A 72,089-nucleotide genomic window follows, 5' to 3' on the forward strand; every position below is an offset into this window, starting at 1 on the left:
CATTTATAAGTAAGTTTGTTTTCATTATTCCTAACTCCATCATACTTTGTTGCAGGCTATTCAGGAGGTCTTTGTAGCTGAAAAATTTATTGAAGACACTCGGAAAGTAGCCAGAACTGAGCTCGAAATTAGGTTGGAGACTGAGAAGTCCTTGGGCATAGCCCTTGCCGAGAATGAGAAGCTGACCTCGGAGGTAGCGGAGCTGAGGAGAGAGAAAAACGGGGTCGAGTCAAACTTAAAGACTATGAAGACCCAGATAGAAGGACAGCGCAAGCTCCTTCGTGAAAGAGATGAAGAGCTCTCCCAAGCTCAAAGGGAGTGCTCGGATCTGAAGGAGCAGCGGCGCTGATGAAGGAAGAAGCCAGCTCCTTCCAACTCTCTCTTCAAGCTGCCAAGCAGGCAAGTTTCGATGAAGGGGTAGCAACCACCGAGGAGCAGCTGACAGAGGAGTTCGCGGCTTTATGCCGCGAATACTGTCAAAAAGTATGGGGGGAAGCTTTAAACGCAGCAGGAGTTCCCCAATCTTCGGATTTGAGGAAGTCCGAGAACGTTTGGCTTCCCCTAGATATACAGGAGATTGAAGAGGCTCCTGTTGCTGCCCCTACCCCTGAGACGACTCTTCCTGCTTTACCTCCGATGGTCCCACAGCAAATTCCCGATCCTACAGAACCTTCTGGTTCCAACAAAGAGAAGGAAGGAGGAGGGGATGCAGAGAAGGATTTAAGCCAGACAATGGAACCCATCGTCCTTTCAACGAAGACAGCGGATAAAGGAAAACAGGTTATGACTCCTTTTGAGCTGGAGTTGAGAAAGACCGAGGGCACTAGCACCTCTCAGCAAGATCCTCCTCCAACAGCTTAGGACTTAGCTTAGGGCTTCTCTTTTTCCTTTTTTTTTTTTTTTGTTTTGAATTATATGTAATGCATACTCAATTGATTAATGAAGAACGATTTCGTTTACTTTTCACTTGGATTGTCTCTGTTTCTACTTTACTCTTTTTTTTTTGTACTTATCACAAAAGTTTCCCATTAAGTCACATCAAAAGTTTCTCAGAGTATAAAAATCTAACTCCAAGGATGGCACAATCATAACTTCCACATAGTCATGCGTGTATTACTAAAGATTTAATACAAGGTGAGATAGTTAATACGTTTGAACAATGCCTTGATTAAAAAGGAAAGAGGACTTCATATAATGATTAAGCCCTTACTATGCATAACACTGTTTCTAGTAGGATGTAAGATCCGAGGACCATTCCTTATACAAAATTGCTTAACACTTGAAGATATGAAACTTAAGGTCCGAGTTAATAAACAGTAAGGTATCAACATCCAGACACAATCAAAAGTTAAGTTTAGTCAAAGTCATCGTCCGAAGATAAATCTTAAGCAATCTTTCGTTTAATTCTTCAAAATTGTAACTGTAAATGATAAAACATTAATTTCCACAAGATTTATGGTCCGAGGACTGTACTTAACCAAGTTTCTGTTTGATTCTTTAAAACAATAACTTCAAATGTTAATTTTCCCAAAGTAGGAGGTCCGAAGACCCGACATAACTAAGGTTCTGTTTAACAAATGATAAGACATCAATTTCCACAAGGTTTGTGGTCCGAGGACTACACTTAACCAAGTTTCTGTTTGATTCGTTAAAATAATAACTTCAAATGTTAATTTTCCCAAAGTAGGAGGTCCGAAGACTCGGCATAACTAAGGTTCTGTTTAACAAATGATAAGACATCAATTTCCACAAGGTTTGTGGTCCGAGGACTACACTTAACCAAGTTTCTGTTTGATTCTTAAAAATTGTAACTTCAAATGTTAATTTTCCCAAAGTAGGAGGTCCGAAGACCCGGCATAACTAAGGTTCTGTTTAACAAATGATAAGACATCAATTTCCACAAGGTTTGTGGTCCGAGGACTACACTTAACCAAGTTTCTGTTTGATTCTTAAAAATTGTAACTTCAAATATGAGAGCTAGCCATAACTTTGAAACATTAATTGACAAAAGCTTATTTGATTAATAATAATACCTTCTAAGATTATTTACATTCCATGGACGTGGTACAACTCGTTCATCCAGGTCAACTAGCCTATACGACCCTATGCCTACTATTGAAACAATGCGGTAGGGGCCTTCCCAGTTAGGTCCTAGCTTACCCCATGCTGGGTTCTTAGAAGTGCCTACAACTTTCCTTAGTACAAGATCACCAGGCGCAAGTGGCCTTAGCTTCACGTGGGCATCATGTCCTTGTTTTAGCTTCTGCTGATAATAAGCCATTTGGACCATAGCTGCCTCACGCCGTTCTTCAAGTAAATCAAGATCTCTCTCTAGAAGTTCCTTGTTATTCTCTGGACTAAAAGAACTTGTCTTTAGAGTAGGAAATCCAGACTCCAATGGTATCACCGTCTCGGCTCCATAAGTCATAGAGAATGGCGTTTCTCCAGTGGACCTGCGCGGAGTGGTCCGATACGTCCACAGGACATGAGGGAGCTCTTCTACCCATCTGCCTTTCGCATCATCCAACCTCTTCTTGAGCCCGTTGACTATGACCTTGTTAACGGCCTCGGCCTGTCCATTTTCTCGAGGATAAGCTGGGGTAGAGTATCTATTTGTGATGCCCATGTCACCACAGTACTGCCTAAAGGCGTTGCTGTCAAATTGAACGCCATTGTCCGAAATAAGAGTATGTGGTATACCAAATCTAGTAACAATATTCTTCCAGATAAACTTCTTGGAATCAACATCTCGGATATTGGCTAAGGGCTCAGCTTCGACCCATTTAGTGAAGTAGTCTGTCCCTACGAGCAGCCATCTTTTGTTTCCGGCGGCTCTCGGGAATGGCCCTACAATGTCCAAGCCCCATTGCGCGAAAGGCCAAGGGCTGGAGAGAGGGTTAAGAACCCCTCGGGTTGGTGGATATTAGGGGCGAATCTCGACATTGATCACATTTTCGGCATAGTCACGAGCCTCCCTCTGCATGTTAGGCCACCAATAACCACGAGTCGGGGCTCTATGGGCTAAGGACCTTCCCCCGAGTGTGACTCCCACAAATTCCTTCATGCAATTCCTCCGGCAATGATTTGTTGATTCGGGGTGTACACACAACAAATACGGTCTGAAAAGGATCGTTTGTATAACTTCTGGTCCTCGGACAACCGGAAACGCGGCGTCTTTCGACGTACCTTTTGCTTCGACCTTGTCTTCAGGAAGGATGTCATTTTTAAGAAAAGATATGATCGAATCCATCCAGCTAGGACCAGGCCTTATTAGATGGATACGAGGTGCATCAGCAGTTACAAGAGAAGGTTCTACCAGATCCTCAACGAGAATAACCCTTGGTAGACCTTGAGCCGAGGATGTGGCCAATGTAGCCAAGGAATCTGCATGAGTGTTTCCACTCCTAGAGACATGAGCTAAGACAAAGGAGTCGAATTCAGCTTGCTGACGTTTAACCTGGGCCAAATAATCCTGCATTCTGGGGTCCCTAGCCTCCATGGTCCCCATGACTTGGCCGACCACTAACAGAGAGTCCGAGAACACATGGATTTCCTTGCCACCCATCTTATGTACCATTCGCATGCCTACCAAGACTGCTTCATACTCAGCCTCATTATTAGTAGCCGAGAAGGCCAATCTCAAAGATTTTTCAAAGACAATCCCTTCAGGGGACATTAGAACAAGTCCAACCCCAGACCCTTTATGATTAGCAGCCCCATCCACATAAACTTTCCAAGCCGAGGGCGATACGGCTGTGATCACACCAACTGATTTTTCACCCATGTGTGCTTCCTTTGAAGTTTCTTCTAACAATGGTTCAGTAAACTCTGCCACCAAATCAGCGAGGACCTGCCCCTTCACCGAAGTGCGAGGCTTGTATTTAACATCAAAGGCTCCTAAAATGGTTCCCCATTTTGCCACCTTGCCAGAATAATCAGCACTACGCAACACAGCCTTGAGAGGCAACTGGGTCAAAACAACCACAGTATGAGACTGAAAATAGTGAGGAAGTTTGCGCGTGGCGTGGACTACTACCAGAAGCGCTTTTTCCAAGGGCAAATAGCGCACCTCGGCCTCATTCAAGGACTTACTAATGTAGTAAATTGGTCTCTGCACTCCATTTTCATTCCTTATAAGGACTAAACTCACCGCATGAACAGCCACGGCCAAATAAGCGAATAAAACCTCGTCCACCTCAGGACGAGATAAGATGGGCGGGCGAGAAAGATATTGCTTAAGCTGTTGGAAAGCTGACTCACAATCTTCGGTCCATTGAAACCCTTTCCACTTGTTCAACAACTGAAAGAAAGGACGGCACCGGTCAGCTGACCGAGAAATAAATCTATTAAGCGCAGCAACCATTCCGGTCAATTTTTGAATCTCTTTTGGGTTCCGAGGCGGCTGCAAATTCTGAATAGCCTTAACACCTTGCTTGGGTTCACCTCTATGCCCCTATGAGTGATCATATATCCTAGGAACTTTCCAGATCCCACGCCAAAAGAACACTTGGAGGTGTTAAGGCGCAACTTATACTTCCTCAGCATCCGGAAGGTGTCGGCCAAATCTGTCATGTGCGAAGGTACCGTCTTACTCTTTACCACCATATCATCCACGTATACTTCTATGTTTTTCCCCAGTTGCTGTTCAAACATTCGGGTCATCATTCTTTGATAAGTAGCCCCAGCATTTTTTAACCCAAATGGCATGACCTTATAATGATAGTTCCCGGTTGGTGTAATGAAAGCAGTCTTCTCCTGATCTTCTAACGCCAAGGGAATTTGATGGTAACCCTGGAAGGCATCCAAAAAACTCATCCGAGGATGTCCGACAGTAGCATCTACCAGTTGATCAATCCGTGGCATTGGGAACGAATCTTTAGGACAGGCCTTGTTCAAATCAGTAAAGTTCACACATACTCTCCACTTGCCGTTCTTCTTCTTAACGACAACAGTATGAGCCAACCATTCAGGGTAGAAAACTTCTTTGATAGCCCCCGCCATTTTGAGTTTAAGAACCTCTTCCTTCACAGCCTCAGAATGTTCTCGGGAAGATCGCCGAGGTGGCTGCCTCCTCGGAACAATGGCCGGATTGACATTTAAATGATGACAAATAAAGTTCGGATCTACACCTGGAGCCTCATAGGGGTTCCATGCAAAGACATCTAAATTATCCTTCAGAAATTCCAACAACTCCATCTTCTCTTGGTATGGCAGAAGTATGCCAACTTGGAAGAACCTCTCTGGATCATCTGCTATTACAAACTTCTCTAACTCCTCGCAGACAGCCTCATCTTCTGTCATCGCTCCAGGTGCCTCCGGAGCTGTTAATTGCTATGACTCCTGGATGGGCAAGGTTGATGACTCCATTTCTGACTGACGAAGCACTGCAGCCGATATGCATTGCCTAGCAACTACCTGGCTGCCAAGGATTTCCTCAACATGCTCCCCCGAGGGGAATTTCACTTTAACATGTAAGGTGGAAGAAACAGCTCCCAAAGCGTGCAGCCATGGCCTGGCGAGGATGGCTGTATATGGAGAGTACGCGTCAACCACAATGAAATCTACCTCAATCGTTTCTGTGCCGGATTGAACGGGTAGACGGATTTGTCCCTTCGGCACAACGGCCCTTCCTTCAAAGCTTATAAGTGGAGAATCATAAGGAGTTAAATCTTCCAACTCCAACCTCAGTCCTTTAAATAGATCAGGGTACATGATATCTGCACCGCTGCCTTGATCTATCATCACCCTTCTCACATCATAATTCCCTATCCTGAGGGTAACCACAAGAGCATCGTCATGGGGCTGGATAGTCCCTACTTTATCCTCCTCGGAGAAACCCAAGACAGGTAAAGTGCTCTTTAATCTCTTCGGCCTGCTACCTACATCCTCGGCCTGCGGATGAGAAACTGCCATAATCCTAGTGGGACCCGAACCGGTCCTACCAGGTGCAGCGAAGATAACATTAATTGTTCCCAATGCTGGCCGAGATGAACTGTTCCTCTGGTTGTTCGAACCAACTTGACTTACTTGCCCAGTGGGCTGACACAAGTGCTGCTTTAACTTTCCCTCACCGACGAGCTGCTCCAGATGGTTCCACAGGGTCCGACAGTTCTCAGTAGTATGGCCCACATCCTGATGGTACTGACAGAAAAGGTTTTGATTTCTTCTCGCAGGGTCCCCTGCCATCTTGCCGGGCCATCTGAAAAATGGCTCTTTACGAACTTTTTCTAATAACTGATGCACTGGTTCTCGGAACACAGTATTTACAGCCTGGGTGCTGCCGAGCCGGATTGTCCGAAGTAATCCCTCCTCGGCTTGTTGTTGTGATATCGGTCCGACCTGAAATCCCTTCTCTCCTGCGGGATAACCTTCTCCTTTCCTTTTCCTTGCTGCTGGTCTTCCTCTACCCTTTTATATTCATCAATACGATCCATAAGACGGCGTACGTTGCGGACGGGCTTTTTCGTCAAAGACTTTCTTAGGTCGTGATCAGTAGGGAGGCCTACCTTAAAGGTATTAAGCGCCACCTCATCAAAGTCGCCATCTATTTCATTAAACATCTCCCAGTATCTGTCGGAGTATGCTTTCAGTGTCTCCCCTTCCTTCATGACCATGGATAGCAACGAATCCAATGGCCGAGGGACTCTGCTACACGTGATGAAGCGCGAAGCAAATGCCCTAGTTAACTCCCCAAACGAGCCCACAGACCCCGATTTGAGACCGTTAAACCATCTCATAGCCACAAGTCCCAAGCTGGAGGGGAAGACTTTACACATCAAAGTCTCGTTATGAGAGTGCACTGCCATCCTTTGGTTGAAGTGACTCACGTGTTCCACCGGATCAGTCCGGCCATTATAGATGGTAAAGGTGGGCTGGGTGAACCTCCTGGGAAGCCTCCCCCTCTCAATCCTCCGTGAAAACGGAGATTTAGAGAGTTGGTGCAACGCTCTACTCATGGTATCGTTGCCCAAGCCCCTAGAACGAAGCTTCTTACGTCTGCGAGTTGATTGGTCGTCCTCCTCGCCGGAGGATGTTGCGCTAGTGGGGGAATATGACCTTGAACTGTAGCCAACTCCCCTATCCTTCTCTGAGGAAGAACTAGATGAGGACGGGGAAACCTTACGTTTAGCACGGCGTAACTTCCTCTTTAAACGATTAATTTCCTTCTGCATGGATTTAGAGCCCTCATCGTGGGTAGTGCTACCCCCTCCTTGAGTATGGCTAGCCCCTGGGTATTCTGTATGGACGCTTCCCTCACGATCCCTAAGATGTTCAAGACGTTCGAAATGATCTTCCGGTTGTGATCCTTGTGACTCTGCATGGTGAGAGCCTAAGCCTGCCATAATATCCCTACTACTTCTAGACTAGGTTCCCACAGACGGCGCCAATTGTAAGTGCACAATTGCACCTGGAGCCAAGAACAGATATGGGCTCAGGCCCAATGAGCCTTAAACAATAAAAATTTGTAGAGAGTGGGCTTGAAACCCAGGTTAGAAGTGAATGAAGATTAAATGACAAACTAAAGATTGGCGGTATTTGGAAACAGCAAGGAGTAACGTAAATAGGTCTCCTCGGACGTAAGCCGAGAGCTGTTCTTATATTATCTCTCTCTCTTTGTCTTTTTTTTCTTGTTAGGTTACAAAAAGTCCTCTCCTCCTTCTGTTCTAGGTCCTCCCTTAAATACTCTTTTTTTTATAATACTTTCTACACGTGCTGCCCCAACTCCTCCCTTAGCCTAGATATTTCTTTTCTTAGTGCCTTTGAACAGTAACTAGAAGTTTCCCTTTCACTGTTCAAGTGTCACCTCCCCATTAATGCGGCCAGGGTGGTAGGTGCAGGGTCTTTAATGTGGAGGTAGCAGCCTTTATCTTTGACATTTCTTCAACACCGGTGCTTCTGGGGCATTCTAGGGTTTCCCCCTTTTAACCATTGGCCTTAACTGTGCCATCCCCTAACCTTTACTATGAAATCTCGAGTTCTTCGGTGCTCACCCGAGGGTAAGCTCACCCTCGGCTGGGTCCTCGGATCCTCGGCGCATGGGCCGACCCATAGTATTAACAACTTCTAAACCCAGGGTCAGGTCGGCCCTCCTTAACACGGCCCAAAAGGCCCATGTTCCTATCAGGATCTTTTTACCCCCCCACAGTAGCATTACTCTTTTTTAAAATATATAGTAACGTTAATTTTTTAAAAAGAAGTTGTATCCTAAATTTTGTCCATTTAAAATACTGTTACTTTTTTTTTCTTTTTAAAAAAATTACTAACATAATGTCGTAAGATATGACAAGGATTGACCCAATTTTTCGTGTGTTTTTTTGTTGTCTTTAATTGATCTTATTAATATAAATATAATGACATAAAATATGACGACATTTTTTTTCTTTTTGAGAATTAAAATATATGACCGCAATTGACCCAATGTTGAATACCTTGAATTATTTACCTGTAGGGATGGTAATTATTTCTATAGGCAAATGAAGGATACAATCTTTCAAACAATCGGAGAGAGAAAGGAAAAAAATAAATAAATAAATAAAGATGAAGTATATAAATTCAAGATAAAAAAATTTAAAAAAAAAAAAAGTTGGACAATTAGAAAACATAAATGATGATAAATTAATTTAGACATTAGTTGAACATGCAGTCATATGCTAACTTACACTATATTTAGAATAGAAGTCTTCGTTTACAAAATCAAAGAGCAAATTAAGCTAAGATAAGCAAATGACATTCTTCGATTGAAGGTTTTTTTTTTTTTATATACAAGATAGAATTCTATTTTAACCTAATCTAAGTGTATATGTGTGTGAAGCTCCCTCCTGGAGACTTGAACCTCGGCCCTTGCCCCCACACCCCACAAGCATTTATACTTGTGGAGTGACCATCATACCAAAGATGTGCAATGTTCGATTGATTGAAGTTTAAACCAAAAGTGTCTTGACTCTTGACTCTGGACTCTTGACTCTTCACTATACCTAAAATACAAAAGTGTGTAACTATGCAGATTCTGAAGTACTGTAATATTTAAATTTGGGCCTGGTGTAAACTGACAACGAGGCAGGCCTACGCAAAACTTGTTGGACTTCTGGTTGGGTTGAATAAATGAACCTAAACCCATTGGACGGGGGCTGCGCCACAGCCCACTGACAAGATAGGTTTTCCAATGGTTTAACTTCACGTTCACGTTTATGCCGTGTTGAGGTAGGAATTTTTAATTAGTCAACTCAAACATAATCAACTTAATAATTATATCAAAATCTTTGAAACCCCTAATATGATTTGTTTATTAATCAAGTTAACACAACATCACACAAATAACATGCTTAATAAACAAGCTGTACTTTGGTTGATATGGATGCGATTCATTTCAATCCATTTAAAAAAAAATTAGAACACAAAATGATCTAGATATTGTTATATCTTGTATCACATAAATTATAATAATTACATACAAATTTTATTTTGCACTAATATTAATTGAAGTATTAACAGCATATAATCTAAAAGTTTTTATTTCAACCCCCAAAAAAAAAAAAAAATTCTATCCAAATTTAGGAAATACACAATATAAGAAAAATGACTAGAGATGTTAAAGTTTTAATAATAAAAAAAATTATCAGAATAACAATTACAATTATTTTAGTTACTCAATGTTTTTTCAAAGTTCAAATCTATTTTGGATAAAATGACATTTACTTATATGTGTTAAATGTATTAGGTCAACACGAGTCAACTTGACTAGACATGAATAATAATCAAAATATTTCATATTGATGGTAGGTTAAGTAGGTCAATACAAAATTGACCAATTTATTAATCGTATTAAAGCGAGTTGAACCAATTTAAAATGAAATTATTTACACTAAACACAAATCCAAAAAATGTGTCACATTTGTGGTTCATGTCAATGTCAGCATGGAGTGGATTGTTATAGGAGAAAATAAATCAAGAATTATTGGAAAGTGCAGTAGTTTTTGTTATGAACAAGTGAATTTCATTTCAAAGAAAAAGTACAAAATAGGCCGCAAACAAAATTCCAAATTGAATCCTAACCAAGTACTAGAATAAACATCTCAAAAAACAGAGAATGAAACACCCTAGTTACTAAACAACACTAGGGATGGCAAAACGTCTTCCTCATCCCTCAAGGATATTTCCCTACACATACCTAATTTTTATATGAAAATTATAGTGTAATATTTATACTAAAATTAAACTTTTTTTATACATATCCAATTACTACCTCCAAAAACTCTTCTCTCCCTCTCTCTCCTATACCCTACCCCTACAATATGGCCTCTCTCACTTTTATTAGGGCCCATATTACCTTATTAGAAATGACAAAATGTATTTGCATCACCGTTCCTCAATCTATCTCATTCATACTTCATACATCTTTTTACTATATTGAGAGAGAGCAAAACAAGAATAGACACTCATGATCTAACCCTATCTGATCCTATTACCATCCCTACCGAACACTAATATGCATAGATTTTTAAACAAGAATGAACTGCTTAATATTGAGAGAAAAAAATAGAGAAAAGAATTATGTTCAAATTTTATATCTTTAATTTTAAAAATAAAAAGTGTCAACAAGAGTACTCAAGAGTCAAGAGTAAGTCCCCCAAGACCATGAGCCAATCATGGTGATGCTTCTAGGACTTGATTACCATCAGTCCATAACTGCAGGTTCAACAAAATTTACAAGTCTGATGGCCAGAGGCCCTTCTTTCCCTGCAAAATAAATTAAAAATTTATCAAAGCTGGCAAAGAAAAATGCCTTTATATATTTTCACGAACAGATAAGAATCTGTGTTGTTGACAACTTATATAATACTTTATAAATAAATGTTAGAAAGATAAAGTTAAAACCATGTTATAGTGAAGATCATAAAATGGTTTAAAACTCATGCTGTTTATGCCATTAGATCTATTTTTGTCAAACTTCATTTGACACCAAATTGAACCTGCTATCAGTTTGATCAGAACACTCATGCTACATTCACCCAAGTTAGTACAGATTAGCACCAGACCAGTGTTCGAACCATAGCCCATATGTGGACTGGGTTACTATTTAACCAACAACTAAGGCTCTTGTTTGAGTTATATTTAATTGTTACTCTAATTGTATATAGCATCCCTTTCTTTTATATCCTTGTAGTTTTTTAACGAAGCACGGGTTATCTATATCTATATAGGAGTATAAATATCTTAAAGCTGAAGCAGTCTACTTTGGTCCATTCGGTGCATTTGGTTCAATTCAGTCCATTCCATCCTGATTTGTCCTCTTAGATCCATTCGGTCCAGTTTAGTCCACTTATCCCAATTCTATCCAGTTTGATCCATTCGGTCTGATTGGTTTACTTCGCTCCATTTTGTTCTAATTGGGCTTAAATTGATTCTTTTATAGATTGAATTTCAATTTTGGGCCCAAAAATTCTTCTTCTTTTTTAATTAATTTTTGGGCTGAAAAGTATGAAACTTTATTCTATTTAAATAAAAATCTTTAGTTTTGAGTTAAAAAAAAATAAACATTAGAAAATTAGAAATATGGTCCTTAAAGAAACAATAAAAATGATGAATATTCAAAATATTATCTTAAAATTCAAGTTTAAATAATATAGGCATTACACTTATATTTGTAAAGGGAAAAATATGTTACAATTTTAAACATGCATAATAATTTAAACTTAATGTTATAATGAGGATGTTCTTTTTTTTTTCTTCTCCATTTATATCCAACAATATTATAATTATGTAATCTTAATCTTTTTTTTAAATTACATTTTTTTCATATATATATATATATATATATATAGACACGCACACATTATTGTTAAATACATTATATGTTCCATTAAATGAAACTTATAAAAATAAAAAATGTAATTACATTACATTTTTCCATGCATCACTTTGGGTTTTGCTAGTTATAATATAAATAAATAAACTAAAACTAAAAGCTTCCACAATGTGACGCTTATTTTTACTACAATTTTGTGCCAATCTTGAAATTTCAGTCACAGTGATTCAAAATGTCAAGAATATATAAAATTAACATTTACTATTTTTTTCTTTTTTGGGTTTAGTCCAAAATGTGGTTAGGCGGGCCTGATCCTTCGGCCCAAAAAAATGGGCTCATGCCAATCCTTCAGCGTCTACTTATTGTCGACGAAAAAAAAAAAAGAGGATTTTCTTGTTCTGAAATTTCTTTCTCCTCCTTCTTCATCTTCTTCGTTTTCTTCTTCTTCTACCTCTTTTCTCTCTTCCTCATCATCTTCCTCTTGTTCTTCTGCATTGCTGACTTCTCCTTCTGATTGTCATACAGAATCAGCACTCTCTTTAGCTGTTATCTTTTGCTTCACATCTGCTAAATGTAACATGTAAACGATAAATGTCACTATTATATTCAATTTTTAGAGTAACGTGCAAAATATTAAATTTTGTAAGGACGTAGTATAAAACTCATGTTTTAGCCTCAAATCTTAACACGTCACATCATTTTATTATATATATAAAACTAAGCACAACCAACCACACCCAATTAATTCTGATATCTATATATAAATTCAACCAAAATAGGAGTTTATTAAGATGTTATTAGGTATGGTGGGATGTATTGAATTTTAAGTAAAATATTGATAAAATAATCTCTTATTGGATGGTGTAAAATATGGGTTTTACACTCCATCCTTACCAAATTTGAACTCATGATACAATGGTTCAATGAGTATAATATACAATGGTTCAATGAGTAGAATATAGATATGAGTAATTGAAGTTGAAAAAAAAAAGCCACAAAAAAAAAAGCATTTTATCAGTAATCTGAATAATGAACAAAGAAGAATAAAAGATCAAGTAGTTCATGAACAAGATCAAACTCGTTCAACGAGAAAATGAATCATGGTTGGACATGCAATTTAGTTTGGTAATAAACTCTTGTATTTTTATTTTTAAACTTTAAAAACTTAGTTTGTCTTAACTCATTTATAACCCCAAAAATTCATAAAATGTGTAACATAAACAATATCTTTTTTCAAAAGATAAACTCAAGTTTGTTGTATTTGAATTTCGTTGATATTACTCACCAATCACCATAGGATAATCATGCTATTATAATTGTAAATTAATTAAAATATTAAACTATAATTTACACCCTTAAAATTTGAAGTAATTTTGATTTTGCCCCTTAGAGTAAAAATTTTAGGAAGTAAAAATAAAAATTTACTCAAATTTATAGGGCATAATTTGCAATTTAGTAAAAAAAGAAGAATTTTTTTTAATACAATCAATTTTCAAAACAAATGAGTGGGAGAGAATTGAACATAACGCTTTTGTAAAGAAAGTAAAAATATATATATTATTGATATATATGACTCTTGACAAAATAAAGTTAAAAAGTTATAATGAAATGAAATGAGAGTGAATGCGGTGTGTTTGTGAATTTATAAAAGAATTACATAATGGAATAATATACATATATTTTTTACTTTAATTCTATTTTCTAATATATGAATAAACTGATGTTTCACACCTAATTCCATTAAAAGAACCATTACTTCTCTGTTGTCCGAAAAGGGGAAAAAACATGGAATATAGATTTTATTCTCTTTCTTTCTGTTCATTTTACTCTTTCCCATTCTTTCTTCTTTCTTCTTTCTTCTTTTCTCTTTTTTTTTTTTTTTTTTTCTCGCGAAAGGACATTATAAATTTAAACAAGTTTACAAAAGAGTCTAGGTAAGTCAAAATCTATATTTTCATTATAAATATTTTTTTTTTTTAAAGTCATACTATATATATAACCTATATATCAATCTCAATTTTGGCTTACAACAAAATTTAGGAAAAGAAATACATAAACAAAATGTGGGTTGGAGTTAGTTTAATTAATAAAGTTTTTTTTTTTTATATATTTAATACTCTATCAGAAAAAATAATAAACAAATATACATAAACAAAATTATATCAATGTTGCAACAGTGCCCTTTGTTTTTTTATTTTTGTTTTTGTTTTTTTAATCATTGCAGCGGTGCCTAATTACAAAGGTATTTCGCTTTGCAGATATTACATATTACATAACCCTTTTATTATTATTATTTTGATCTCTCAACCCCTTTATTATTTTGAACAGAACTTTATTTGTGATCGAAATTGAACCACTGGTGCAAAGTCTAATAATATCTACAGTCCTTTCCAGATGTGAATGTGGTCCGTTCACAAAGGGTCTTTCTCACTATTTGGAAAACAAGTTTTAAAGGTTTGTGGACTGAACAGTCTGAACCAATACATAGTCTGAGACTATTCGGTTTTTGAATGAATGACCAGGTGTACGGAAAAAAAAGGAATGGAGGAGACAGTGGGGCTTAAAGATGTGTTGTCAGTTTGAGGAGATAGTGGTGGGAAATGGATGGGGCTACAAAGTAGCCTTTTAAGCAGAAGACATGCATCTTTTACGTCAGGAAGTAATGATATTGATTACCAACATTCCTCAATCAGTCTGCCAAACTAAAGGTAGAGTTGTTGAGGGGTCTCCAACTCTCTCACTACTGTTTATGCACTCTACCCCTTGACTAGTTAGTTATATATGAGGTCAGAGGTTGATTTGCACCCCTAGCGTGTGTTTCAACTTTCATCGTCACCGTTACGTTGGGCGAGTTGGTACTTCTCTAAGTCTTAAAAGCTTAAGAGGTTCATGGATTTAAGTTTGAGTATTCTCGGAATGAAAAGGAATGGAATTATACTGTCGATTGTCAAAAATAAAAAACTTCCATCACTTGAATTTTAAAATAAAAGAGTGTATGAGAAATTGTATTCGATTGAAAGTGGTTTATGTACAATTAGATTTCACACTTAGGAGGTTTAGGCTTTTGTGAAAGGGAGGGTGCTTACATATGCATGATGCATCTGACATTCTTTTTCTTATGAGAGACGTTTTTATAGGTAATTGTTACATAAGATAATAAATGCTTTGATAGAGTGTGGTTTAAAATTTTTGTACGCATTGATGAGGTTAGTGCCTCAAATTCCCTACTCACTATAAGGATATACGGACTCATCTAGTAAATTGGTTTTGTGCGCATTGGTGTGGTCCGTCATATCAGCTTGCCGAGTTAGTTTTCCTCTTTCATATTCCAATCACTGTTCTGTGATCAACCTCGTCAATGATGGCCGGTATTGAGCGGTATGGTTAGTTTCTTTAGACAAATGAACACCCCTACTTACCACTGTTGAAATTTAAAATAAATAATAATAAAAAAAATGTTTCAAACTAGTGATAGTTGTTAAATTTGTAATTCATATGCTCACCTATATAAGGAATAAATATCCTTATTTAAACAATCTAAGATATGTCCCTTGTGATGGTGAGATGACTAGTGCTTACTCAATTATTGGAAAATTTCCAACTAGGAAATGATACAAACATTAATAGGCACAAAGAACTTTTGAAAAGGAATTTTGGCATAAATAGAAGTGTTTCGAATATTCTTGAAATGTAACCAATTCCTTGTAATGCTTACATGATTTACTTGGTTAGAATTTGTGCACATCTTTTTTGCTTCCTATGCAATAGTCACTCTACAAGTATAACTGTTTGTGGGTGTGAAGAGGGAGACAAAAGCCAGGGTTCAAGTCTCTAGAAGGTAATTTCACACACATATACACTTAAATTAAGTTAGAGTAAAATTTATAACTTGTATAAAAAAAATTAATTAATTTTCTTTGCTGAAAATCTCACATTGTGTCACATTTTATAACCCCTTACTTATTGGATTGCTCTTTTTTTTTTTTCTTTATGCCAAGCTACAATTACTAATGAGTACCATATGGTCCCTACTCTTACAGTTAGAGCAACCACCCTACACTTGCAGTTGACCTACAATTATATAAGTCTCTTGGAACAAGGCCATCAAGGTAGTTACTCCATGTATCATGATTGCCCTTGCCAAAGGAAATTCCAACTGTGAGAGCAACAAGAACAAAAGGCATGCACCAAACTGCAAAGGCCAAACCGGTCCCCAACTGTGGTCACATTGTCCCAAAGCCTGGACCATGGGATACTTCTTTTGGTAACCATGCTAGAGCATTATATAACTTTCTTGGACCAGACATAGACGATGGCAATAAAACACCATGACTGGTTGGCTTATCTCAAGGGCTAGTGTGCCCCCACATGTTTTAAGGGCAATAGAAAGGCAAGTTACCAATTCATGAAAGCTTCATCAATCGTGTAGTGGGGAACTTTGGCTCAATGGGAGAACAGCATAATAATTATAAAAATATTGAGTGTCAAAGTCCTATCACAAAATCACTTTCTAGTTGCTATTATACTTAATCACTTTCTAGTTGCTATTATGCTTAATTAGCTGCAGGACCACTAGCTTGATTGAATCCAGTTTACATGCCTGATTCTTTAAAAACTTCTATCAAATATCAAGTGTGATATAGAAATAGGGGAAAACACTTAACCAAATCAACCAAGCTCTCTTTATTGTAGGTTATTGTATCAAGTGGTTCACAAGGAATACAAATTCCTTATCTAACTTTTTGTGTTCTATTTCATACTTCATCAATCACAATTTATGACATTATTTTTACTCTTTTTATAAAATAATTAAGGTTTAGAATTGATCAAAATCAAATACATGATATACTATCATTGGTAGAATATAAAGTAAAACATAAATAATGATATATAAAATTTGTATTCATTTAAATAGTGTAGAGTTCATCTTCATCTTAGCTTTTCTAAATGCGATGTAAAATTTGTTGAGCATTAGCATCTATTGACGCAAAAAAGTGTCTATTTATACATTTTCAAAACCAAGTTTATCTATTTTACCATCTTATTTTACAATTCACCCAACATCCTAGTTTCTATTTTTATATACAACTCATTAAAATAATATAAACTATACCAACAAATAATATAAACAAATCAATTCTCTCTCTTCCCTCTTTCTCTCTCACTCTTACTCCATTAAAATGTGTTTATTTTTACAACCCATTACCAGTAAGGTTGTATATATACCACTTTACTGTCAACAACGGCCAAAATATTTTAGGTATCCATACTTAGATAAAGTCCACTTTTAGTATCTTGGTTGGTAAGACAGCAACTGGGGAACTCCCAATGCTAATGTTTATTAGCCTCAAATAGTATCTGGCCCAACTTAAATCCACTTTTGAAGACTACTCAGAGTTCAAAATTTATCTGTAAAATTTATCTTTTAATTAAACTATGCAACAATTCCTTTAAAGCATAGATTTCATTTTCTTGTTACACTTTATCCTGTGTAAGTGAAAGTGTCTCCCATTATCAAGCTTACATCAGATCAGATGCCAAATTAAAAAATGAGACTGATTATGATAAATAAATGATAAATTGCAAGTGCGGTAAAATCATTATCATTGTACTAGGACCTGTAAAAGTGCAGCCTATAATACTGTCTTTAAACCTTGTCATACATAAAGACGGTACCCTCTTTAATATTTAATCACCCACTTTCCACCGAGTGAAAACCATATGGATTTTTTAAAAATTTTATATTTGAATATAATAAAATTTAACTATGATATCAATTAATTAATTTCTTTTCGTTACAGGAAATCCAATCACTTTTTCAACAACAAAAATCTCTCTCTAGAACTAATATAACGCACTGCAGTCCTGAATGTTGAATATAAAAAAGCAAATTAGTTGTTTAGGATTTCGTACAAATCATGTTACAAGAAATCCAATCACTTTTTCAACAACAAAAACTCTCTCTTGAACTAATATAACGCACTGCAGTCCTGAATGTTGAATATAAAAAAGCAAAAAAGTTGTTTAGGATTTCGTACAAATCATGTTCTGGTGGTTATTTCAGTAACAGGCAATCGTGTTGATCCTTAGTTTCACAGTGAAATAAAGCTATAAATAAATCATCCATGCCGTTTTTAAATAGGAGTTTTAGTTCAATGAAATGCTGGTTGATGTTTGTTTACTCATAAATAAGTCAAATATGAGTCTTAATTTTATGTTTGTTTAATAAACAAGCCAAGTCCAAGTAAAAACAAAATTCATGAACAAGCTCGTGCCCAAGTTTAAAAAAAAAAAAATGTTCATGAATAAGCTCATGAATATTGTGGACTTAGTAATTGGCCAGATATGAACCATGAATATTGTGGGCTTGGTAATTGGCCCAATATGAGCCATGAATATTATGGGCTTGACCATTATATTCCTATCTTACAAAAACTTTAAATAATTGAGATTTGAGAGTTTAAGATTACTCATAAAAACCAAATAAGTTTGATAATAATAAGCTTGATAATATATTGGATATGATTTCAAGCTTAAAAATTTAATAGGATATTTGAGCTCGAGCTCAAATCAAGCTAGACTTTTAACGAGCTCAAATAAATCAAGCTAGACTTTTAACGAGCTCAAATTTGAAGCTTCGTTTATAAGCTAATTCAAGGTTAAGCTGTGCTTAAATATTTTACATTCATTGTCAAGCAAGGTCCAACTCTACCTAAATATTTTACATTCATTGTCAAGTCAAGCTTTGAATACTCACAAAAATTGAGACTTTTATCATGGTAAAAACATGTATTCTCACAATCTTTTACTTAATTCATAATCAAAACTAATAAAATTAAAAACAAATATTTCTCTAATCGTATAATTTGTCAAATCATCAATAATGAAAAGTATAATGAAAATTGTTGGAACTTAGCACTTGAGTATTCTCTTTGTACAGTGCTTTTTTCAGGACTCAGTAGGAGCCCCCTGTCACTGCAAATGAGCTGTAGCAGTACTATCCACTAAGTCCTCGTCGACCAACCCAACAAAAATATTGCCTCTAAAGATAGGCCAAAAAAGGAGGCCACACGTCCACTAATCACAACCATTTCTTTTTGGTTTTGCTTTTTTGTTGGGATAGATATTAGCCCCCTCATCATTTGAATGTCCTCAGAAAGATGCAAATTCATAAATCATCACTCTCACAAACAGTACCTTAAAAACTGGCAGAGCAAGGAAAGAGAGAATTATAGCGCCCCACAAGCTAAAGGCATGCTTGCTTGCTCTATTGCAATCAAAGAAATGAAGAGAATAAAGCTGCAGCTCTAGCCGGGTTTTGGATCTTACTACTTGTTCTTTCTATATAATATTTGTACATAATTAAAAGTTCAAAATAGTGAAATACATGCTTAGCTTAACATAACACCCCCCCCCCCCCCAAACAACCATCTAATTTAGGCCTAAAGTTTTTAGCAAACATACAAAATGACCCAAATTCTCTTTTTTTTTTTTGTCAATTTTGATTTAACCATTAGTCAATCAAACCTTTACCATACCATTATGATATGGTTTGGTATATGACCCAAAATATGAGCAAAAAGCTAAGAACCAAAGCACCTTTTTCCCTAACTTCTTTTTTTTTCCTTCTTTTCACATGTCTCTCTTTATAGAGCGATCCCAGTCTGCAAAGTAGTGGCATTGAACCCCACCTGTTGTTGCTGCTGCTGTGGTGGTTGCTCAACCTCCCACCTTGCCTTGGCTATGACTCCATCATGCACAGGCACGTACTCCTAATCAAAACAAACAAAATACAGTGTCATCATTTACAAGCAAACAACACACATAAAAGAACCATACACTAAAGATGGTAATCTGATAAAGATTCCTTCTCTAAAACTCAAATTGTCCTTTCCAAACATATGCTCTAAATATGATACATCCTAAAGACAAACAAAAGTTCCATGACAAAAGCAAAAAAACAAATATTGAACTAACCCTTTTATCCTTACCCACCTCAAGTTTTTGAACAAGCTCTTTGGCATTAGGAGCAGACACAATGATGTGGCGCTGAGAAGGCTTGATGAAGCCATCATCCACTGCTTTGTCAATAAAAGTGAGAAGGGAGTTGTAGTACCCATCAACATTCAGAAGGCCCACCTACATGGTTTTGGAATTGATAAATTAGGTTTTTTTGCAAAAAATACAACACCCCAAAGACTTTTATTAATATTTGTTTATGCTTACAGGCTTGTCATGTATACCCAGTTGAGCCCAAGTTATGACCTCCAATAGCTCTTCCAAAGTTCCATACCCACCTGAAAGTTTCAAAGTGGTGAGAAGAGAAAAAAGCTCCATTGATTTTTATTTGGGAACCAAAAGGCTAAAGTGTAGCTTTGTACATATTAGTATTATTTGTTAAGAGAGAGAGATGGGACCTGGTAGGGCAATAAAACAATCAGAATGGCGGGCCATTTCTGCTTTTCTTTGATGCATGTCGGCTACTGGCCTTACTTCCCCAACCGTTTCACCTGTTAGCTATGGCTCCACCATACACATAAGCATTTTCAGACACACCATGAAGCAAAAAGGTCTAAACTTCAAAACCAGAACTAATAATTACCAAACATTATCAAACAGAAACACCATGGATCTTTAAAAAGGTCTAAACTTTAAACCCAAAACACAATTCAGAGGTTAAAAAGAACCCAAATGAGATTAAGATTAGGCACCTCTTTGCACATTAGAGTCCTGGGGATGATTCTGCGAACCAAAATCCAAAAAAAGAGAATCGTGTAAGCTATGTTAAAAAAGAAAAGACCCAAAAATTTCATAAACATCAAACTCATGAAAGTGAAAATATAGTACCCAAGAACTTTGCCCCCACCACGATGCACAGCTTGTGAAACCAGACCCATTAGCCCAACACTCCCACCTCCATACACAAGGTCCAGCCTCCTTGACACCTTCACATACATTTAATAAACATATAATATTAATACACCACAAAAAAAACTCAAGAGAACAAGTTGAAAACGAAATAGAAAACAAAAATGTAAAACAAACACAGACACAAGCTGATTATAATTCAGTTTCATGAATGGTGAATCATTAAGGTAAACTAGTAAAAGTACCAGCTCTTGGGCTAACTCAATGGCAGCATCTCTATAGCAATTTCTCTTCCCAGTGCTGCTGCCACAGAAAACACAAACCCTCTTGAATCTTGAACTCACAACTTTTCCTTCCATTTTTCTCTCTCAAAGATTCCAACTTGGCTATAAGCTGTTTGGTTTACAAGCACTACAGAAGGAATAAAAATTATTATGAAGATAGAGGAAGCTTCACTGCTACTGGGGTATCATCAAGTTATGTGGAACAGGCACTATATATAGACTCCACAAAATACTATATTACTATAAAGGAACAGACTTTATGGAAAATCTTAAAAAATAAAAAAATATATATATTAAATACAAATACAAACACAAAAAAATCAAAAAAAAGAAGTGAATGGATAGGGATGAAGTAAGACAAAAAGGCAAAGCAATTGAAACAGTGAGGGAGTGTGCGTGTGGGTATAGTCTATAATTCTGTATTTCTGTAAACAATTGCTCCCCCATGCCATACACGTGTCCTTCTCTAGTGGCAGAATATGGTGGTTTCGTGCTCCGTCTGGTAACATAAGCATCTTAATTTATTGAACCAAAAAGAATTTACTCTCCCACCTCCTAGTCCTACAACTACTACAAGGTAAACCAATAAGGCCTCCACAGTGTCCTTCTTTCTTTCTCTCTATCTCGTTTTTAATGCACGCAATCATAACTTGGATGGCTATAACACGTGCAGAGAGACTCGCTGCATCAAATCAAAGATTAACAACATTTATAATATTAAAAACCCAATTGAAAGTTTATTTACGTTTACTATATGCAACAAGTTTCTTTTTTACTTTTCACATTGCAAATTTGCCAATCCCATGAAAACCCCAAAAACTTAAAAAGTCTATTGCTGCTTTCGGACTTTCGGTCCACACAAGAAATCTCTCTGAAAAAAGAAAAAGAAAAAGAAAAAAAGCCCACCAATTATCCACAGCTTTGTTGCAAGTAGAGAGCTTTATCAGGCATTTCAAGGTACTTCATGGGATTGGTAGTTTAAAAATGGCTTTACTTTACAAAGTTGCTAATGCTACCACCACACAAAAGTTAATACCAATTTTTTGCTTGGTTATAAGAGTCATTAGTATACAGTGACATTATTAACTTGCAGTGGCTTTAAATGTTCTTCATTAAAAGTTACATCATCATGACAATGATTAATTATCATAATTACCGACTTCTTATTGATCTTACAACTGATGGTTTGTACTCACAAAGTATAGTTAATCATTAGTAAACATCTAGTCCACTTTTTTTTAGTTTTTTTCGGCTATGCTAAGACAAAGATTTAACTAATATTTTAGTACCAACATTTTCGTGATATGTTTGTTAAAGATTTTCCGTGGTCTCTGTCCTTTTTAAGTTTGTATATCTAGCCTTTCTTTGAATTAGTTTTTTCAGTTACTTTATTGACTTACTTATTTATGTATAATTCTTTTAAGTCTTATTTCTTTTGAACAATACTAAATACACATGATTTTTTTATAAATTTACAACGATTGGGTTAACAAGTTATTATTGACCCTCATTATAATCCATTACTAACATTATTATTATTATTATTTTATTTACAACCTTTCATCTTAACAATAGTAAAAACAATAGATAATTAACCACATATATTAATTAATCACCTAGCAAAAGTTCAATACAATACAAGAGGTTTCATGATAACCACCCTTTTACATAAATACTACCATCTTACTCTACATGAGAAAAAAAAAATTGGACCCCTAATTTATGATATATTGGACCAGTTAAAAGGAAATTCTACATATGTGCATGACATATGCCGAGGAAATGAATAAAGATTAAAAGTCCTATTCACATTGAAAGAAAGAGATCGAAGCGCCGCCCAAGTAATCATCCTACAATAGTTCAGTTTATACTCTACAACCTAAAAAGTGTAGTGAAAATTTCTAAATTGAAAGGGACTTGTTGCAAGTAACAATCAATTCTGGCATAGAAATTGGGAATTGAAACTTTGTTTTCGAAAGTTGGGTTTAGCACTTAGCAAAGCAGCCTCCTCCTATTTTCCTACATACCCAGTGGTATATAATGTAGATGTAGAGGTAGAGCCCACACGGAACCTCACCTCTAGAAGCCACCATTTGTGATTGGATGATGGATAGGGCTGGGTATATGGGACCCATTCTATTGAAGTGATAGAAGAACTTATAATTGGGTTGTGCTTTGCAATTCTGGCTGTGTGTGTGGTGTCAATGGATTACTGGGTCTCACTGTCTTTGAGGTCTGTGAAGGACTGATGGGCTCCTCACTTCATCTAAGACGTTCCCAATTTAACGCACCTCTGACAAGTTCATTATGCCCTCTCCTTTTTCTTTAATTCATGTGTCAGCTGTAGCCAAAGTAATAGTGAGGGATGAGACAACTAAAGATTCAGATATATTGGCCCCACTATATGAATGTAATTTAATGAGGAATGTCTCAGGACTCAAAAATAAAAATAAATGAGGAATGTCTCGTGAGCTTGAATTCGAATGTGTCATCTGTATTTTGGGTTGTGTTAGAGCATCTACAACAATGGAGCTAAATATTTATATAGTTATTTTAGCTCCACTCAAATTCAAAAAGTCCTCCTGCAGCAGTGGAGGCAAAGCTAAATATTTTTAGCTTTGCGCTACAGTGCTCATGTATCAATACATGAGCATTGTAGCTGAAAGCTATAAAAAAATTAAAAAAAAAATTATTCAAGTTTGGGATTAAAAAACAATATACGCTCTTTTTTTTTATTCAGATTTATTCACGCTCCCCTCTCTCTTTCTCTCTCATAGTCACCGAACAAGTAAGTCTCTTTCTCTCTCAACCCTCTCAAAGCTCACCGCCGATCAAGCATCTCGAAGCTCTCAACTCTCAACTCTCTCAAGCTCACCGCCGATCAAGCCTCAGCCCACGCCGATCAACCCTTTCAACTCTCTCAAAACTCTCTCAAGCTCACCACCGCCGGCCCTCTTAGCTCAGACCTACGCCGACCCACGCCGATCAACCCTTTCAGCTCAGACCCACCGCCGATCAACTCAGACCCACCTCTCTGTTTCACTTCCGTCGATCAGACCAATCCACCGATCAAACCCACGCCTCTGTCCACCATCTCAATGCTCACCCAACGCCAATTCACCGCCGATCCGCCGATCAGACCTCCGCCTCAATCCACTTCTCTTCCGCCGATCAGACCCACGCCGACACTGTCCTCCTCACCGAAGCCCAGCTCTATGATTGATGATTTTTATTTTGTTTATAATTGGTGATTTTGTTTGGTCTGGGTTGAGGAAAAAGATTGAAGATTTCGGTTGGTTTTTTTTTTTTTTTTTTGCTGCTGTGGACTGGTGGTGGTGGTGGTGGTGGTTGTGATTGTGGCTGATGGTAAAGGTGGTTGTGATTGGTTGTATGAATGTTTTTTGAGTTGTGGGATATATTATTTTATTGTAGGAGATATATTATTTTATTGTGATGTTTATATTATTTTATTATGTTAAAAGCTAAAATAGATCCACTGCTGCAGCATATGTGTAGATATGTATAGGTAAAATAGATAAAGTAACCTTTGGTGAAGCTAAAAAGCTAATTTTTTAGCTCCACTGCTGTGGATGCTCTTAGGTTGTATAATGTTGGCTAATTTCATGATAACTTTATGTTGTAATTTTGGGTTATGAATAATATTGTAATTGCGCTAAGGGTGTTATTTGGATAGAAAATTAAAGTTGAAGTTTACTGTGCATGATTGAAGACATTGTTGGGTCCCGAGTCCCAACTAATATTATTGCCAAAACTATCTAATCAAAATAATAATCACACACAAAAATATAAATATTTAGATAGAAAACTTTTTATCCTCACAATGAAAAATCATGGGACAAATCTAAATAATTTTACTATTTTAAAATTTATTACAATAGGTTTTGTGTATGTCTCACAACTAAAGAAAAAATTTTCTTATTTTTCTTTGTTTTCACACACTCTTTTTGTGTCTCACGGCTAAAGAAAAACCTCTTTGTTTTTCTTTGCTCTCACACACACACTAATTATCTCTCTAAAAAGTGGCAAAACTTTGCTCTCTCCATTTTGTTTTCTTTTCCACGCACAGCTCTCTTTTGACTTTTTCTCTAAGCGGCTCCCTCTTGGTTGCTCTCTTAACTCTCTTGTGCAACTTCCTCTTTCTTTATTTTCTGTTCAATATGCGGCACATTTTTCTTCTAATGTGACACGCCCTTATTGCTACTATCTACCTTATGCAGCATACTAATCCTTGCTTTTATAAGCAAGTCTACCACCACACATGAATCCTAGGAAAAGATGGCTTCCTAACACCACTTTAACTAGAATTTTTGTCATGCATGTGGCTAGTTGTCGGCTAACTTTAGACAAGCCCCTTAAGAAGCTCTACTCTTATGTGGGCTAGACCATAGTGCTTGATGCATCCAACAATCTCCCCCTCCAGCCCACTGATGAGAGGAGATTTTCAATCCAACTCTTCAATTCGAACCCATGCCAATCAAGCTGACACCAAACTTAACCTTCTTTATTATCTTTACCAACATGAGAACACTTCATCAATATCAATACCTTTCATTCTCAAAAAATTAATTTCATTTTGAATTTCTTTAATCCAATCCTTTGGCTCCCCCTCATTAGAAGCTCAATTATTTTGAAACTAACAATTTGATGTTCTCTAGTAGCTCTCTTCCCACAAGGTTCAACAATATCTAATAAAGGATATTGCTTCCCTTGCTCAAGACCTCCAAAGTCTTTCACTTCATCATCATCCCATGTAGCCTTAGCTTCTTCATATTTTTCATCACCTATCACCTCCTTTTCTGAAGCACTATTAGGCAATGAGAATTTCACCCTCTTGATATCATCACCTTCAATTCAAACTCTCATCTTTTGAGTCTTCTCAATTTCTTTTATCTTAATGAACTTCTTTTTACAGGTCTTCACACAAGTCCTATGCATACTGCAACAAGCATGCCCTTTTGCAACAACCAATGAACCTTTTTTAGTAAGTTTTCATCTTACATTACCAAGGTAGTTACAATAATTTGCTCAATCCATAGCCAATCTAGAAAACACATTCATCCTTAAATTTGGAACGTATCGCACATCTTTTAACATCATAATGCTACCAACATTGGTTTCGATGCACACATTACCAATTCCCACAATTTTTGAGTAACTCAAATTACCTATCTTCACTATACTAAAATCTCCTGCTTTGTACATGGTAAACAACCTCTTCATAGGGATAACATGGTGGGAGGCTGCAAAATCAATAACCCACTCAACATCATTATTAGACAATGAGAATTTCACCCTCTTGATATCATCACCTTCAATCCCAACTCTTATCTTTCGATTCTTCTCAAAATCTTTAATCTCAATCTTTAATCTTTTTGTAACAACTAATGAACCTTTTTTAGTAAGTTTCCATCTTCCATTACCAAGGTAGTTACAATAAGCTACTCAATCCATAGCCAATGTAGAAAACACATTCATCCTTAAATCTGGAACATATCGCACATCCTTTAACATTACAATGCTACCAACATTGGTTTCAATGCACACATTATCAATTCCCACAATTTTTGAGTAACTCAAATTACCCATCTTCACTATACCAAAATCTCCTGCTTTGTATGTGGTAAACAATCTTTTCATAGGGATAACATAATGGGAGGCTGCAAAATCAATAACCTACTCAACACCATTATTAGCAACATGCTCACACTTTTGCTCTTCAACATAAAGTACCACAACATCCTCAAGAATCACAACAACTATAGTATTTTTCTCACTATCATTCTTTTCATCTTTTCCTTTAGTTTATTCTTTATTCCAATGCCAAAAATCTCTTCTTATGTGGCCATTTTCCCACAATAGAAGCATTCTCTAGTTTTCTTAAACTGAGATCTATCTCTTGATTGTGACCTACTATCGAATTTTCGATTATTAGGTCCTCTACTTCTACCTTTGCTTTTGTTCTCCATGACAAAAGCTTGATCTTGCGCATTGTCTATATTCGCATCTCTCTTACAAACCTCTTCACTTAAAATCAAATCTCGAATCATCATATTTGAGTTTGTTTTTTCCTACAGAATTACTCACTTCCATTCTCATGGCTTCCCAACTATTTGGTAAAGAAGCTAAAAGAGTTAATGCACGAACCTCACCATCAAATACAATTTCCATCAAGGATAATTGATTTGTGATTGTATTGAACTCATTCAGATGCTGCACTACAGGAGTGCCTTTTGCCTTCTTCAGATTAATCAACTTCTTCATCAAATGCACATTGTTGTTAACTGACGGCTTTTCATACATGCCAGACAAAACCTTCATTAGATCCACTACAGTCTTTTCCTTCACAACATTGTGCGCAATTAATCTTTATAAAGTTAATCGAATTACTCCCAATACCTATCTATCAAGAAGGTTCCAGCTTTCAACCTTCATAGTTTCAAGTTTCTTCCTATAAAGATAATCTTCTATCCAGATCCTCTAATACCCAAAGTCTATTCCATCAAACTTCTTTATTCCTGAAACCTTGCCTTCTTCTTCGGCCATTACTTCCACTCAAACCTTAGCTCTGATACCACTTGTTGGGTCTCGAATAGTATTATTACCAAAACTATCAATTCAAAATAATAATCACACACAAAAACACAAACATTTACGTGAAAAACCTTTATCCTCGAAGGGAAAAACCACGAGACAAATGTTGAATTATTTCGCTATTATCAAATCAATTATAATAATTATTTTATATGTCTTACAGCTAAAGAAAAATCTCTCTTATTTTTATTTGTTCTCACATACACTCTTTTTGTGTCTCACAGTTAAAGAAAAACCACATTATTTTTCTTTACTCTCTATCTCTCTCTCACACACACACTAATAATCTCTCTAAAAGGTGGCAACACTTTGCTCTCTCATTTTAATTTTCTTCTCCACGTATAGTTCTCTCTCGGTTGTCTTCTTTTTCTCTAAGCAACTCCCTCTTAGCTACTTTCTCAATTCTCTAGTGCGGCTTCCTCTTTCTCTATTTTCTATTCAATATGCGGCACATTTTTCTTATGCGACACACGCTTGCTGTTGCTATCTACCTTATGCAGCACACTAATTCTTGCTTTTATAAGCAAGTCTGCCGCCCCACATGAATCCTAAGAACTTATGGATTCCTAAGACTGCTTTAACTAGAATTCTTGTCATGCACATTGTCATGCACGTGGCTAGTTGTTGGCTAACTTTGGACAAGCCCATTAAGAAGCTCTACTCATATGTGGGCTAGACCATGGTGCTTGATGCACCCAACAATTTTTTAAGCAAGAGCTTATGAATTTATCAAGCAGACTCGGAGTTTGACAAAAAGTCTCGTTAGAACATTAGTATTAATGGAGGTCAATAGGTAAAATGCTATATTTAGCAACTAAATATAACAAAAATGGAACAAAAGGCTAATGCATTAGTGGAGCAAAAGCCATATTTTTCTGCTCTTGAGCTATCTTTGGCTGTGTGCACTGCACCTATGATGCTAAAAAAAACAATATTTTATTTAAAGATATATTATTTTATTGTGTTGTTGGTGGTGGTGATTATTATTTATTGTAGTAGATATATTATTTTATTGTGTTATTTATACTATTTTATTGTGTTGAATACTAAAATAAAACTACTGATATTCGGTATTTTGTAAAATAAAGTAATAAAATAGATATAGTAGTTTTTTGTATTGTTAAATTGCTAAATTTTTTATACCACTAATACTGATTCTTGTAGATGCTCGCTCGAGACTCAGTCAAGTGAACCATATTATCGAAAGCACCGACCTTACTTTTCACGGCTTTTTTTTTTTTTGGGGGGGTTGGGGTTGAATTTCCACAGCTGTTTTTGTAGTTACATTAAGCTCAAACCGTATTGGTATGTGTGAACCTTATTTTAACCCCAATTACTATACAGAAAGACAACTACAAAAATAAAGAGTAAACCTAGAGAGAGAATCTATTGTCTTCCAAGAACTCTTCATTGAATACACTTGGGAGTTTTATTGTTTTAACATCTTAATCACTACTGTGTTGTTGGACCTTGATCACGGAAGCACAATGACAAACCCAAATCTTCAAGATCTTGAAATGATCAATAGATCAATCTACAATCGGCGCGACTGTTTGCGAAGCAGATCAAGTAAAAGGTGTTAAGGCATGAGTATATAGTAATTAGTAGGACAAGAAGATTTACAGTGTCTAATTACATGTACAAGGATGTTGTATACTTGTATGAACTAAGTCTATACTGCAACAACCTTTTATTAGTTGCTTTGCCCTTTGGATTTTGATTCAACAATGTTTTTACCTTGTTTAATTACAAGGGTTTTCACGTCATGAAGAATTATGTCTCTCATGTGATTATGTATTTAGTTTACATTATTTTTTTAATTGAAAGTGGGTTTCAGTTAGTTCAGCTGGTAAAATTTATAATGCTTGAATAAAAGATTTGAGACTTAATCTCCGTCTACACCAAAAACTAATTGGTGTCTTGGTCTAATAATAAAAAACTATTATCAGAAGCGAACGCAATAGATTGAAACTTTCTAAAAAAAAAAAAAAAAAAAACTACATTGAAATATCCTACTTGAGTTAATTTGTTAAAATTGGGAATTAAGCCATATAGGATCTTTATTTATTTATTTAAATGAATAAGTCAAAAGCCTTTTTTGAGTATTAACGTATGGTTGTTTATTTGTGTGTTAAAAAAAATATATTGAAGAGTTTTATTTTTATATGAAAAATATTGAAGAGTGAATGTTAATGCTCGAATTAGGATATTATTTATAATATATTAAAGTTTGGGTGTGTAAATACACTTATAATTTTGGGTAGGTAAGTGTAATTAATTAATCCAATAGATTATGTTGCGAACTTATACAAAATTACTGTGACTACTGACTACCTCTTATTTGCAATCAATCATTACAAAAAAAAAAAAAAAAAAACTAAACTTTTTCTAGCATCGCATGAATGGGTTTACAATTTATCTCGTAGTTTGGAGTTTGGAATGAAGTGAGACATGCATGTTCTATACGCATGGTCCCTCGTACGTACGGCAGTATCAGGGAGTATCAGTATCTGCAAGTATCACAGTAGTATGTATTTTCATTCACACACTCACTCAGGTCCAAGAACTAAACATGTGGGGGAGTGATGTGCGGTGAAAAAGGCAGAGAATGGCATGGCCATTAATTCAACATGGTCGGAGAGGCCACAATCAAATGACGATACAAACAGTGAAATCTGCAAACATATATATGCAACCCCTAGGAGTGAAAAGAGGCTAAAGAGATGGGCAATTTGGCTTAAAAAGCGGTGCGGCGCAATGATTTCCCTGCGCCGCCTATCATTTATATCTAAGACTATCATTGTACCATCCTTGTTAAAATTAATGACTTGTTGTATTCTCTGTTGGACTTTTTTGGAAAATGTTTTCCCTTTCTGTTCATGAGCTCCACTTGCCTTAGTGAACCATTTTCTCACCATGGACCACGAAAAAGAAATTAACAATTTTATAGAATATGACTGGTAAACAACATGTCATTCCATAACTTGTTGCATCGATGGACATTACATTCCAAAAGGAATCTAAGACTTCTTCAATACAAGGCACAAGCACAGTCTCCATCAATAACTTGAGCATGCCTAACAAAAACACGCATGTACTGCCTTATTTTCCATTCCTACCTATGTGGGACACTTCCCCCATCTTCTAAACTCCTTCAATCTTCTTCTTCTTCCTTCTTGTTTCCTCAATAATGTGTCCAAAATCTTAGATGAATTTGGTTCATTCGACCTCAGCACTTGTACAATGCCAAGGGAGTCACCTTCAGACACAACTTCCCCTACAACATCTCTTTCAAATGTTAAACCACTATTTGGGTTTGTAATTGGGACATTAAAACCATTTTTAAAGCTTGACGACATGTGTTGTATGTTATCCATCATATTATGCCTCAACTTTTTTATGCATTGTACATGTTATTGACTATTTTTAGTTTAAATGAATAATTGAGTGCAAAAATTAGGGTTTAGAAAAAATTATGCCATTTTACAAGAGTATTACATTATCTTACAAAAGTGTATCATCTAGTTAAATAGTTTCTTATTCTTCTTAATTACTTAGAAGAAAAAAGTGTCTCATTTCTATTTGGCATTTAGGTTCACAACCTTTATCTCTTAGTATCTCAGCTCTTTATGGGCTGTTTGGTAGGGTGTTTTGAACAACAGTTTTCAGTGTTTAAACAGTATTACGCGTATTTTCACACACTTTTTCACTTACACGTATTTTCAAAAAATAAAATCAACATTATTATAACAACATTACCAAACGGCCACTTAGTCTATAAAAATAGTTGCATGCAAGGCTACAATGGGAAATAAGAGAAGCCACATGAGTAGAATAATATAAGGCTCCAAGAAATATTTGGAATATCCCATTCCCATGTTGGCGTGAAGCTCTTGTGAATTCGCTAGATACAAAGCTTTTCTCCAAATCCATCTAGAGGAATCTTTCTCGACCCTTTGTATCTAACAAATTATGTGATGATTTATAAAAGAGAAATATCATATCTATAATATTTTCATAATATTTTTACAATAAAACTTAAGTGACAAGCTGTTATTAGTTATTACTGGTAAGTAAAAAAGTAATTTTAATAGTGGATTCAAATTAGAATTAATAACAACTTATCACCTGTTATTTGTTGTGAAAATATTGTAGACGTGACATTTCTCTTTATAAAAACATCCATTTGTATTAAGTCACATTATTTATTAAATTATGAGTAATGCTACAATCACAAACTATTTTATAACATTTTACAAACTATTGATGTGTCCAACTTCTTATTAGTTTTCATCTAGGCCCACCATTAATATCACTTTTGTATTTACCAATTACTACTTATCACTTCTAGGGGTGTCCACCCATGACCCGGACTCGACCCACCTACTGGAACTGACCCACCTGTGACCGACCCGAGAGCTTCGTCGATCGGCTACGGGTTACAGATCCTAAAAACCAACTTCGGTGGGTCGATTGACGGGTTTTCTCCTCTAAAACCCACCTTAACTGACCTGATCGTGAAACTTAACAAATACAGCGATCCAAGCTTTTTCCCATGAGTTTTTGGTCAAAATACTTTAGATCTAACAAGATTTATGCTGTATTTGAGGAGATCTCATCGAATCTAGTCAGATCTCAGTCAGATCTGGTGGAAATCTCACCAAATCTAACAAGATCTCACTAGATCTAGTGAGATCTTTGCCGGATCCAGCGATGTTTCACCTAAAATGCATTGTTTTGGTCGGATTTCTCCATAGTGGATGGTTTCTACCCAACCGACCACTTTCCAACATGAATTCGACTGCTCCAATCCAACTCTCTCACCAGTCGACAACGAGTCTAAACTTCCTCCACTTGATTCTGTTAGGTTGGTCTTGGGTTGGGCACAAACCCGACTCGAACCAACCCATGGACACCCTTAACCACATCAGTAGTTTGAAAAAAAATTTGTAAAAAAGTTTGCATCTCTAGCATTACTCTTACATTATCTAATCTAATCAAATGCCTCATTAAAGAAGTCAATTGACTAAAAGCACATGTAAATAATCGTTTAAATAGCCACATATATACATATGGTTGAATGAATTTAATTTCCTCTAAACTATTTTGAAGGTATACTCTACCCATAATATATTGTCAAACTAGCTTTTAGAAGGGAACAAAAATGTTTCCTAAGACAAATCTTTTAGCAATCGAAAAAGAAAACTTTGGAGGCTACACAATTTGAGCATATCCTAAATAATACGAGAAGTGCTACGTTTACAATATTTTCACAACAAATCATAGGTGATAATTTTTTTATTGATTCTAATTTGGATACATAACTTACATTATTTTTTTGCCTACCCATAACAGCCAATGTTTCATGACTACATAGGCTCCTTAAATTTAGGAATTGGTAAAAAATTTATTAATTGGAAGGACCATGTGGCTATCTACATGTGCTCATTTTTGGGAAGTTATACATATGCATATAAAATATGATACCCGATAATCTTGGAATTTCAACTATTCAATCAAACAGAAAATCAACCGTCCTACATTCATGAGTGATGAGACATTTTTCTACATAATGTCAGTCTTAATAACTGGTTGCCATTGATTTGTATCATCTAGTTTCTTATTCTTCTTTTTAAAGTTGTAATTTACAACTATTTTGTGTTAGTTTTAATTCTGTACCAAATTTGATTGTAATTTCTTCAATCATATTTCCCTATATTTATGTGGGTTTTTAATTGTAAGAGATGAGTGTGAGAGAGTGTGAAGACTTAAGCTTAAAAGGATAAACAAGTGGATTTTGTGAGTGTCTCGCAAGAAGCTTATCCACGAAAAAGCCACATGTAGAGCACATGTCTTCAAGATAAAGAGTCATGCCAGCTTGGAGGTTTTCGTGACTGTCTCACGGGTAAGACCTTCCTGCGAAGTACTGACAAAACTTTTTGTTTGGCAAAAAGTTATGTTTTGCTTTACCAAGTCTTTACTCACATTATATATACCCTCATTACCCACAAATTGTAAGGTGTACTTTTTAGAGATAAAACCCTAGATAATACACTTGAAAGTTAGAGATTGTTATACCCACAATCATCTACACATTTTTTTGTGATTTTCTTCAACTTCTACCTTTCCATCTCTATATCCTTGAGAGGTTGATAGCGTAAACACTTATCACACACATTCTAAGTATCAAGTGAGATTTTGATACTATTGGGAAGCATTGGAAAGAGTCATTCATTGGCCGATGCAATCGGGTTGAATTGCGGGATCTGGAAAGTTAGAGAAGACAAGGTTCTAAGAAGCCAGTTGGTAGCTAGAGCTTGGAGGGCTCAAGTACATTGGGTAGACTAGGTTTGGAGGATCTTTTGTTATTCATGTACTCCAACTTTATTCTTTAGCGGATCGATTTCGATTTGGAGGGTCGCGGAGAGGTTTTTCGCCAAGTTTTTCGGTTTTCTCTTCGATTACACGTCTCAGTGTTATCTTGTATTTGCATCTTTCTTGCCTATCCTTTAAGCTTTTATTTTATTGTTGATAATTGATGAATATGGTTTAGGGTAGTGCTATCGGTTGTTTGCACTCATTTACTCTTATTCTGCATTTAGTCTAAGTTAGAGTAAAAGCAATCTAACTGTAATTTTTATTTGGGGGTCTGAACAAGTTCTTGTGTTTTCACACAAATCCAAGTTTTCACTCTTAATTATTTAGAAGAAAAAAGTGTCTCATTTCTATTTGGCATTTAGGTTCACAACCCTTATCTTTAAGTATCTCAACTCATTAGTCTTTAAAAATAGCTGCCTGCATAAAGCTCCAAGAAATATTTGGAATATCCCATTGCCATGTTGGCTTGAAGCTCTTGCGAATTGGCTAGATGCAAAACTTTTCTCTAAATCGGTTGAGAGGATCTTCTTTAACCCTATGTATCCAACAAATTATGTGATGATTTGTAAAAGAGAAATGTCATGTTTACAATATTTTTACAACACTTTTATAACAAATCTTAAGTGACAGGCTATTATTAGTTATTATTAGTGATTTAAAAAATAATTTTAATAGTGAACTGACTAAAAACACATACAGATAGTCATTTAAATAGCCACATATATATAGAGGTTGAACAAATTTTCCTCTAAACTATTTTGAAGTACACTCTATGCAAAATATATTGTCAAATTGGCTTTTAGTAGGGACAAAAAAGTTCTCTTAGACAAGTTCTTTAGCAATCAACGAAGAAAAATTTGGGGCTACACAGTTTGTTGAGCATATCTATCTATATAATAATAATAATAATAATAATAATAATAACAATAGATAAAGCAGAGAGAAAATTTAATTAAAATTCAAATTGAAATTCAATTAGAGTCTAATTTTGTGCCATGTGTCTCATCTAATCTATTTTAGAATTTTGTGCCAAGCGAGTTAATTTAGTGTAAAAATTAAATTTTAATTAGAGTTTAATTTTGCGCCACGTGTCTCATCTAATCTAAATTTTTAAATTTTTGTGCCAAATTAGTTAATTTAGTGTAAAAAACAAGGAGTCCAATATAATAAATCATAAAAAAATATAATCATATAACTAAAAAAAAGAATTGAAATTTATAAATCATCTATATATATATATGGACAATAATTGAATTCAAAAGTGCTTCACAATAATTTTAAAAAAAATGGACAATTTACATTTTATACCTAATAATATTTTTACAAAATTTTTTAAAGAGTTAATAAAATATAAAAATGACTATCAATAGTATTTAAGTTATATATATATATATATATATATATATATATATGAATTATATTATGCATCATATTGTATAACTTTAAGTGTATTCATGCATGTGCATGGAGTTACAAGCTAGTTTTATATAATAAGAGAAGTGTTACACTTACAATATTTCCACAACACTTTCACAAAAAATTATAGATAGTAATATAAGTTTGTTATTTGTTATAATTTGAATCCACAACTTAAATTATTTTTTTGCCCACTCATAACAATCAATAACAACATACCATTGTTTCTCAAAAAAAAAAAAAAAAAAAACAACAACAACAACAACAACATACCATTTAAGAAGTGTTGTAAAAATGTTATAAACATAATATTTCTCATATAATATCATTTTCTTGTTTCATATTTTGCTTTACCATTGATCACGTTTGAGGATATTAGTAATGAGTATATAAAATAGTAATGTTAGTGTGAGTGTGTGAGTGCAATCTTGTGGATGAGAAAATTCAAGTTATATATAATTTTTTTTCAAGAAACTTGTAGTTTAACTAGTAGTTTTTTTTTTAATAGAGATGATCATGATTCAAATATCCCCTACCGCTTAACTATCAAATATACCAATTTATGAAATGATTGATTTAGGAAAAATACAAATACATATTATATAAATCTTACAAATTAATGTATCAATTTTTTTTTTAAAAAGCTATCAATTTTTAAAAGCAAAAAAAAAAAATGATTTAAAAAAAAATTATGTTACTATAGCACCAATCACATTTATTGTCATGCCAATTTGTAATATTGTATACAACTTTATTACTCTAAATTCAAATCAAAATTTATTTAAGTCAATAGATGAAAGTTGGAGATTTTGTTGTTCCTATTTGAAGCATAATGATGTAATTAATGATGTAATCAATACGCCTCTTACTACTGTGCAAATGCAAAAGGTAAAATTTTAATCCACAAGTTTGACCGTCTAAAGAAGATAAATTGCGAGAATTTATTCATTCTTTATGTTGTATTACACACGTGGCCGGCCCTCTGAACCAATTCAAGTAAATCATTGCAATTTTCATGACAACCTGTACTCCTTAAATTTAGGAATTGGTAAGAATTTTTTTTTATTGGTTGGGAGTACCATGTGGCTATTTACATGCGCTCATTTTTGGGAAGTTTTATTTTCGTGCACTTATGAGACTTAAAAATTAAGTTGGATATTGGATTAAATATATGTAATTAAAAAAAATTAAGATTTTTTTTGATAATCCAATATATATATATATATATATATATATATATATATATAGTGGCGGAATTAGGATTTTAGTCTAGAGGAGGCAAAATTAAAAGACAATATTAAAAGTGAAATTTATCTAAAAAATATTAATCAACAATAATAACAAAATAAATAAACAATTGTAAGCAAATATGAATATATTTCATATTATGAAAATAAATAAACAAAAACAACCAATTCATAGCTACTAAAAAATTTACAAATTGATGGAGTAAAAATATGATTAGTGTTACTTAAAAAATATAATGAATAAATATTTGAAATTATTTTTTGTGATTGGTGACATAGCAATTTGTAAGACATAAGTAGTAAAATTTGTAATATCTCTAGCATCATTCAAAGATAAAATGATGTGAAAAGTATCATTCATAGTAAAAATAGTGTAAATAATGATATAAAAAAAATAGTGAAATAGATGGTTTGGTTACTTTCAAGTTTCAACAAGTAGAAGTCTTTTTTTTCCCCCTCCATGTGACTACTAATACAAAAAAAATAAATAAATAAATAAATAGGAGTCAGGGGGCCAGGTGCCCCTGGCCCCCCCCTCTGGCTCCGCCAGTGTATATATATATATATATATAAAAGATAGAAATTCTGCTATAGTCTAATCTATGTATATATGTGTGTGAAGTGTCTTCCTAGAAATAGAAATTCTACTCTAACCTAATCTAAGTATATATATGTGTGAAACTCCTTCCTAAAGACTTGAATCTCAGTCCTTACCCTCCACACCCCACAAACACTTATACTTGTGAAGTGACCACCGTATCAAGGATGCACGGTGGTGATAATCCAATAGTTGAAAGAAGGGGAATTGACTCCTATATATCTCTATTAAAAACATTAAGAAGTGTCAACCATTTGAATTACAAAATTCTTAACATTTTTAAGAGGCTATACATCAACCAAAATTCTTAACCATTTGTAAATATTTTATGGAGAATTGAAAAAACTGTAAACTTTTTCAATTTTCGATAAATTTTTTTCAAAAATAATATACTATTGTGTATCCGTAAGGCACAAGTTAGTAAAATCCTATTATTTTTACTAAGTTAATATAAGTGGGTTGTTGGGAAATTCAGAAAAGAAAACAAAAATAGTGGGTTGTTCAGAAATTCATATATACAGTTATCCATGTGCATAAAAAAAATATGCTACCCGAAATTCCTGGAATTTCAACTATTCAATCAAACGGAAAATCAACCTTCCTAAATTCATGAGTGATGAGACCTTTTTCTACATCTAATGCCAGTCTTAATAACTGGTTGCCATTGAGGACTCTAGCTAGGCCCGACGAAATTATCTGCACCAATCCATAAATAGTGGATGTTGCGTTGAGTTTCAAGTCTCAACCTAATATGTCGTTCCAAACCAATAAACCTCTCCTTTTTGACTTTAACCCATTATTCTTCTTATATGTCCCCATGAACATATATCTGGTTCCCCTTTGAAATGTGTCTGTGCGAGAGAGACATGGCCTTGCCAGTGGTGTTTACGTGCACAACTTTTCCAAATAGCACACATATTTGGAAATCAAACTCTTATTAAGCACTGTGTATTCCCACAAATAATTGCTATATATGAAATAAGCATTCAAAAAAGGTTGTGTTAGGTGCCCTTAACACACTATTTTATGTCAGAATTTTGGTAATCAGCTAGCTTTATGTTAATATTTTGTCAGTTTTATAGGCTTTAGAACTAGTTTTATACAATTTCTCCAATTTATTCAATTTTTTTATATAAAATAAAACTCATATTATTGCATCGATAGTTGTTAATATTTCACTTTCAAAAATTCCCTCAAACAAAGGCTTTTTGTAAGAAAGTAACATCTTATTAGTGACGTGCTTTTTAATGATTTTGAATAATCAAAGTTACTTTGGTGGAGCACCCTATTACAAAATGGACATGCCTTCTCTTTCTATTGGTGCTTCGTGTTGTAAAGCCAACCTGAAAAATGCATGACCACCATCTATATAGTATCTTCCTAATTTAGACAAATGTATGCCTTAGACTCCTAGGGAAAGGATAGAGACAAGGATGGTCTAGTAGTGTACAGGAGGTTGATTATAGATGGATTCATGCACCATATTTGGACAGATAGATAAAAGGAAAAAGGAAGATATATGACTGTTATATATTTTTTATATAAATTTTTTTTGATAAAGTTTTTTTATTATATATTAGATTTTTCAATTAAATTTAACATATAGTTGTATTAGCTAATGAGCGAATTTAAATTTATTGGTTGTACCTTCTCAAAAAAAAAAATTTATGGGTTGTATTTAATATAGCTATTGATAAAAAGCAACCTTCATCTACAAATTTTGTACCTGACTAGGGATATTTTTTTGCGTCCATGAAGCTTTAGAGGATTAACTGCAAGTTCACGGGTCAACAGAATGCATTAGTGATTTACATGCAAGCATGAAAGATACATTTACATCTTTCTTTTTCTCCTTTCCTCAACCAAAAAAAAAAAAAATTAATAATATTCTTTTCTCTTAGAAGAATATTCGTTTAACAAACGCTACATTAACATTTTTAAAGTAAATTGTTATTGATTTTCATTTGGATTCATCATTGACATCATTCTTTTACTTACTAATAATAATTTACTACTTAAGATTTGTTATAAAAAAAAATTGTGAATTTAACATTTTTCTTAGTTTTATTACCCTATAATAATAATAATAATAATAATAATAATAATAATAATAATAATAGTGATTTGATGAAGACCTTAACTGACTGGGTCAAATATGCGATATTTGTGGTTCTATATGGCTACCTACCTAAGCTTAAAGTGAAGATAATGATGCTTAATTGATTCATACCTAATCTCATCTTTTAGACTGATCCATCTGAGCTTAAAGTGTGCCTATAAATGTTCAAAAGAAATAGTTTGCCTATAAACAGAATTCATATGTCCCTTTCAATTATAATTTTTTAACATTTTGGTATGTTATGTCATATTTGGCCACATGACAAGCCAAACCAAACCAAACTATGTAATAAATTGGAACATATAAAATGACTGTTTCAGGTAAAATTTGGGTGTTTGTCTTGCATGGAACCTAACTGTAACTAAGTGGCTAAGGGTGATAGTTATAGTTATTGACAATTTAAAATCAATTCGGACACAAAAGCTTTTACAATTTATTTCTTTTCATAATTGTTGAAATACAAATCGAAATTGAAATAATATTACTTTTACTATCATTAAGCACAACATTTTATCTTAATAATTGTGAAAACAAATTGTAAAAAAACATTTTATACCTGATCTTATTGATTTAAAATTGAAAGCTAGGCCTTCTTTAAGACATATGCAAGCCCTGTTGGGCTGATAGCTTGTATAAACATAAGTGGGCTTTTCTAAAATATTCCAATATTGGGCTTTGGGAATCCTATATGCTAATAGAACTCTCTCTCCTAACCATTTCTCTCTCTATCAAATGAACTGAATTTTAGTCACTTTTAACTGTAGACTAACACATGCATCAATTTGGTATATATGTGAAGTTTAGAGAGTAAATTAGCTAAAATAAAATTTTAAGGGTTGTAATAATCACTATCTCAAATTTTAGTTTCTCTGCAATGGATTTTCTTTTTGAAGCCTTGTAAGTTAGCCCAAATGTATAAAAAGGCCTATTGTTGAAAATCAAGATGGGTTTTCACCCGAATGGGAGTAATGTTTTGGGCCAAGCAATTCGACTGGGCTTATGACAATCAAAAGATGTTGACTGAAATCTGTCGACTACCTTACTAATGCTAATCCGTGGGTGTGGCCAGCAAAAAGAGTTGACGGGTTAGTACTCTGCCAGATCCATATATCCTACGGATCAATAAAAGACTGAGAAGATCAAAGTTTGAAAGTTTCTTCTTCTTTTTTTGTTCTAATCCAAAGTCCAATAAGGTTTTGGGCCTGAAGAAACCAGATATGGTTTTAATAAGGCCCTTTAGGAATCTCTTGGATCCAAATTGCTTTAAACATGGCAAGCTTAAACTTAAGGCCCAAATAATAATAAGGCCCTTTGTCATAGCAAGAAAAAGAGACCCTTGTGTCCAAATTTTGACCGAGCCTGAGTCAAAAATTTTCCTCTTGATAACATTTCATGACTTTAACTGCAACGGTTCAACACTCCAACCCAATACGGATTTTTTTGTTGTTGATAAATTACATATTTAGTCCCTATCTTTTACATTATATTTTAATTTAGTCCCTAACTAATTAATTGTGTCAATTTGGTCCTTAACCTTTCAATGTCGTGTCAATTTAGTCCCTACCGTTATCTCTTGGATGAAAAAGATTTACGTGTCAAACAGCTTAAATAAAAAAATAAAAAAAATGTCACGTCAACTGCCACCTAGACTAACACATCAAATTTTTTTTTTTTTTTTGGTTTAAAAGAGAACACGTTAGTTTTTTTTTAGAAAACCAAATCAAATCTTCAGAATTTTGCTTAAACAGGGGCAAACCTATCATGTAAAACACTATCTCCCTAAAATCCAAAATCCCTTGTCCTTCCTTCCGACAGCGCCTCTCTCTTCTAGTGGCATCAGGTTTGTCCCTCTCTCTCTCTCTGAGTAAACCAAACGACTATAGAAACATTCCCAAACCCATGACTCTTCCTCCACAATTCCCTATACTCATTTCTCTGCTCCATTGTTTCATCACAAAATTTCACGGTATAAAATTTATGTTCTGTCAAATCCTCATCAAGGAAAGTTGACTGTTAAGGCTGATCTTATTTTTGAAGAATACAGTACGGCCTTAGCCATTATATGTGTAACTTCAAAAATCAATGCAGGTGAGCCTGATGTTGAAGATAAAGAAGATGATTGCAAAATCATCACTGAAAAAACAGTACTTGATCACATACGTGAAAAATCCAAAAACTTATAATTAAAAGCAGTATGGTGAACAAAATTGGGGCTCTCTATTTCCTTGTACCCAAAAATCTGTACAATTAAATTTGCATAGAATTGAACCTTCACGTTTTGGTCCATTCCAAAAAACAAGAGATAAAAACCTGAGAGAACGATAATACCGTCATTCCTCAGATAAACGGCGACTCCATCGGCCCTCAGATCCAGTCGTTGCCGTTAGGTGTCACCTTTCTCTCTAGAGGACCAAAACGTGATGAAATTGTGACAGTGACTTAAGGGATTTTTGTTGTTTTTTGAGGAAAGGGATTTTTTTGTTGTCGATAGACGTGAGCTAGGATTCAATTATCTGTTATTTTTCTTCTTCTTTTTTCTAATTTAAAATTAAATTGACATTTTATAAAATAAAATTTAAAATGCTGACATGTTAGTTCAGAGGCAGATGATGTGGCAATTTAAATAAAAAAATAAAAAAACCATTTAACATGTCAGACTTTTCCATCCAAAAGATAATGGTTAGACTAAATTAACATGGCATTAAAAAATTAGGGACCAACTTGACAGAATTGAAAGGTTAGGGACTAAATGAAATCTGGTGTAAAGGATAGGAACCAAATATGTAGTTTGCCCTTTTTTTTTTTGAGCAAACAACCCAGTACAGACTTTGTGCTATTACAAAATATAACACATTCTATTTCAACAAAAACTAAGTAAACCGCCTATACTCCCTCAAAAAACAAAAGTAAACCACCTATAAATCGGGCAACCAAAGAAGGGGCCTTGCTAGCCGTCTATTACCATGGCCACAGACACACCTAGAATAGATCAACAAACCTAATGACATTAGTGGAACCCAGAGGAGAAGGAAAAACAAACCCCAAAACGTCATAGACTCTGAGTCTGATCTGACAACTGTCCATTGAAAAGCAACTGGGCTCTTAACTTGGTGTTGAGCGTTGCTCCAAACAATTGACCTAATCGGGCTTGGATGCATCTCCTACTCCCTTTGCCACAAATGTAACGATGTAACTCTGTTTGTCCCCTACTTTTCCAAAAACAAGCCTTGTAGGCTTCATTGTCACAGCCATTGATGTTGGCGCATCAATAGTCACATGATAGACAAACCAAGCAGCACCGACATTCGTCAACACCCGGGTGTATTAAACAACCCCATTGTTTTCAAACAAGACGGAGAATGATGGGTAATTGAGTTCACTAGGGTTGGAAAAGTTTCTTGAGCACGTAACATTGGAGCGTTTGACAATGGTTTGGACTTCATCAACCGTGTAGTCCAAGGAGAACAAGAAGGGGATGTAATCCTCAGTTGAGATATCGTATATAAGGCCTGGAGAGAGGGCTTCACGTGGATCTACATGACTGGCCCCATGAGCCCATGGGTTGGAAAGTGCTCCTCCTGCAGCATCTCGGAGAGGGATTTGGTGTTGTCTTGAGTGTAGGCAGTAGTCATTAGGGCAAATTTGATTGCGCTTGGACTCCATTGTGGATGAGCTGCTTTTAATAGTGCTGCCAATCCACAGTGCTGCCAATCCACTTATATGCAGGCAAGACATTGATGTACCTGTACCAATTCAATGATATTAAGTTATTAACCACCCATGTAAAGAGAGTAATTTTTAGGTACTCTTAAGAGTACTGATGAATTTTCTGTATAAAGAAGCATGTGGAATTAATGTAAATTGATGAATTTTCATTTTTGTTTTAGATATTCTCAACCACCTATGTTTGAATTTCTTACTGTTATTATGCAAATTGATGAATTTGATGGTATTGAATGCCTGAAGTTTCATCTTCATTTTCACTTCCTTCCATCTTTGCCATAGTTCCATTGTAGAAATATCCATGAAAGCTGTACATATTAACCTTCAACGCTTATTGTCGCTTATTGTCGCTTATGAGGGTGAGCAAAAACAAAAATAGTGGACCGCATATGTAAGATTTCAAAATCCTATATGAATCAGGTACTATGTGTATTTAATGAAATACAACACCTAATAACGTTTCTCTTCCCTATTTTTAGCTTATTGTAAATGAAACACGATAACAAAGCTTCTGATTCAATACAATTGTTTAAATCAATTTTGGTTGCTTAGGATGTGAGGGCTATTTTTTATAATGCAATACGGGTCACTTTTAATTCACCAAAACTAAACAAGAAGCCGCACATGCAAAGAAAATATGTTTTCCTCTCATTTAGAATTAACATTAATCTCAAATTTCCTTCTCCAATATTATCACTTAACTAAATAGAAACAAAAATAAGTAGCATACCTGAGATGACGTTGAATTGGGTCTTCCTAGTGTCTGTGTCCAATCCAGTAGGCCTAACAGCCTCAAGCTAAGCAGCCAAGATATTAACCCCAGGCCCAATCACATCTGGCCCAATTACAATAGAAATTTCAAAGAGATAGCTTATTGCAACAAATATAACATTACAATAACTAAATATCAATTATTTTACAATCTATTGCAATGACAAACATGAAGTTGCAATGAATATTTTATTACAATGATCTAATACTAATTATTTTACAGTTTATTGTAATAAAAAATAGGAAACAATTATCTATTACAATAAAGATACCATTGCAATCATTTTACCCAAATTATTTTTGTCAATTTTTTGCAATCTATTGCAATAAAATTCGTAAAATGATAGCCTATTGCTATAGGATATTCGAAGTAGTAAATTGTTTATTGCAGTAGCAAATATATTATTACAAAAAAATTGTCATTAAAATATTTAAGTTTTATGTTGTGATATATTACAATAGAAATTTCAAAGAAATAACTTATTGCAACAAATATAACATTGCAATAACTTAATATCAATTATTTTACAATTTATTGCAATGACAAACATGAAGTTGCAATGAATATTTTATTACAATGATCTAATCCTAATTATTTTACAATTTATTGTAATAAAAAATAGGAAACAATTATCTATTACAATAAAGATACTGTTGCAAACATTTTACCCAAATTATTTTTGTCAATTCTTTGCAATTTATTGCAATAAAATTTGTGAAACGATAGCCTATTGCTTTTAGATATTCGAAGTAGTAAATTGTTTATTGTAGTAGCAAATATATTATTACAAAAAAATTGTCATTAAAATATTTAAGGTTTATTGCAATGAAATTTTCTTGTAGCACAAACCTATTAGCTCAAATTTAATTGCAACACTTTGCATAAACTATTGCATTAACTCTGATGTTATTGCAACAATTTTTTCTACTGTAATAAACATTTTTGTTGTAGTGTGTGTGTGTGTGTGTATATATATATATATATATATACACACACATTACCTTCACTATCTAGAGTAAATCATGGAACATTTAAATTTAATTATCATCAAATCAATACTTAAAAAAAGAAGGAATGCATCTAGGAGTAGCAAACTAGTTAGGTGACACTAAAAAAGAAGTCACAGTTTAGGAGTCATCCTATGCTTCAACCAACACAATTATGGCTTATGGCATTAGCAAATCATGGTTTAGTTTGAAACCAATATTCGCACTTGATTTTCACAAAGCTAGATTACTCCATTTGACAACTACTTAATTGAATTGGTACGGGTACATCAATGTCTTGCCCGCATATAAGTGGATTGGCAGCACTGTTAAAAGCAACTCATCCACAATGGAGTTCAAGCGCAATCAAATTTGTCCTAATGACTATTGCCTACACTCAAGACAACACCAAAATCCCCTCTCTGAGATGCCGCAAAAGGAGCACTTTCCAACCTATAGGCTCATGGGGCCGGTCATGTAGATCCAAGTGAAGCCCTCCCTCTAGGCCTTATATACGATATCTCAACTGAGGATTACCTCCCCTTCTTGTGCTCCTTGGACTACACGGTTGATCAAGTCCAAACCATAGTCAAATGCTCCAATGTTATGTGCTTGAGAAAATTTTTCAACCTTAGTGAACTCAATTACCCATCATTCTCCATCTTGTTTGAAAACAATGGGGTTGTTCGAAAATAATGGGGATGTTCGAAACACTCGGGTGTTGATGAATATCGGTGCTGCTTGGTCTGTCTATCACGTGACTGTTAATGCGCCACCATTGGTGGCTGTGGCAGTAGAGCCTCCAACGCTTTTTTTTTGGAAAAGTAGGAGACAAACAGAGTTACACTGTTACGTTTGTGGCAAAGGGAATAGGAGATGCAACCAAGTCCAAATTTGGGTCAATTGTTTGGAGCGATGATTAACACCAAGTTAAGAGCCCAGTTACTTTTCAATGGACAGTTGTGAGATCAGACTTAGAGTCTATGACGTTTTAGGGTTTGCCTTTCCTTCTCCTTTGGGTTCCACTAATGTCATTGGGTTTGTTAATCTATTTTAGGTGTGTCCGTGGTCATGGTAATAGATGGCTAGCAAGGCCCCTTCTTCCCTTGCTCGATTTATAGGCGGTTTACTTAGTTGAGTACAATTAATGTATACCCTAATCCATTTTTAGAAAAGTTTTATTGGGAAATTTTTTTTAATTCTCAATAAACTTTTTCCAAAATTGGTATACTATTGTGGTTCCATGAATTGAAAAATCTTTACAGAAAGGTTTTTGTTGTACCACAGGAATAATAATCTTTATTATAGAAAATAAAATGTGTTATATTTCGTAATGGAGGTTTGGCTTCCTTTTGTTTTAAATATACAATGACAAGTAGTAGTGAGTTTTAATCCTCACATTTTATTTAGTTAGTAGGTGATGTGACAGCCTCTCATCGTCAGTTATAACAATATAATATAGACAGAGTTTAGCTACAAAATTAGTTGTAGTCTAATGCTACAACCTTACTCAATAAAATAAATATCACTACATATTTTGAAAATCTAACTGTTGAACTATATGTTATTTACGCTCCTAATATACATGATAAATTTTGTGTCAATTAGATATTATTTAGTATATGATCTTTAAGCTTGTATTTTATGTATAATTTTAAACTACAAATTTTTTTAATTTCAACAATTTATTGATGACATAGCTATTAATCCTTAATTTTTTAGAAATTTTGCAAGCATAGAGTATATAAGAAGAAAATGTAATACTTAAAATTATTGAGTAAGTTTGTAGTTTATGCCTACAACAAATTTTGTAGTTAAAACGTTGTCTATTTAATAAAACTTAATATTTATTTTAGGAAATATCTTACTCATACAATTATATTTCCTTAAATATATATATATATATAAATTATTTTTTTCTTATTTTTTTCTTTTAATATTTATTATGTGTATATAGAAAATTTAATTATTTGGAAATATATTAATTTTAGAATAACTATTTATAAGGAATAAGTAATAATCATTCCCTTTAATAAAGGCATAATCAAACTAATTTACAATCTATCAAACAGGTTGTTAATGTTTTGTTTTGCCATGAGGAAGAAAATTAAGAGTTTAGAGTGTCAATTTGTCATGAAATTTGGTGTTTATTTTATTTTATTTTATTTCGAGAAAAACAAAAGTGTGTTAGTCAGTTAATTTTGCACCTGCCAAGAGTTTAGGAACTCAAAAGGTATAGCATTATAATAATTTAGTCACAAGATGAAGTTATATATATATTAGCCTCTGATCACACGCTCACGTAGACGTGGCAAAACGGACGGGTCGGGTCGGGTCAATTGGGTTTGCTAGTCAATCGGGTCACAGGTCGAGTTGACCCGTATTTTTCAAACAAGTTTTTTTTGTTTTGAAATAGATGCAATCTGTCAATTGTTTATGTGTTCCTTAATTGTGATTAGATTCTCACTGGTGCTACTATTACCACTTACCAATTACCACTAAACACTTGATACCCAAATTTGGTGCAACTCTTGTTCCAACTTTCTAGAAGCTTATCTTGGTATAATCTTCGATCTGTTTAAAGTAGGAATAGAAAATGAAGGTGGCAAGTAAAGAATAACAAACTATAAGGGAGTACGTAACATATTAAGTAAAGAAGAATAAGTAAATATTTTATAAGAATTACACCTCAATCTCAATCTACTCAATGTTGGTAGATGTGGCAAAACAGGCAAGTCAGGTTAGGTTCGGGTCGGGCCAATCGGGTCGTGGGTCAAAATGGGTCATTTTTAAACGTGTCAATCAGGTTGCGGATCAATCGGGTCGGGTCAGAAAATTCTAACCCGTTTTGCCATGTCTGCTCACGCGCGTGCTCAGAAACTTTTCTATTTTTTGGGTAAGGGTTAACTTAGAGCATTTATTATAATTTGAGATTACTACATTTTCCAATCACAAAAAAAATATAAGAGTGTGATGAAAAATTATTGCACCACACATAATACTCATTACACTCCTAGATTAATGTTGAATTAGAGTTGAAACTAAAAAAAAAACCCCTTATCCTTATCCCATCATCCATGTATTTTTAATGAGATTTTCCCATGTATTTAAAAGAATTTTCAGGTATCCACCATTTTTTTTTCACATATCTAAGTAAAATTATTAATTTTAAAATCCTAAATTTTAGGTTATAAAATCTCTCTCTTTTTTCTTTTTCTTTTTTCCTCTTACGCACGTTCAATTCTTCTCTTTCTTTTTTCCTCACCTTCTTAGAAAAACAAAAGAAAAATACGTTTGATGTCAATGATTCTATCCAAAAAAAAAAAACCACGTTAACTTAGATTAACGTTGAAACTAAAAGAAGAAGAAAAAAAAAAAAAAAGAACTTATTTCCATTTTAAAAAAAACTCTTATCCTTATAAAAAAAAAAACTATAAATTTAATCCCACATAGAATTATACAAATGATATATATATATATATATATATATATATATATATATATATATATATAATTTCTTTTACTAAAGATTTTTTTTACAACAATTCATGTGAGGTTTGAATCATACAATAAAGACACAATCAAACTAAAAAATAGCTAAACCATAAGAATAATCATTACATTACAATGCTTATTACAATGTAACAAATATGCCCTTAGTGTTTGGTTTTGCTATGAGAAAGATAATAAAGAGTTTACGGTCTACTAAACATGCTCTTATTGTTTGGTTTTGCCGTGAGGAAGACAATTAAGAGTTTAGAGTGTCAATTTGTCATGAAATTTGGTGTTTTTTATTTTATTTTATTTTGAGAAAAATAAAAGTGTGTTAGTAAGTTAATTTTACACCTGCCAAGAGTTTAGGAACTCAAAAGGCATAACATTGTAATAATTTAGTCATAAGGTGAAGTTATATATATATATATATATATATATATATATGGGTTGGGTTTAAGTTACATTTGGTGTAACTCTAAGCAATATTACACCACTCAATATTTTTTAATTGGATGTGAATATTGACAAATCCATCATTAAATTACATTATTTTCATATATTCTTCATGCTTGCAAAATTTCAAGGAGATAAAAAATTAATGACCATGTCATCAATCAATTGTTAAAAGTCAAATTTTTGCAATTTAAAATAATGCATAAAAGATGAATTTATGGATAAAATGGTAAATAACATCCGATTTATATGAAAATTGGCATGCATGTTAAGAACATATAGAACATGTAATTCAACGGTTGAATTTTTAAAATATTAATTCAATAATAAGTTATTGGGTGGTGTAATATTGCTTAGAGTTACACCAAGTGTAACTTGAACCCATCTCTCTCTCTCTCTCTCTCTCTCTCTCTCTATATATATATATATATATATATATTAAGGAGAGGTGAAGTTTTATAATTAGTATGCGTTTGGATTGGCATCCGCGTCTCCACGTCCAGCGTTTTACGTTTTTTTTTAAGCGCATTTCTCAATTTCTGTGGCTTTATGTCACACCAGTGGGTCCCGAACAATGTTCACAGGATCCACAAACCTTTTTTTTCAACAACTTTTTCATTAAAAATAGGTCTCACGGTACTATTTACACATTTAAAAATTATTTTGCTACAGTGTTTTCAATTTTCAGTTTTTAACAAAATAAGCGGTATCTAAATGGACCTTGTGTTGAAAAGATGAGTTTTTTTTTTTTTTGGTTGATAAATTGTAGGAAACGTGTACAAAGTAAAGAGACTTGGGCAAAGCCCGGCCATATGAGAAGATAAAAAAAGAAAAAGCCATGAGAAAGAGCCATAACTTTCAAGCTTATGGGTTTCTTTCAGCAGCCATTAGCTTTTGGTACTCTTACAACAATCCAAGGGCGCCATCCAAGGTGCATTTATATGCACATGAGAGAGAGAGAGGCATATTTGACCCAAATTGTTTTAGGCCCGAAGAAACCAGATAGAGTATTAAGAAGGCCCATTAGGAATGTCTTGGACCCAAATTGTTTTGAACATGGCAAGCTTAAACTTAAGGCCTGAATATTAATAAGGCCCTTTGCTATAGCAAGGAAAAGAGGCCCTTGTGTCCAAATTTTAACTGAGCCTGCTAGACATTGTCTACAAAATTTTCCTCTTGATAACATTTGAACCCATGAGTTCATGACTTTAACTTCAACCCCAATACAGACTTTGTGCTATATATAGTATAAATGCTTCTCTGGCTCCCTAATATATCAATCTGCAGCTGCCAATCATACGAATTTATGGCTTTGCATTGGAAGCACAAGCACTTCCTCTTCCTTGTCCATGCCATCAAATGTACCATGTGGCAGTCTATGGTGGTTTTGCATCAAAATTTTTAAATTTACTTGTGAATTGCATTTCATTTGTATACATTATATGCACATTTTGCGTAAGTACATTATACATGCACATGAGAGAGAGAGAGAGAGAGAGAGAGAGAGAGATGGAACATTTTATTATAGAAGAAATATGTTGGAGAACACCAAGAAGTGAAAAATTGTCCTAGTAGGAAAGTTTATAATTCCAAAACATACATATTTAGCCCCATCTTTTTTCTTGGCAAAGTCTAAGCCCCTCCAATTGTATTCTTATCTCCTAAGCTACTTAATCAAGTAATTCAATGCATGTTACAAGGAACCCACCTATATGTATATATATTCACACTAGCATTAACAAGATCCCTCATTTCCAAGTCTCATCATCACATGGAGAACAACCCTCTTGTGCAATATCAGTGAATTGAACCCCTGAATCATATATCACCCCTGACTTCCAGTCAGCAGGAAGGACATGTTGTGCCCAAATATACTTCCCATCATACCCTGCTGTGATCACAAACCGGAATTGCAATGCCCCTGATGGCACTCTACTTGTGTCCCAAACTGCTCCATAGTTGTGGCTCATGAAGCCCCAGTTTGAAGAACCGACCTATGAAGATTGCAATAACAATATTACATCAGTATGGACCTTAATGTGAACATTTATTTAAAAAGTTTGGTAAATATAATATAAACTTTTGGCTCACCTGAGCTATATCAACACCAACTATTTCTGTTTGACCTCCTTGATATAGAAATTTCACTGCCAAGTAATTTGGTTTTTGGCTTGATTCTTCCACTCGTACTGCCAAATTTTGATTTTTGTATTGACAAGGTACCCTGGTTTATGCAACCAAGAAGATCATTTTATTGCCCAATGAAAGAAATTGAAAAAATATATATTTATTTTGAGTGATGCTAGGTTATTACAACTTTTACTATTTTAATTTTATAAATTTGTGTCAATTTTTCAAACACAAGACAATTTTTTTTTAAAAAGACATTAATGTAATGTATAGTTTTTTTTTAGTAAATTATGTAATATATAGTTGATTTACCACAATTCTGTTAATTTATAAGTATTTTATAGTGAAATTGAAAAATATGTACGGGTAGTAATTTTTATTTTTATAAGAATTGGACCGTTACTAACATCTAATGTACTGGTTTTTGTCCAAGGGGACAATGGCTGAGGCGCTGAGCCTATATTATTATTTGGTTGGTCCACATCTGGACTTTGATACATGGGGTAGGTGTAACATAACCACACACTAGAAGAAACTTTTTTAAAAAGTCAAACTGATTAATGTTTATGATTATGGCCTAAGAGTGAGAGCTAATATTAAAATTCAGTAGCACAGCTAAGCTCAAATCTCTCAATATTTGCTTACCTCTTGTATTCCACGTCGACAATCCCAAGTTTCAAAAGGTCTTGGCCCATACCCTTGTGAGCCATGGCCATGAATGCTCTGCTGCTGATAACAAAGTCTGTTTGGTTATTCCGATTGAGATCAGTCAAAGTCACTATAGTTCCTCCTTTGGTACAATGACTTGTGTTCTTGCATCTTATCTGCCAAACATGCCCCAATCAAAACAGAGTTTCCACATTCAAATAGTCCACTAAGTTTTTCTTTGTAAGTTGTAACCATAAAAATAGCGTTTATGTTATGTGAAAGTGAAGTGAGCAACATTACTCTAATCACAATTTGACACATCAACATTTCTTAAAAGAAGTGATGAAAAAAAGTAAAGTTTGTATAGGCACCTGAAAGCATGCACCACAACCAGCTCCATCTTTGTAAAGGGAAGCCACACCAGCTGCAAGGTGTCCACTGCTGAAGCCTAATGCCAAGGAACCATACCCACAAGCCCCAGCTGCATTAAATCCACAAAACAAAAATTACCCACTTATTATTTAGCAAAAATATCATCTGGGTCAATGCCAAATTTTGCTTTTCATGATGAACAATCATCTGGGTATTAATCAAAACAACCGAACAAGAATTAAAAAAAAAAAAAAAAAAAGGTGAAAAGATGGATAAATCTGAAGCTTACATGAAAGTGCTGAAGCTTTGGAGAAATAGGCAACCTTAGTTTGGTGGACACAGCGATCACAAGCAGTTGAAGATGAAATAAGAAAGAAGAGGAAGAAGAAGCAAACAAAGAAAGCCATTGAGTTAGATATGTGTCAAGGATGAGAAAGGCATATGGCATATATAGGTGTATATATAGCTAGAGTCAACACAGTAGTAGTGTGGACTACAGGTCAGCATTTCCAAATAAAAAAGTTTGTCGATCTCTTTTTGTTTTTGTTAAAGACGTTTATAATACGTGGGGAGATAGGAAGAAAAACACGCGTTTTGCGGTGAGACAAAAAGAAAACAAATGGGATGGGGTCTTCCACCGACTCTCTGTCTATGACTTAAACAGCTGTGCTGTGAGAAGTGAGAAGTGAGAAGTGAGAAGTGAGAAGTGAGAACTAGAGAGTTAAGAATTTTTTTTTTAAGACTTTTGTGCTGAGTGAGATACACCATTTATTTGTGTCTAACTGTCTATGGATGGTGAAATATGGATTCAAGTTTATGAGGGGACACACTTTTTGCACTTTGATAAGTTTCCTCTTCCCAAATTTCTTCCTAGGATCCTCACACTTTGGTATTTGGGAAATGAAATTTGTAAACTATTCATGTGAAAGATGAATTTCTTCTATATTACTTAATAACCCTTAAATTTGTTTACTTCTTTCTACCATTTTTTTAACATATTTTTTCATAAACCTATTATGATTAGTGTGTATAATTAAAGGAGCGTAAATAATGGGCTCATAAGAAAGTGATATTACTCTAATCACAACTTATTATTTTAACGAATGGTTAATAAATGCTATATAATTGTCTCTATCATTACTCAATTTTGATTGTTGCTCTAGAATTTAATAACCAGGTGGGATCCAATGTAGGATATTCAGATGGGGATTGTTTTTGGTGGATGAACCATTGTTTTGAGAACATTGGTAATGATTAGAATGATATTTTATTTTTTTAAAATATTTTCTATTTAAAGAACAATTGGGAAGCTTATACATGACTCAAACCTATAGGCTAGATATAATTTAGCTAGGGAAAGAGTCTTCAAAGCTAAGTGTGGGTAGGAAGGTCAATTAAAAAAAGGGCATTTTGGTGGTGCCTTTCTTTTGGGTGCTTACACGTTGGTTCAAGAACCAAAAGGAAATAAACATTTAAGATGATCAAGTTTGGTGAATGTGATGATTCCTTTTTGTAAGTGGAAAGATAAGAACAAAGTCTACACAAATCCCATATGCAAAGCAAGAATATTGCCAAACTTGGAACAGTTTTGGTGGAGAGAACATTCTCTGTTATTTATAATATTATTTAGGCCATCCTTCATTTTTTTTTTCGTTATTATTATCATCCCTATAATTTTTCACTAACCGTATCTCAAGGTTTTCTATAGCCAATGCCAAGGTTTTGCCTAAATTCATGCGTATTAATACAGTGTCACCAACTCCAACAAAAGATAATCCTTTTGTGGCAAAAATAGAGAAATACACAAAATTTCCCACTTTTACAAAATGTTAGCTACATGTCTATAATGTCAAAACCTCCACCTTAGAAAAAAAGAAAAAGAAAAGATAAAGTCAAATGTATTAAATAATTCATATATATTAATCCACATTATTCATTAAATTATTTTAAAAAGTCATTTAAAAAGTCACATAACTATTACATCGGTCATATAAATTAACATTTAATTCTTCATATAATTAATGAGTCACAATTTTTTTTTTTTAATACAAGATAGAATTTCTACTCTAGCATAATATAAATATATATGTGTGTAAAACTCCTTCCTGGAGACTTGAACCACGGCCCTTGCCCCCACACTCCACAAGCATTTATACTTATAGAGTGACCACAGCACCAAGGGAGAGTAGTGGTAAATTTTTCCTTCAAATTGGTCTTGAGAAAAAATTATATTTAAAAGAATTAATTATGTTATTATAAGGAGGTACGTGTTCAATTGAATCAATCATTTATTACTGGCATAATTATAGAAAAATTATGCAATCAAATCCATAGTAAAGTCCAACCATGTTTCCTTACCACCATAATTTTCTCTCAATTTAGGAGAGCAAAAGCTAAAAGTTAATTAATGGGAAATAATTCTTACATACACATTTTGCATTAAAATTGTGACTTCAAGTCACGATTCTAAGTTGTGACTTGAAGTTAAATTGTGACTTGAAGTCACGATTTTAGTGCAAAATGTGTATATACAGCTGTGTTATAAACATCGCCCTTAATTAATTAGAAGTTGAAATTCAACCATTATTGATGGTTCATTCCTCATCAGTCATCACTACCTATCTTTCACAAGCTGTTTTCTTTGTTCTTATCTTTGGTGTTTTTTCCAGATCTCTAGTCAAAGCCATAGGCGTTTTCAAAACTTTCTCAAAAACGGCCGCAGTTGCCATCATCATTCATCACTTGCGCCAATGGACTCTTGGGTGTATGCCACTATATGTGGTGGCAATATTCAGCATCAATCAAAGCATTAGGAGCCAGCTGCCCTCACCAAGAAGGTGTGGTAACTTTTGTGTCAATCCAAAGAAGACGTGTGTGAGTTTTGTTGCGCACTTTATTAATAGCTCATTTGTTAAATTTTAATTTAAGTATGGTTGTACTTAAAAATATTACACTTTAAAAAAAGTATACATAAATAAATGAGTTATCTAAAAGAAAGAACAGCTAGCAACAGTTAAGTAAATAATTAAAGAATAAAGTTTTTCTTTAGACTCTCTTTTGTATTATGTGATGGTTTATATATAAAATCATTTTATGTGTATTAATCCATATGATTAGTTGATTCTTAAGAAAAATTCATATAATTCGTTAAATTATTTTTATTTTAATCTAAATCTATATGTATGTAAAGCTCACTTTTGGAGACTTGAAATCGACCATTGCCTCTCACGACACAATAACTTTATATTTGTGGAGTGATTACCATGTTAATGACGCACAGTGATAAAAGAAAACTTTGTATATAATTAAGTCCAAACAAACACTTAATTAAACAAACCCCAAACCGAATATATATAGAACAAGAAAAATTCTAGCAATGATCGTTTTTTTAGTTTTTACAAGCATTGAACGAACATCATCAAAAGTTTGCATAACGGTCTAATTGTAAAGAAGCTTATATATCTTAAGGAATACAAGGTAGAGCTTTAACATAGCAATAGAGATGTGGGGACACTCGGACTAGCTTTTCTCTAACCTATAAGAGCAAGATCCTATGGTTATGACTCCCATAATTTTTATTTATTTATTTTTTAATTAATCCTATGGTTATGACAAAAATATCAGCTTTATTATCCTTAAAAAAAAAACAAAAACTTAACTCTTATTTCTCAAGAGTCAAGAGGGTCCAAATTGGCAGTAGCAAGATCCTATGGTTATGACTCCCATAATTTTAATTTATTTATATAATGGTTGTGACAGAAATATCAGTTTTATTATTATTTTAAAAAACTATAAATTTATAACCCTTATTTATTTCTCAAGAGGCTGTACAGCAAGTTTATTACCAGGAAGAATCAGTAGGAGCTCTAACAATCATGGTCCATATGCAAGATAACACTTAGAAAATAGTCATTAGGCTGCATGACCATCAAACTAACCTAATTTATAATTTATCTGAAATTATTTTTTAAATGCCCACTGCATTTATTGTCTAATAATATATACTCTACCAAATCAAATCGTATTCAAGACATTGAAAACAATGCTAACTCTTGGCCATTATGTGACAACAACCATGGTCAGGTGCAAGTTTATGCCTCCACACTTATTGACGGTGCAGTGAGGATATTATAAAAAGAGTGAGTAATTTGTGGGAAAGTTGAATTTTTTGGAGGTGGAGAGGATATAATCATAGGAAAATGCTAAAACTATCATCAAAGGGTGTAGCTTCTGTCCAATGTCCTGTGAAACTGGACCCGCTGCAATCATGACACGTGTCCAAAAATGAATATGTGTCATGATCGTAGCAGATCTAGTGCACTGAAAGCACTGAACAGAAGTTGCGTCCATCATCAAATACCAATTTTATTACAAACAAGTTATAGGTTGACGTAATAATTGTTAGAAACTTAGAATTGCTAAAGAATTAAATTAACAATTTTCTAATAGTTAGTAATATTTTGGGACAATCACTACAACAAAAGTGGGCTATGGTGACAAAAACATTTCATCACAATATGTCTCTATTTCGTCACGAATACATATGGTGACGAAATGGTGACGAAACAACAATCGTCACCTAAGCTCCGTCACCTTATGTATTGGTGACAAAAATGTTTCGTCACCAAAAAATAAAAGATAGGTGACGAAATTTTTTCGTCACCAATAAAAAATGATAGGTGATGAAAGTTTTTTGACACCTAATGTTTTCGTCACTAAACCTTACTTTCAGTGACAAAATATTTCGTCACCAAATGTATTTTTTTTTTCTAGTATCAATAGATTAGGTGAAAGAAGTTTTTCGTCACCAATTGTTTTTTTTTTTGTAATTTAAATAGATTAGGTGACACATTATTTCGTCACTAATTTCTACTTATAGTCAGATATAGTGACGAAAATTATTGTCACCAATTTTATATTTTTATTAATATTCTTTACATTTACTTGCCATTACATCAAACTGTTCATTTCCAACCACATCCATAAGCAAATCATCCATTCATTTTTAATAACATCCATACAATCTAAAAATGCAATAAAGATGTTCACAAAATAATTACAACCATTTATATACAAATGATGTCTTCCAAACTTTATAGAAAATTATTTGAGCTCAAGCGGTCCCACAAAGACTGTCTTTTTGCCACCAATCCCATATCTGCACAAGTATAAAAGAAAATACATCAATAATAAATTAGACTACAAACCTATATCCCTGATAAGATGTACAATAACAAAAAAGAGGCATAATTATTAGTAAGACAATGCAAAAAATGTCCATAGAAAATCCAATAACAAACTAGACAAAATAATCATAATGCAACATCATATGAAGCCAAACTATCAAAGAAAGAAAACCCACAACATTCTCATCAAATAAAGACCAGACCCACATTACAAACCATGGAGAAATCATAAAAGAATGCAGAAAAATCTCAACTTAAAACAAAACAAATAGAGTAAAATCCAAAACAAAAACGCAACCACCATCATAAACACAAAAACCCAACCACCACAATGAACAAAAAATCAAGCCACCACCGTTTACACAAAAGCCAGCCACCACCATCAAACAAAAAACTCAACCACCACCATAAACAAAAAACCCACCACTACCATTAAACAAAAACTATAGTCATCACCATTAACAAAAAAACCCAGCCACTACCATAAACAATAAACCCAGCCATCACAATAAACAAAAAACTTACCACCAACATTAAACTAAAAACTTAGCCACCACTATAAACAAAAAACACACCACCACTATTAAACAAAAAAACAGCCACCACTATTAACACAAAAACCCAACCACTACCATAAACTAAAAACCCATCCATCACAATAAACAAAAAACCCACCGCCAACATTAAACAAAAAACCCAGCCAACATCATAAACATAAAAACCACCTATCCACACAATGAACAAAAAATCCAACCACCACCATAAACAAAAAACCCACCACCACTATTAAATAAAAAACACAATTGTTCTACAGTACCTTAATACATATAAGAGGTTATTATAGCACAATTGTAAAAAATTTTAAAATTGAGATCTGGTAATGCTTGTTTTTGTGTTCTTATACTAAAATATCGCATGTACCATATACAAGCCCCAATACTAATGTTCTTAGGCAAGAAAATAAAACACTAACCAAGGTGTGTTCTAGTTAGTAGATGAGCTCTCCCCACGGCCACAAATGTCACTTTCACCCTTGCTCCTCAAATATTGTATGATGTAATCCATCTTCTCCTCCATCCTAATTTTTGCATCCTGGAGCTCATCTATTTGACCCTCAAGTTGTTGAATATACTGAGTTGAGGAAGATGATATAGGAGTCTTAAGAGATAAGGAAGGTCTCATGCCAAGTCCCTTTACATAGCCAGATCTCGGCTTAAGAACCATCTTAGATATCTCCTCTTCGGTCAATGGCTGTGCATTAGGAGTGCTACAATGCTCATCTTGTACTCTCAACATCTCTTGCTGTCATTTCAAATAATAGAAATCATCAGAAACACATATGTTCTAGTTTTGCAAACATATAGAATAGAAATACATATATTCTGGCTAGTTTTGCAAACTCAAGACATGTACTAATATACATACGTATGTATGTTCGCCATCAGGGTGTACCCACTGTTTTGTCTTTGAATTGAAATGAGTATCATAATAGAGCTGTGCCAAGCTAGGAATATGACCTCCATTTTTCCGTCTCTGATTAGTTTGCTTTCCAATGTTAGAAGACAAGATAATCAATTACAACAAAGTAATATAATAAGCTTTTGAAAAATTGAAACAACACACCTCCTCATCCACCCTAACTGCAAGTGACTTATTTCCACATCTATGAATGTGTTTGCTAACTGTTCCTTCTCCATTTCTATTTGCAGCATTTCTTTTTGAGACTTCCTATAAAGAATAAAGACCAAGAAAATATTAGAGTTTTGACTTAAGTTATATATATAATTTACAATATAAATTTATTTCACCTTTCAAATATGTATAATACAATGAATTTGATAGATCGAATAATCTAGTAAACATGACACCATAATAAGATCTATGTAAAACATTAATCCAATGTATATAGGTAGGTATTATCTGGTGAAAGATGAGAACATACTTCACTTGTAATTAAAATTTTCAAAGTATTAATTACCAGCCAATCTTCATCACTCCACTTTCCATCAATTAATTCAATCCATTTTTCTCGTGTGACATTTTTTGGTGGGTGGTTTCTTGCATACGTGCTTCCTTTATCCTTTACAAGTTTTTTATATTGGGAAAACAACCTGTTGTTGTGGCTGCTCAACAATCTACCACACTTCGTATTTAAAGATTTGTTCACAAGTACAGATTCTCCTTGTAGATCAAATTGATCCTGCAAAGTGAGGTATGTATAACGAAAAAATTATTCCTTGAATTCAATATGCACAGTGACAACATCAACAATACACTATAAAATACAGCATAAAGTATAAAGCAATGTAATCAAAACAACAAAATCAAGCGACAAACAACTATAAACATTTAAAGTACCGCCACATTTTGAATGATCGCCTCTTTTTCACTGCTATCAACATTCTTCCAACTATAAGCTTTCGTAGTGGACAAGTTCGTACGCACTTGTACACCAATTTGGCTAGCAAGCTTCCCTGCATGTTCACCAATTGGATCACAAAACTCCGGGGCAATGTGGACCAGTAGCTTCCCATGTTTCTCAACAAGTCCTCGTACTCCTAATCCACGCGTCATGCCACGGGCACGTCTACTAGTCGATGCTATCAAGACATAATATAAATTAAATCAACAAGTGAACTAAATATAATGTGATTACGAAATCAAGTAATGGAACTTAAATATCTCACCAACTCGTGGTAGACGGTGTGCCCACAAGTTGTGCCTCTACATTAGTAGAAATTTGGGCAAGAGAATCTCCACGAAGATGTGTGCTCGATGATGGGCCGGTATGTTGGACTGCTGGGGTAGATTCCTCACGCCTATAACGAGCCATCTGTATCATACAAAATTATATATAGATATCTAAATTCATTACAAGTTAAGATATAAATAAGTTATTTCATCATTTAAAATATCTTCAATCGATGATTTTCTTTGATCATTCCAAGCACAATTTTACAAAGACAAGTTATTTCATCACAATAATACAAAGAGCAAAGTGTCACATGCACGAAATCATATATATATTACCTCATTATTTAAAGAACTAGATGACTCATCATCACCATCATCTTCACCAATAACTGGCACATACTCGTCGTCATCTATCTGAACACTAACTCTTTTTCTTCCTACATTTGCAGATTTAGGCAGCAAAGTTGACAGATACTTCAATCCCAAAGTATTCATTCTCTCTTGGTTTTGCTTGATTCTTTGTGCTCTTTCCATCTCATATTTTGTTAGTTTATTATGAGTGTCTTTGCCCTTTTTGGTCATTTCTGCAACTATAGATTGACATGGAAAATGAAATATAATGTCTATTCATTACAAATTCTTCTCAAGTAAGAAATATAAAACAAAAAGAATCACAATTTAGCACTTGATATATAAATATAGTATATACATATTAAAAATTTATGATCTCATTTTAAACTTGACCTCCCCAAAGAAAAATCCCTAGCTCCGCCGCTACAAAGTTGACATTTCAAAGTATATTTTTTATTTAGTTAAATAATAGTACAAGTTAATGAAATAAATATTAAAAAAATGCTGAATTAACTAATCAGAATTATTATATTCATTTTTTTTAAGTGTCAAGATAAAGCTAAACAAATAAATAGCATAATACACATGACAAAGGCGGAACCTGAACTAAGTAGAGACAAATAGGCCTGATTGTTCCAACCAAAATAGAGAAAAAGGGACCTAGCACTAATATAGATCCCAAAAACAAACAACCGGGCTTTGATACCAAGATCTAAATGGTATAATAATGAAGAATGTTGTAATAAAAATTCTGACCTATTTTATAGCATCTTTAAATCATAGTTATTAGAAAATGACCAACGAACCCCATAAACCAGCTATTTTTTGTTTTTTTATTAAACCAAATAGGCATTTTAACAGGAGAAAACTGACCAAAGCACTAGCTTTTCAAAAAAAAAAATAAAGAAAAGAATTAAAATACCAATTGCTTGAACTGGTTTTCTGAAATTTTATGACTTGTCAAAAATGATTTGAACTTGTAGTTGTAAGCTCAAGTTTAAATAATCAAATGCACTGCTATTGAGCTATGGAGAATTTTAGTTAAAATACCATATTCTTTTAATACTTGTCCTGTTGTCCATTACCTTATAAATATGTTTGTAATTCACAAAGGTTTCTACTTCGTCTCTGTTCTTTTAATTGTAAGAATATTATCTCTAACTTTAACATTAATTGTCCCATGACATCATTCCATATAAAAAATAAATATAGAAACCTTGTTTTTCAATGTTTCAATTTTCGAATTAAACAACATCAAAGCTTTTCATCTTGGGATTCACTATGATCTAAGGAGTATAACAGCAGGAAAGGACAATTTATTCAATACTTCTGAGCAATCTTCCTTTATTTTGTTGTGGTTGTTGTATGCATGATAGCATGTGTGGCTAAAAGGTGGACACTACATTCATCATTGAGATTGTGTGAAAGGTAAGCCACCGACCACCTGAGCAATACACATCCTAAAAAAAGCTCTTGAATAAGCAAATGATTGAATAAAAAAAGCAATAAATGTCTAAATATCTTACCCCATTTATTACCCTACCTACCCCACAACCCAATCTACACATCTCTGCCTCTCTCTCTTTAACCCTTTCAAGTTCAACATCCTGTCTCTCAAAAGTTTGAAAAACAATGGAGAACTGAGCAACCCTCCTTCTGCTCACTGCCTCATTCTTGATGCCGAATGCAGATAAGTGTGTATTAACTTAGTTTTCCCCTTTTGTTTTCTCTCTATCTCACACAAGCACTCTCTCACATCACACCCATACCTCAAAACCTTTCTTTCTCTCTCTATAGTCGGACCCATAACCTCAACTCATATTATTGTGAAATATATCAAGTGCATTACCACACATATTCTTTTAATTATATCAACGTAAAATGTTAGACCCATTTTCTCCAACTTCATTTCATTTACTGAATCTCTTCATGTTACTTATTTTATGTTCAAAATTAGGAGCATTCTCTCTTAATAATATCAAGTTTTGATACTAGATCTTTAATTAATTGGCTATTATACAAAGATCAATGAGTCAAAAATAATACAAAACTGTAGCTCCTAACTCAATTTGCAATGAAATTTCCCAACGTTAATCCTTAATTTAGATGTTTATAGATTTTAATCTTCCTTTCCAACTACATATTCACTGGAATCACTATTAATTGCAATGAATCACTTCAAATACTTTGAAATTTGTTTTGCAATCAGTTTATTTTATTCTACTTCACTGCTCAAAATCCAAAGCTAAAATTTTGTATTTTTGCTAAGCCTTCTCTAGAAACAAATAAATAAAAATTAATTTTAAGAGAAGCAAAAGATTATACCTGTAAGCCAGAGAAATTCCTCAAACCAATCGGAATGAGAATTGAAATTCCTCAAAGGAAACCCAGTAAAAGAGACTGAACTTCTCCTCCGCTGCACCTCCAATCACAATCTTTGCCTCCTTCTCATCTCACTTTTTTTTTTCTCTCTCTTAAAAAAAAACTTTTTTTTCGGTTGTGGATAGTTTCTGGTTGTTTGCGTGAGAGAAACCAAATTCAAGCCAGATAAGCTTCAAACTTGAGATACGGAATCATGGATGGAGATAAAGTCGGAATTGAAAGGATATGGGAAAATGGAACTGACGAGGAAAAATTGGGAAAATAGTACAACTTTCCCGCCCCCAATTTTTTTCTCAAATAAAACTTCCCGCTGCTAATATCCTGTACCGTGAAATAGAGTTTGTGCGAGAAAAGAAATAAAATAAAACACTAAATAATAGTAGTAATAATAATATAATAATACAATAACAATAACTAATAAGTAATAAGTAATACCTTTTTTTATAATAAAAAAATGACAAGTAATACATTTTTAATAATGATTATCTCTACAATATGATTTATTTACAAAAAAAAAAAAAAAACCAGAATTGAGTTTTTTTTTTCAAACAAAGCTTATAATTTTATTGGAATTTTATAAAACTCTATATTAAATTCACTAATTCAAATCAGTACTTATTTTTTTAATTAAAATTTTATATCATTCACTATATATATATATATATATATATATATATATATATATATGGTGTGTAACTCTAAAATAGCACACCGATACCGAGTTATGTCGTTCTTTGGCCAAACTAAAATAACATCAAGTACGAAATTGACTCCCTTAATAAAAGTATTTCATTAACATTTTGGCCAATTCTTTTGTTTTTTAAAAGCCACTATCAGATGCTTAATAATAATTGAATATGTATGTGTGTATTAAAAAAAATTGAATATGTGTAGCTAATAAAAGCAAAATTCAATTTTGATTCTGTACGTACATAAGCTAACATGGCCCAACCTAACGACCCAAGGTCGAGCCCAACTTGGTAGCCCAAGGGACGGAGTACACGAATGGGTCAACCTAGCCTTAAGAAGAGATGAATATGGCCTTCGAAGAAATGTATAATGGCCCAACACAAGCCCATTTGGCTTCTGGACCAGATCCACCCCAGTGACAACATAGGACACGAGTCAGCCAATCACGAAATGGATAATTGACACCAAAACCTAGACAACAAATTGTTCTAAGAAGAGACACTTATCAAAAGGGTTGGTCAGTGGGGACCACCAGTCCAATTTCCACGTCATGCCATGTTCAACATAAAACATATAAATAGGTAAAGATGAAACTGGAGTGGGTGGGAGAAAAAAGGGACCAGTAGTTGGGAAGGACATAAGCCACACCAACGGAGAGGACACCTGACATCTCACCCAAAGGGGAACGTACCAAAGGGACGATACCACAAAAACTCATGCATGCTCACTCACACAAACCCACTTTTACATACAATTTGTTTTGATCTCTAGAGAGTACAATCTAACTTAGGCATTAGAGGGTCTCTTAGGAACCCTAACCCAGTGTCTTTACATTGTTTCTTTGGAACAGGCTACCAAGGTCTTCTAGCATTACTGATGAGGATCAAACTAGCAAGCTTCGCAACCATAGGCCTTACTAGGATAGGAAATCCATATCCCACTAATCACTAAATTAATTGTGTGCATCCATAGGCCGGTCACGTGCCAGTCTCGGTCGAACTCACCACATATTCTAATTGAATTTTCTCTCATCTTTGGTGTGTGTGTGTGTGTGTATGTGTGTATTACCTAGTTAGTAATTAACCATACATAGTCATGATATATTACATAAATAACATATAAATTTGAATTATTTTTAGTTACACAAAATAAAAATGGCTCATAAATATAAAATCATTCAAACTCTCTTATCCTCTAATTTTATATATAGAGTTAAATATATGATTAGATTTTTTTATTATGGTTTATTTATATTGGATTTATTGTTTTCTACACTAAATTAACTCACTTGGTACAAAATTTAAAAACTTAGACTAGATGGGACATGTGGTGCAAAATTATGTTCTAATTGAAACCTAATTTTTACACTAAATTAAATCACTTAATACAAAATTGTAAAAGCTTAGATTAGAAGGAATACGTGGCGCAAAATTATAATAATTGTTAAAATTTAAAAAATACATATTTTTAATTTTATCAAGTTATGCAAATTGACACTTTTGATGCCTTTAAATATGCTCAATGTTTGAACTCACCGTCGTCGTTGTCATAAGTTGACTGAAATACCTTATAAACCTAAAAAGCAACCAAAATACCCCTGAAACATAAAAGTTGACCAAAATACCCCTACACCTTAAAAATGACCAAAAATGATCAAAAACCATTAAAAATTACCAAAATACTCTCGAAACCTAAAAAATGATCAAAATACACCGAAAACCTAAAAAATAAACAAAAAATTCCCAAAACCTAAAAAATGACCAAAATAGTCCTAAAACCTAAAAATTACCAAAATGGACCCTACACTTGAAAAATGACCGAAATACCCCCTCGACCAAAAAAATAACCAAATTACCCCAAAAATATAAAAATTAACCAAAATACCCACGAAACCTAAAAATTACCAAATTACCCTTGAAACCTTTAAAAAAAGTCTGAAGTACCCCTAAAACCTAAAAATTAACCGAAACACCACATAAGCATTAAAAAATGACCAAAATACCCTTGATACCTAAAAAAAGTCCGAAATACCCCTAAAACCTAAAAATTAACCAAAATACCACATAAACCAAAAAATGAGCAAAATACCCTTGAAACCTAAAAAATGTCTGAAATACCCCTAAGATCTAAAAAATGACCAAAATACTCCCGAAACCTAAAAATTACCAAAATACAACCTAAATCTAAAAAATGACCGAAATACCCCTGAAACCTAAAAAAAAGTCCAAAATACCCATGAAACCTAAAAATTAACTGAAACACCACATAAGCCAAAAAATGACCAAAATAGCCCTTGAAACCTAAAAAATGTCTGAAATACCCCCGAGATCTAAAAAATGATGAAAATACTTTCAAACCTAAAAATTACCAAATTACCCCCGAGATCTTAAACCACTTGTAACGATCAAGGTAATTAATTATATCCATTTAAACCAAATAAATTTAATTTGGTTTTTACTAAAACCACTCTAATCATGACCGAAATACCCCCGAAACCTAAAAATTAATTGAAACACCACAGAAGCCTAACAAATAACCAAAATACCCTTGAAACCTAAAATAAATCCAAAATACCCCCAAAACCTTAAATTTAACCGAAATACTACATAAGCCAAAAAAATGACCAAAATACCCCCTAAAACCTAAAAAATAACCGAAATACCCCCGAAACTTAAAAATTAACTAAAACACCACATAAGCCTAAAAATTGACCAAAATACCCTTGAAACCTAAAAAAAAAAGTCCGAAATACCCCCAAAACCTAAAAATTAACCGAAATACCCCCTGAAATCTAAAAAATGTCTGAAATGCCCCTGAGATCTAAAAAATGACCAAAATACTCCCAAAACCTAAAAAATTACCAAAATACCGCCTAAATCTAAAAAATGACCGAAATACCCCCGAAGCTTAAAAATTACCCAAAATACCATTTAAGCCTATAAAATATCCCTAAACCTTAAAAAAGACCAAAGATGACCAAAGGTTTCTAGAGTATTTTGGTCATTTAGGGGGTATTTTGGTCAGTTTTTAGGTTTATGGGGTATTTTGGTCATTTTTTAGATTTCGGGAGGTATTTTGGTCATGTATTAGGTTTCAGGGGTACATTGTTCTATTTTTTGGTTTTGGGGTTATTTTGGTCAATTTTTAGGTTTCATGGGTATTTTTTGTCCTATTTTAGGTTTAGGGGTTATTTCGGTAATTTTTATGTTTAGGGTGGTATTTTGATTATTTTTAGGTTTTGGGGGGTATTTTGGCCAATTTTTATATTTCAGGGGTATTTCGGTTAATTTTTAAGTTTCGAGGGTATTTTGGTCATTTTCAGGTTAAGGGGTATTTCAGTCATTTGTTAGGTTTAAGCGGTATTTTGGTCAATTTTTAGGTCTATGGGGTGTTTTGGTCATTTTTAGGTTTTGGGAGTATTTTGGTAATTTTTTAGGGTTTTGGTTATTTCATACATTTTTAAGGTTTTGAGGATATTTTGGTCATGTTTTAGGGTTCGGGAATATTTTAATCATTTTATAAGTTTCGGGGGTATTTTAGTTAAGTTTTAGGTTACGAGGATATTTTGGTCATTTTCTAGGTTTCGGGAATATTTTGGTCATTTTTTAGGTTTCTAGTGTATTTTGATCACTTTTTAGGTTTCTAGAGTATTTTGGTAATTTTCAGTGGTTTTAGGATATTTTATAGTTGGGTGATTTGTAGAAATGTTACTTGGATTATAATTGGGTCTAACTGGGTACCAAATTAAAACCCAATAAGCATTTATTTTTTATTTTTTATTTTTTTACGAATGGTATGCAGTGGTAAAACCTAATAAACATTAATATTAGTTGGGTTTAATGGGGTTGATACCCATTTAACCCAATTGATAATTTGGTGGTTTGGGCCATATTTAAGTGGGTAGGTTTGGGTGGGTAAATGAGTTTGGTTCATTTTGTCTTCCATAGTCATACCTATTAATCTTTTGAAAGTATATAAAAAAAAAATGCATTTTTTTAACACTTGAAATATCTACTATTCTTAGAATAAGTAATTTTATATTCCATATGAGTAGGACACATTGTTCAGCAATCTACTGGTTGGGTTTTAAATGGAATAACTCTTGCTCATGGGTTCGATCCCTCTAGTTGTACTTAACTGTTTTTTCATCATGATCTAAAATGACGAAATAAATATTTTGTCACCAATTTGAACATCTTTAGTGACGAAATATTGATTTCGTCACCAATTTAAACATTTATAGTGACGAAATAGATATTTTGTCACCAATTTGAACATTTTTAGTGACAAAATATTGATTTCGTCACCAATTAAACATCTATAGTGACAAAATATTGATTTCGTCACCCATTTTAAATTTTTAGTGACAAAATTTTCTTTTCCTCACCGAATGTTAACATTCAGTGACGAAATTGTTTATCCTCACTAGATTTCGTCACAATAGCCCACTTTTGTTGTAGTGAATTAGTAATTTATTATGGTATTAGGGTAGATTTTAAGTCTAAGAGTTTAAGCATTTTGAACAATTTAAAATTTATCATGTTTTCACATTAATAATATAATAAATAAATTATATTTTTCGTCTTGTGTATAAAAGTTTATACATTTGTAATGCTTATGCAGTCAAATTTGTTATATTCTTTATAATCACTAGTAATCAAATGGGATTTAAAAGATAAATAATCGAACTCATATTACCGAGAATTAAGATTGTAAACAAGCCCAGTTTTATCGTGTAATGAATGTTCAAATTTAGCTCGACAACAAAAGTCTAAAAGTCTAAAAGCTTGAGCTTAATTTGATTAATTAGTCAAGTTAAATTCAATCTCAAAACATCAAACTCAAACTCGAACTCAATATCAAACTTTTAAATTTGAGATCTAACACAAGTATATTATCAAGTTTATATCAAGCTATCAAACCCAATTGATTAAAGTTTTAGTGAAATATAGGTTTATTTGTTAAGCTCATATCAAGTTTATTACTAAACCCATAAACAAGCCTACACTTAGCTTGTTTTTTATTGAGCCCTAATGTGCATGAGTCCTATTATTTAGAGCCCTACTTGATGTCAGAAAAGTGCCCCATCAGACCACTCCAAAAGCATATGTATTTATCTTATTTCATTCTATGTCCCACTTATATCATTCATCATGTGTCAGTCCTTTGTTACATCGATCCCCAGTATATATGCTGCTAATCCTAGCTAAGCTTCAACCTAAAAGCCAACTCAACCGAAAAGTAGGTGAGATGCCTATTGTGTTCTAGTCCAATTGCTAAGCTACAAACATTACAGATAACAATCGTGAGCACAGATCCTCAGTTTGAGGGAGTCTGAACTTTTAGTGGACTGATGAGGTTTTTGTCCACAACCCAGCTCAAAACAGTAAAATAGCTTGAGCAACTCTAATTTTTTTTTCATCGAGGAAGTGAAAAAATGGCAATGAGTTCAAGTATTCAATAAAATTTCGGTGCTGTAAGGCTTGCTAGTTTCTATTACTTACTAGCAATTAAAACCCCAACATGATAACAATACCTTCAGACTCAGTTTTTAGGTTATATTTTCAGTTAATTACTAATAAGAAAGTAGGATATGCCAAGCTAGGTGGAAAATTCCATGCATTAATTATTTCACAAGTCTGCTTCAAAACCCACTTAGTGACTCTTAGAATTATTATAGTGCTTTATCTCAATTTCATCAAAGCATATAGGTGAGAGAATGTAATTAAAGTGTGTGTTAAACAATTAGTTTGTTTTTCAAAAAAAAAAAAAAAAAAAAAAACAAAGCACATAGGTGTTTTCAGTATGCACATATTGCTTTGAAGACATTAGAGAGACAATCACTTAAAAGAGCGTTGAAGAAAGACATGATGAAAGTAAAATAAATAAAATAAAATAAAAATACAATCCTCACCAAACGTTATGCTTCTGTTTAGAATCCTAGCAGTTGATATTGTGTCATCAGGCTCATTATTGATAATAAATTAGTAAGACTGATCAAATTTGCCATTGTCTGCTACTAAAAAAAATAAACCGACATTGTCTAATTAATTAGAACAAAAAACCATGCTCAAGGACTAGTCTAAGATTATTTTTTTTAAACGCCCTAAGATATTACACTTTCACAAACACATTTGTGGGGAGTAAAAGGACCCAAGCGGGCATTTGGGCCTTTGGGCTCTAGCAAGGAGGGCCGATCCGTTCTTGAGCTAAGAATTTGTTAGTACTGCGAATCGGCCCATACGCCGAGAGTCCGAGGACACATCTGAGGGTCAGTTTCTCCTCGGACAGACCCAAGAGAATATGGAGATTCACTACGAAGGTCAAGGCAGAATTCCGAAAAGACTGTTGGTTAAGAAGGGGAAACCCTGAACCTTCTAGATACACCGGTGTTAGAAAAATATCATGAGTAAAGGCTGCCACCTCCACATTAAAGACTCTGCACCTACCTCCCTGGCCGCATTAATGGGGAAGTGACCCCTGAACAGTAGGACTGAAACTTCTGGTCACTATTCAAAGACACTAAGAGAAGAAATATCTAGAGGGGAGGGGGTTTGAGCAACACGTGGATAAAGCATCAGGAAAAGAAGTATTTAAGGGGGGGCCAGTCTGTAACCAAAGGGAGGAGATGAAGAATTGTAATCTTTAAGAAAGAAAGAGAAATAATACAGAAGTAGTCCTCGGCTCACGTTCGAGGAGGTCCATCTGCAATTATCATTCATTATTTACAAGTGTTTGCACACCATAACCTATTATCAAGTTCTTAGTACTTCTAATCTAGATTTCAAGCCCACACTCTACAAATTTCATTGTTTAAGGCTCATTGGGCCTGAGCCCATAATAGTCTTTGGATCCAGGTGTAATTGTGCACTTACAACATTCATAATAAAACATTTATGGAAGAAGCTCGGTAGAATTAGTGGCCATTAACTTTGGAAACAGTTTGTAATTAAAACTTTGAAGAAATTAATTCAAATTAAACCTGTTGTATCAACTGGCACAAACAATGATAATCTCGGTTCAAGGTAATAGGGGCTAAGTTTTTAAGTGATATAAGATTAAGAGTTTTGTGATTCAATGATACTCTATATTTTTTTTTCTTAAAGAAAAATTTGTGTACAAATCCCCTCCCCAACATGTTCTTAAAAAAAAAAATTAATCACTAAAAATTAAGACTACGCAATTTTTTTTTTTTTTTCATTAAATAAGGGATTCAGGATAAAATTCTGTTGGCACCATAAGAGAAATTTTTTTAAGAAAATGGAAATCGTTAATGGACAAAAAATAAAATAAAATCGGAATCTATATACATGCATAGAAGTATAACAATCCCAATCCCATTTATTTGTTTCATTTTCCGTGAAGTAGATGAAAAATAATAAAATACTAATTCAATTTTCAGAATTGGATGTCTTCACACTTCAATTTTTAAAGTTCTCTAATTTTCCTGTATATGTGGCAACTGTTAATCTCACCATTAATTTGACATATTTTTAAGATGTATGAAGTATCCTAGTCACATAATTATTGTGTTATATTTTGATTATTTTCTACATGATTGTTTATCACATACTTGTTATGTCCTAATCATTATTTTTTAATGTTACAGACTCTGGTTGTTGCACTTGGTTAATGACTAAGTGGTCATTTTGTCAAAAATATCAAATGTAATCTTACTTTTTAAAATCAACTAATGCACATTTAAACATGTGTTTTGCTCTAATTATTATATTTTTTTACTATATATTGTCTTAATGAGCTTCCCCTTTGGCATTCAAGCCTTCAAATTGGTCCTAGTATAATTGTTGATTTTTATCCCGAGAATAACTAGCAGTGCCTTGCAGCAACAAATTGCCACCATGAGGCAATCCCTCTTTGACAAGGTTTTCCTCTTCTTAATTTATTTTTTTTTACCCAAATAAACATTGTAGTAGTTTTTACTTCATATGGTTAACCCATCTTATGTATTTGGCTCCATTTTTTTTTCTTTCTTTTTGTTTCCTTTTTATTTTTTTACATCTTATTGACTATATAGGAAATAAGGTTGTTTTTTACTTTGCTAGCTACATCAGTTGGTACTCTCATAAAATTTGAAGAAATTATTTCAACAGTATGTCCTTCTTGATACCATTGTGATCTGTAAGCAAGTGTTTCAATTTATTAAATTTTTATTTTCCTTTTGATTTAAATCTTGACGTCTGAATGGTAACCTTCATAATTGCTATATATAGTATATTATTAATCTCATTTCATCTTGATAAGAATTTCATACATTTATGAAAAGTATTCCAGTTAGACGTAACAAAGATTCAAATAATTTTGATAAAGAGTAATTATTAGGAACAAACATTATAAGTTGATATTGTCTTTCAAAAAAAAATATTTAAATAATCTTTAAAACTAACCCCCACACACACAAACTTGGTCAATAATAATAATAATAATATTTATTAAAATTTCATATTCAGTTGCTATCTTGTGCATTGTAGAAGTTAATGATTAGTATATCATATAAACAAAGACAGTACTTGTTAAATATAAGATCATATTTTACATAATAAAAATATTCTAAAATGAAAAATACTTCTTAATGAAAAAAATGTCGTTGAATAATGGATACAACTTAATAAACTATAGAACTTAGAATCCAAATTTGATAAGGATGTGGTAAAACACAAATTTTACACCCTCTAGTCTTAGCACATTATATTAGCATTTTACAAATTAAAAAATAGATAGTGCCACACACAATCAATCCTCACCGCCCATCGCTAATAGTCATCGGCAACACTAGCACCAAGCTTTGCTCCTCCCCTAACCTAGATTCTTCTAAAACTCTCTCTCTCTCTCTCTCTCAAACTAAACCTCCATGGTTGAAG

General features: G+C 33.7%; 2 protein-coding genes and 2 pseudogenes across 2 annotated transcripts; 1 reads left to right on the forward strand and 3 right to left on the reverse strand.

Moving 5' to 3' along the window:
- Positions 1–19,305: 19,305 nt before the first annotated feature.
- On the reverse strand, positions 19,306–21,158 carry LOC142642505 (cytokinin riboside 5'-monophosphate phosphoribohydrolase LOG5-like). The gene is made up of 7 exons (XM_075816871.1): positions 20,920–21,158; positions 20,654–20,751; positions 20,518–20,548; positions 20,224–20,323; positions 20,033–20,103; positions 19,802–19,945; positions 19,306–19,578 (listed from the first exon to the last, which is right to left on the reverse strand). The coding sequence occupies exons 1-7, from the start codon at positions 21,031–21,033 to the stop codon at positions 19,453–19,455; spliced, it is 684 nt and encodes a 227-aa protein (XP_075672986.1). The 5' UTR covers positions 21,034–21,158; the 3' UTR covers positions 19,306–19,452.
- Positions 21,159–42,243: 21,085 nt separating this feature from the next.
- Positions 42,244–45,065, reverse strand: LOC142644572 (subtilisin-like protease SBT1.8; annotated as a pseudogene).
- A 19-nt stretch (positions 45,066–45,084) lies between these two features.
- LOC142644573 (subtilisin-like protease SBT1.8) lies at positions 45,085–45,804 on the forward strand (annotated as a pseudogene).
- Positions 45,805–50,313: 4,509 nt separating this feature from the next.
- On the reverse strand, positions 50,314–52,357 carry LOC142643467 (expansin-like A1). The gene is made up of 5 exons (XM_075818114.1): positions 52,197–52,357; positions 51,907–52,016; positions 51,533–51,711; positions 50,849–50,981; positions 50,314–50,751 (listed from the first exon to the last, which is right to left on the reverse strand). Exons 1-5 carry the CDS (start codon positions 52,312–52,314, stop codon positions 50,506–50,508), a joined length of 786 nt encoding a protein of 261 aa, XP_075674229.1. The 5' UTR covers positions 52,315–52,357; the 3' UTR covers positions 50,314–50,505.
- Positions 52,358–72,089: the final 19,732 nt, after the last annotated feature.

This window comes from Castanea sativa, chromosome 7, assembly GCF_040712315.1.
Source record: "Castanea sativa cultivar Marrone di Chiusa Pesio chromosome 7, ASM4071231v1".
NCBI lineage: Eukaryota > Viridiplantae > Streptophyta > Magnoliopsida > Fagales > Fagaceae > Castanea > Castanea sativa.

What these genes read in the sequence shown, in the direction of transcription:
- LOC142642505 (XM_075816871.1), bottom strand. Translation starts at nt 21,033, where the DNA reads ATGGAAGGAAAAGTTGTGAGTTCAAGATTCAAGAGGGTTTGTGTTTTC. An exon ending in TGGGTATACATGACAAGCCT is followed by an intron (nt 19,946 to 20,032) that starts GTAAGCATAAAC and finishes AAAACCATGTAG; the next exon opens with GTGGGCCTTCTGAATGTTGA. An exon ending in AGCTTGTTCAAAAACTTGAG is followed by an intron (nt 19,579 to 19,801) that starts GTGGGTAAGGAT and finishes TGTTTTGATTAG; the next exon opens with GAGTACGTGCCTGTGCATGA.
- LOC142643467 (XM_075818114.1), bottom strand. Translation starts at nt 52,314, where the DNA reads ATGGCTTTCTTTGTTTGCTTCTTCTTCCTCTTCTTTCTTATTTCATCT. An exon ending in GTCGACGTGGAATACAAGAG is followed by an intron (nt 50,982 to 51,532) that starts GTAAGCAAATAT and finishes TGCATAAACCAG; the next exon opens with GGTACCTTGTCAATACAAAA. An exon ending in TTGGTGTTGATATAGCTCAG is followed by an intron (nt 50,752 to 50,848) that starts GTGAGCCAAAAG and finishes CAATCTTCATAG; the next exon opens with GTCGGTTCTTCAAACTGGGG.